At 32.1% G+C, this 70,823-nt stretch overlaps 7 protein-coding genes across 13 annotated transcripts in view; 4 read left to right on the forward strand and 3 right to left on the reverse strand.

Moving 5' to 3' along the window:
* Positions 1-1,222, forward strand: part of LOC111393397 (WD repeat-containing protein 43) — an 8,637-nt gene extending 7,415 nt beyond the window's left edge. For 2 of the 3 annotated variants that reach the window (XM_023018903.1, XM_023018904.1), the window contains exons 11-14: positions 231-336; positions 570-644; positions 735-989; positions 1,097-1,222. In XM_023018903.1, coding sequence (XP_022874671.1) covers positions 231-336; positions 570-644; positions 735-872 — 319 coding nt within the window. In that variant the 3' untranslated portion in view covers positions 873-989; positions 1,097-1,222. Of the gene's footprint in view, positions 1-230; positions 337-569; positions 645-734; positions 1,043-1,096 lie in introns of those variants that run through there. The other variant, XM_023018902.1, reaches the window with a different exon arrangement.
* Positions 1,223-5,433: 4,211 nt separating this feature from the next.
* Positions 5,434-9,480, forward strand: LOC111393398. 2 transcript variants are annotated; one of them, XM_023018907.1, is made up of 6 exons: positions 5,434-6,018; positions 7,751-7,962; positions 8,200-8,473; positions 8,565-8,650; positions 8,747-8,838; positions 8,969-9,480. In XM_023018907.1, the coding sequence occupies exons 1-6, from the start codon at positions 5,779-5,781 to the stop codon at positions 9,223-9,225; spliced, it is 1,161 nt and encodes a 386-aa protein (XP_022874675.1). In that variant the 5' UTR covers positions 5,434-5,778; the 3' UTR covers positions 9,226-9,480. The 2 variants fall into 2 exon arrangements, with proteins under 2 accessions (XP_022874675.1, XP_022874674.1); XM_023018906.1 differs by having other exon boundaries at positions 5,437-6,018; positions 8,963-9,480.
* Positions 9,481-9,608: 128 nt separating this feature from the next.
* On the reverse strand, positions 9,609-13,895 carry LOC111393399 (protein DEHYDRATION-INDUCED 19 homolog 4-like). Of its 2 annotated transcripts, none has more exons than XM_023018909.1 (5): positions 13,642-13,895; positions 12,888-13,027; positions 11,132-11,209; positions 10,735-10,991; positions 9,609-10,019 (listed from the first exon to the last, which is right to left on the reverse strand). In XM_023018909.1, exons 1-5 carry the CDS (start codon positions 13,706-13,708, stop codon positions 9,911-9,913), a joined length of 651 nt encoding a protein of 216 aa, XP_022874677.1. In that variant the 5' UTR covers positions 13,709-13,895; the 3' UTR covers positions 9,609-9,910. The 2 variants fall into 2 exon arrangements, with proteins under 2 accessions (XP_022874677.1, XP_022874676.1); XM_023018908.1 differs by having other exon boundaries at positions 13,633-13,894.
* A 21,082-nt stretch (positions 13,896-34,977) lies between these two features.
* LOC111393400 (two-component response regulator ARR2-like) lies at positions 34,978-39,846 on the forward strand. 3 transcript variants are annotated; one of them, XM_023018911.1, is made up of 7 exons: positions 34,978-35,148; positions 35,270-35,456; positions 36,006-36,158; positions 36,270-36,656; positions 37,759-37,835; positions 37,965-39,131; positions 39,294-39,846. In XM_023018911.1, exons 2-7 carry the CDS (start codon positions 35,276-35,278, stop codon positions 39,366-39,368), a joined length of 2,040 nt encoding a protein of 679 aa, XP_022874679.1. In that variant the 5' UTR covers positions 34,978-35,148; positions 35,270-35,275; the 3' UTR covers positions 39,369-39,846. The 3 variants fall into 3 exon arrangements, with proteins under 3 accessions (XP_022874679.1, XP_022874678.1, XP_022874680.1); XM_023018910.1 differs by having other exon boundaries at positions 34,979-35,148; positions 35,232-35,456; XM_023018912.1 differs by having other exon boundaries at positions 34,984-35,456; positions 39,297-39,839.
* An 853-nt stretch (positions 39,847-40,699) lies between these two features.
* LOC111393401 (COBRA-like protein 7) lies at positions 40,700-44,427 on the reverse strand. The gene is made up of 2 exons (XM_023018913.1): positions 43,666-44,427; positions 40,700-42,562 (listed from the first exon to the last, which is right to left on the reverse strand). Exons 1-2 carry the CDS (start codon positions 44,213-44,215, stop codon positions 41,148-41,150), a joined length of 1,965 nt encoding a protein of 654 aa, XP_022874681.1. The 5' UTR covers positions 44,216-44,427; the 3' UTR covers positions 40,700-41,147.
* A 7,706-nt stretch (positions 44,428-52,133) lies between these two features.
* On the forward strand, positions 52,134-53,038 carry LOC111392820. The gene is made up of 3 exons (XM_023018215.1): positions 52,134-52,261; positions 52,395-52,681; positions 52,968-53,038. Exons 1-3 carry the CDS (start codon positions 52,134-52,136, stop codon positions 53,036-53,038), a joined length of 486 nt encoding a protein of 161 aa, XP_022873983.1.
* Positions 53,039-70,042: 17,004 nt separating this feature from the next.
* On the reverse strand, positions 70,043-70,799 carry LOC111393402 (GATA transcription factor 16-like). The gene is made up of 2 exons (XM_023018915.1): positions 70,626-70,799; positions 70,043-70,505 (listed from the first exon to the last, which is right to left on the reverse strand). Exons 1-2 carry the CDS (start codon positions 70,746-70,748, stop codon positions 70,188-70,190), a joined length of 441 nt encoding a protein of 146 aa, XP_022874683.1. The 5' UTR covers positions 70,749-70,799; the 3' UTR covers positions 70,043-70,187.
* Between the last annotated feature and the right edge of the window lie 24 nt (positions 70,800-70,823).

A 70,823-nucleotide genomic window follows, 5' to 3' on the forward strand; every position in this document is an offset into this window, starting at 1 on the left:
ATAAGCCTCCATTTGAAAATAATTTATAGAAACGGTTTAATTTGTAAATAGATAAAAATAAGTGGTGGAACAGTGAATATTAAGTGCGTCCACTGGAATGTGTGATTAAAAATGAAATTGGACAATTTATAATTTTTGCCAATTGGGAGCTAAGTTATCTTTACTTCTTCCGAGGTATATGTTTTTTGCTTGTTTCGTGTTATTGTTTTGCTCAAACTTTCTTTGGCCAGATCTCGCAGTGGGAAGCTCATTCTTCCATGGATAAGTTGTATATTGGTGTATCACGGCAATTATGTTAAATCTCAGGACCCAAAACTTCTAGATTCCTTGTACGAGGTATAACTTGTGAAAGTTGTTTTATACTTTGTTCCTCCATCTATCATTTGGTTTACCTTTGCTCTCATAAGTTCAAATTCGACGTTCCATATTTATTCTACAATTCACTTCTCGTTTCTCTATCTCCGTACATGTTATAGGTTATTGTATGTAGATTTAATTTTCCCTCTCTGTTTTTCGTTTTTTGATCCTTCACGCAAGTCATGTCTTGCATTTATCTGTTTCTTTTTCAGCTTACAAACTCAAAAGCTGTAGCCGTGAACTCTTTATTCCAGTTGTCTGGTCGTCTGCAACTCGTATCAGCGCAGGTTAAATCTTTTAAACGTCACTAGAAATGTAAATTATTTGGTTATGTTTTTCGACATAGTCTTACAGGTTGAGTTTTTCTTTGGAAACAGATTGACAAGGCAACGAATTATAAAAACTGCGCCCCCACGGAACACAGTGAGCAGATGGAAGAAAGCGAAGTTGAAGATGTTGATGAAGTTTTTTATGACGATGAAGATTCTCAAACCAGTAGTAACAGTGATAATTAGGCACGACATAAAGCAAGCTTTTCATCGCGTAATTTGTGTTGTATTGTTTCATCTTCATTGCTCTTCGGGCAAAAATTTTGTTTTCTAACGTTTAATGTGGAAGAACGAAAAATTAACATAAAAACGAGTTTTTCAGGATTTTATGTATATTCGACTATGCAAGTTTTTTACTTTCAGAAATTGATATGCCTTTCTTTGTTTTCTTTTTTCTTTTTTTTTTTAACGATTGTCGACGTTGTGTATGCTGGTGTCAAGAAGACACTATATTCGATCACGAGTACAACAGTCTTCATTCAATTGTCTTTGTTATGCATTGTGATTCTGTCAATTTATCAATATTTTTTTTCTTACATGAAAAATAATAGAATGTTGAATGTTCATTTTATTCTCGTTAAAGATATAATTATAAATTGATCTATTTGGCTATAAAATCAACGCTTGAGTTGATGCAAACTCTGTTTGTTACTATCTTTTCTAATGTTCTAAACAGATTAAAGCGTGATTAGGCATGGAGGCATTACTTATTATTATTAATTTAAATACTTAATTATTTTAAAAAGTATTTAATAATTAGAATAATACATTTTAAACATTTATAATTATAAAATACTACTTAATATTCCTACAATTTGTCAATTATAAAATTTTCAAGTTCTTGAAATGTAAAAGTTAACTATTTTCATGGTTTTATTTTTCAAGTAGACAAGTCTTGCTTAACAGATATATAGTCATAAGTATACTTTTGAAGTTTCCAACTAAACGATAAATCTCAAAATCATAATTACATAATATAGATAGTACCGTGACTTAAATCTTATCTAAATTTTTATCCAATAAAGCCATTTTCACTTTTGTACAAATAAAATCATTTAAAAATTGAAATTAAAGTCAAATAAGAGCCTTTTAAAAAAATGAAAAAAAAAATGTTAATAAACTAAAGTCAAACAAAAGATTTTTTTAAAAAAAAAAGGAAAAAAGTAAACAAAAACTAATAAAGTATGCCCAGGTGCTTATTAAGCAGTCAACTTAATTTAATTTGCACTTAATATCAAGGAAACACTTTTTGTCCACGCCTCGTGCATAGGTGAAGCCTAGCATGCCTTTTCGAATACTAAGGCTCTATTCTCTTTACCGTTTTCGAGCCGTTTTATATTTTTGAAGTTTCCAACTAAATGATAAATCTCAAAATCATAATTACATAATATAGATAGTACCGTGACTTAAATCTTATCTAAATCTTTATCCAATAAAGCCATTTTCACTTTTGTACAAATAAAATCATTTAAAAATTGAAATTAAAGTCAAATAAAAGCCTTTTAAAAAAATGAAAAAAAAAATGTTAATAAACTAAAGTCAAACAAAAGATTTTTTTTTTTTTTAAAAAAAGGAAAAAAGTAAACAAAAACTAATAAAGTATGCCCAGGTGCTTATTAAGCAGTCATCTTAATTTAATTTGCACTTAATATCAAGGCAACACTTTTTGTCCACGCCTCGTGCATAGGTGAAGCCTAGCATGCCTTTTAGAATACTAAAGCCCTATTCTCTTTACCGTTTTCGGGTCGTTTTATATTTTTGAAGTTTCCAACTAAATGATAAATCTCAAAATCATAATTACATAATATAGATAGTACCGTGACTTAAATCTTATCTAAATCTTTATCCAATAAAGCCATTTTCACTTTTGTACAAATAAAATCATTTAAAAATTGAAATTAAAGTCAAATAAAAGTCTTTTAAAAAAATGAAAAAAAAAATGTTAACAAATTAAAGTCAAACAAAAGATTTTTTTTTTAAAAAAAAAAGGAAAAAAGTAAACAAAAACTAATAAAGTATGCCCAGGTGCTTATTAAGTAGTCAACTTAATTTAATTTGCACTTAATACAAGGCAACACTTTTTGTCCACGCCTCGTGCATAGGTGAAGCCTAGCATGCCTTTTAGAATACTAAGGCCCTATTCTCTTTACCGTTTTCGGGGCGTTTTCTGTTTTTGAAGTTTTCAACTAAATGATAAATCTCAAAATCATAATTACATAATATAGATAGTACCGTGACTTAAATCTTATTTAAATCTTTATCCAATAAAGCCATTTTCACTTTTGTACAAATAAAATCATTTAAAAATTGAAATTAAAGTCAAATAAAAGCCTTTTAAAAAAAATGAAAAAAAAATGTTAACAAATTAAAGTCAAACAAAAGATTTTTTTTAAAAAAAAAGAAGGAAAAAAGTAAACAAAAACTAATAAAGTATGCCCAGGTGCTTATTAAGCAGTCAACTTAATTTAATTTGCACTTAATATCAAGGCAACACTTTTTGTCCACGCCTCGTGCATAGGTGAAGCCTAGCATGCCTTTTAGAATACTAAGGCCCTATTCTCTTTACCGTTTTCGGGCCATTTTCTGTTTTTTATTTTTTCAAAAAGGTGAAAACGTGTTCTCTTTTCCGTTTTCGAAAACGAAAAAAAAATTTGTGAAGAAAACACAAAAACAACTTTTTAGTCGTTTTGGGCGTTTTCAGTGTAAAACTTGAAAAAATTGAAAACACGGGAAACACAACTTTTTTTTTTTTTTTTTTTTTTTTAGGTGGTGTTGTGGTGATTCTCAAAATTTCAAAAAAAAAAAATTTATTTTTTTTTGTTTTGAAAAACTAACAAAAAGAACGCATTTTCAACAATTTCAAAACAAACAATCAAAACATAAAACTCAAAATGAATTCAAAACTCAAAACACAAAACTGAAATATAAAGAGAACACCCCCTAATATTTTCCTCTTATTTAGATTTTGTATAATAAGCAGAATACTTCATAAATCTCGTTCACTTGTTTTTATGACCAAATTGATTTTTGTGAGATATGAATATATATTTCATAAAATTTCCTGAACTCATTTTTCTAATATGGTCAATTTCTATAATACTTCATATATTCAGTCCTTTAGTAAGAGGGTGTTTGGGAGCCATTTTTATGTAAAAATTCATTTTGGAATGGTAAATTGATGGAAAATGTGTGGTTGAAAAATAAGAAATTTTTTTTGATTTACGTGTAATATTATTTTAATGAAGGATGTGTAGTTAAAAAAAAGAGAGAGAAAAATGCATTTTGAAAAAAATGGATAACAAACGGGGCCTAAATCTGATTCATCGTAATCAGATTGATTGAAATTACATATTCAATACTTCATAAATCTTATTCATTTATTTTCCCAATAAGATGGATTTTTCTAACACATAAACATATATTTAAATCTCATTCACTCATTTTCCAAATCAGATCGATTTTCATTAAACGTGAATATATATTCAATTCTTCATAAATGAACATATATTCAACACTTCATATGTCTCATTCACTTAATTTCCAAATCAAATCGATTTCTAACACATGAATATATATTCAAAATTTAGTATCATTCGCTCATTTTCCTAATAATAGATGGATTTTAACAACACATGAACATATATCCAATACTTCAAAAATCTCATTCACTGATTTTTCTAATCAGGTTGATTTTTATAATACGTTAACATATATTTAAAATTAGTAAATATCATTAACTCATTTTCCTAATTATATTGATTTTTGTAACACATCATTTTCCTTATCGAACGAATTTCTATGACACATGAACATATATTCAATACTACGTAAATATAATTCACTCATTTTCCTAATCAGATACATGAACACATAATTTCGATACTTCATAAGCCCCCGTTTGAGCCCCATTATTCCTAGATTATAATGAGATGAATAGTATTTTTTTGAAAAATGAGTGGTTGAAACGTTTTTGATTTACGTGTAATATTATTTTATTGAAGATTGTGTGGTTAAAAGTAGGAAAGAGAAAAATTTAATTTGATGTAATGAGAAATAATGGGGGCCAAACACATGCTAAATCTCATTTAATCATCGATTTCTATAAGACTTAGCAAGTCTTATTCACTCATTTTCCTAAATAGATGGGTTTCTAAAATATATAAATATATATTCAATACTTCATAAATCTCATATACATTCGTCAAATCATATGAATTTTTATAAAACGTGAATATATATTCAAGATTTAGTAAGTCTCATTCACTTATTTTCCAAATCAAATGGAATTCAATACTTCGTCAATTCCATTCACTCATTTTTCTAATCAGCTTGATTTCTATCGCAAATAAACTTATATTCTATATTTCATAAGCCTTATCCATTCATTTTACTAGATCATTTTCACATTTTTTGGATTTGACTCGAGCACTAATCCAATCAAAGTACCAAATTAGTGAATCGTCGATCTGACAGGATCAAGTGGTCTTTGAGACTTCATCAAGTCACTTGTAGATCGAAATTTTTTTTTTTAACCACTCATTTTTAAAAAAAATATCATTCTACTCATTTTCATTTCCAAAAAAATGGGGGGCAAAAGGGGGCTAAGCAATCTAATCCAATTTGAATTTCATATTGGCGGTTTTTAAGCCGGACCGGTCGATCCGATTTTGAAAACTATTTGATATTTTGTGAAGAAAGCTGAAGCTACAACAAGTTCAGGTCCTTTCGGATAAATTTGCAGAGTTATTGGGGACTCGAATTCTCTAGAAGCCAGCACACAGTACTCAAATTTTACCTTCTCTCTCAACACCTCTCCGCATTCCCTCCTCTCTCTGTAGACAAGATCATTCTTCTGTTCATCTCCTTAAAATACTCCTCCATTTCAGCAAAACTCACTCTTGAACAACCCTAATATACCCAAAATCTTCAATTTTAACTTACAAGTAAACCCTTTAAACCTCCAATCGTTTTGATAGCTTACTGTTAAAAAAAATCTCACGCACACATACTGAGGCAATAAGAACTATAAGGAGAATTTTATTTACGTTTCAATTAAGTAGAATTTTGTTGGGTTTTTACTATTGGGTAGAAAATGGCGGGGCGGAGAAGGATAGGAGAGGAAAGATTGTACTACAGTCCACCAGCGATGAGAAAGTACAACCAGCAACAGCAGCAGCAGCAGCAATTGAAGTCAAAGTCAAAATCTTCACCATTACCCGAAAGAAGAGGAATCGGGTCGGATTCAGACGATGGAGCTGCTCCATCAAAAACCAACTTGGATCGTTTCTTGGAGCACACCACCCCTGCTGTTGTAGCTCAGCGTTTCCCTAAGGTAAAATTTGCAAGTTTAATTAATCAAATATTTAAGGACAATGCGAAATTCTGTTCTTTTTGTGATTATTTTCTGAACTTTATTTTGTTTGCTGTCAATCAATTATTAAAGTTGAAATCTTGTCTCCAAAATACAATGTTGGTATTAATTGGGGAAGAATAGAAAATTAAAAATGTGTTCTTTTTTAAAGCAACTTGGACCAAAAATAGAAAAAGGGAAGTGACTTGGACAAAAGTAACAATTGGCTTAGACAATAAATTGGAACAAATAATTATGAATAATAGAATAGAATTAGTAAACTAAATAAGCGGCATCTTTTTTTATTTGAAACACCTCTGATCTTAGACCAATTATGTTCTTCAATATAATTACCAGTGAGTATTCTCTATAGCCTGTTTCCAGGCATGGATGCTGTAGAAGCTTGAGAACTCAAATCTTCCCTTCAGCCCAGTCTCGAAATAGGATGTGTCAAGACTGCAACTATTGCTTTTCGGTTCTTTCCCCAGCTAGTCGCCCTGTGTGGGACTGGTCAAGCTCGGGGACTTTTAAATGTTTTTACTTAAAAGTAATAGAAAACCGGTTATGCTCTTTATAAAGCCTTTTAAGTGGACTTCTTTTTTTTGTTAGTGTGATATTTGGGTCAATTTTTATTACATTTACAATTGACAAGTGAATGGAGGATTAGGTGGATACAAATGAGAGTTTTTTTTTTTTTTGTTTTTAGTTTTTAGTTTTATTGAGTATATTTTTGGTAATGGATGGGCTACGGTCTAGAGGAATTGAATTGATGCGGTAATCATTGAACTGATTACAGCTTTTGGGTAGGATCCAACTGTAATAGCAAGAAAAAGAAGAATAGGTGCAGGAATTATTTCTGTATTGATTGAATAAAAATTAAAACCAAAGGACGACATGACAAGAAGCCATTCGAGGGGGCCACACTCTCCTAATCTCAATTCACTAACTGAATTTTTATACCCCTTACTACCTATTCCTTATTCTATTTATAAGCCTATTGTAACCGTTTTTTGTCCACCTTAGCCTGCCTACTAACATAGTTTGTTGCTGCCCTCTCTTTCTCCCTTCTTCTTGATCCTTCTGGAATAGTTATACTTGATTGGGGTTCTATCACTTTTCTAAGTGGAAAAATCTTGTTTGCGATGATTGCATAATTTCGTTTTCACTAATTCTTCAAAGCCTGCAACATGTCCCACTGAAACACATGCACATACGCAGGCAATTCAAACACCTGTTGGGGGTGGGGGGAGAATGTTTTGATCAACGCAGTTATATCACGTGTTCGTGAACTATTATAACTCTCATTACCATCACAATATTCTCTTATTTAGGACTTTGCCAATAAAGCATTCAAGTAAAACAAAAGAAGCCTCATTATATGTGTGTCTAAAATCCTACATTTATAAGAGACTCTAACCAAGAACAATATGATAACAAGTGGAGTAGATTTTTCATTTATAAATTGATCAAACTTCATACTGTTGCCATGGACTAAAGCTTCTAAAACATCTAAATGTTTAAATAGATAACAAGATCAAGTAAATTAGACGTTATAATAGTGCTGCCCATTAGCACAACTGTATGAAGTATGAAATGCTTAGGTGTGTACTTAATCAAGAACTTGGTTTGATATATGTTTTGCATAGTTCATTCATTCTATGATTTTATACCTGTACTATATGATTTTAACTTGGTACATTCTGGACATCTGCAGTCACGTGTAAGGGGATGGAGAAATCGTGATAGTGTGCTCCACTCATACTTCATACTAGGTGATCTTTGGGACTCTTTCAGGGAATGGAGTGTATATGGAGCCGGAGTTCCGCTGGTTCTGAATGGGAATGATTCTGTTGTCCAATATTATGTGCCATACTTGTCTGCTATGCAACTATATGTAGATCCATCAAGCTCCTTGATGGAGATAAGGTGAGCTTTTCTTGGTACTTGCTTACATTGAAATGTATTTTATTTCTTCATAGATTGCTTGTAGTGCCTTTGCTGATTGTTTACTAATACCTTGCTAACTGAAATTATGAAAATGCTAGAGTTTTTGAGGTATTACACAAGGCATGTTCATCTACTTGATGATAACATTATATTTGTGATTGCATGTGTGTTCATGAACTTCGTACTTTTTTTTTAATGGGCTTAACATCCTGGCAGGGAACCTGCAGAGGTGAGCGATACTGATTCATCCCAGGAGACAAATAGCGATGACAGCAGTGAATGTGAAGCTGATAGAGGAGCTAATAATACTAGGGGCACTTGGAACCAGCTGAACACCACAGGCCAAGGATATAACGAAGTTCCAGTGAGAAACAAGCCTTTCACGGGATTGTCAGTGGATGAGGGCGATGTTAGCAACCCTCCTGGTCGTCTTATATTTGAGTACTTGGAGCGGGATCTTCCATTTTTCCGTGAACCATTAGCTGACAAGGCAAGTCCTGATATCTCCTAGAGCATTATACTAAAAGTCTTGCATTCCCTTTCTAATGACAAAAATCCATGCATTGTCTTGAATCGAGCAGATTTCTATCCTTGCATCTCGCTTTCCTGAGCTGAGAACATACCGAAGCTGTGATCTGACTCATGCAAGCTGGATTTCTATTGCTTGGTAAGCTTTTGTCGTCATCAAAGCAGAAATTTTGTAGCACTTAACTGTTAATTTATCTCATGCAAACTGAACGAGATGGTGTGTTTCATTATGCAGGTACCCCATATATAGGATACCCGTAGGCTCTACTCTGGAAAACATTGATGCCTGTTTTTTGACTTTCCATTCCCTTGCCACATCTGTTGGGAGTAAGTTTCTTTCTTCCCTGTTTTTGCTTCTCATTTGTGCTTGCTTCATGGTGGTTGTACATTGCATGTCATATCATTGTAAGATTCATAATCTGCCAATATCATAATTACAATCCACTGCTAGATGCAGGAAACGAGAAGCCACAATTCCATGTTTCAACGATGGATGAAGGGTTGCAGGATGCGGGCTTCTCCTCAAAGCTCTCACTACCAACTTTTGGACTCGCTTCATACAAGTTCAAAGTTTCTGATTGGAATGCCGATGGCGTCAATGAATGCCAGAAGTTCGATTCTCTCTTGCGAGGTGCTGACAACTGGCTTAGGCTGTTGAAGGTCAATCACCCCGACTACAGTTTTTTCGTGTCCCACAACTCGTACTGGATTTGAGATTACAACTTAAGAAAAGCTCGACAATTGTGGTACTAGAATAATCGGTGTCAGTTGATATTCAGCCTTTTTGTTTTGAGGCTCGATAATTATGACGAGCGGTAGATTGTGTATATAACTTTTTGAGTATTTAGAAGTTTACAGTTGAGTAATATTAACATTTGGAGGTTAGTGTGCATACAGTGTCTATTCCTTTAAAGAAAGGCTTGGTTAGTGGTGTATGACCATATGCCAAGGTTCTGTATTGCGAATTAACTTCTTGAAATGGCCTAAAAATCATCGATTAGTGCACCAAATTTGTGCAGCCCGTGGTCAACTTGCAGAGATGTATGCAACTTGTCAAATCTGGAAAGGAATATGCAAAAATGAACATTCTTGAATCATGAGAGGGAAATGCAGCTAATAGTATCAACTAGATTATGCTTATGGAAGATATCATAACGCATATCATAAGTTTTACGTACAATGGGAACCTCATAGTTTCTCTCGGCAGATTTGCAACACTAAAAGCTCAACTCTATCCTCTTAAGTCTTACCTTTCTTCTTAAATAACCTTCCATAACTAGAATGTAAACTAGATAAGATGCATTTTTCCAGCTTACAAGTTGTCGCCAAGAAAAGTAGAGAGCAGGAGTCCTTCCACAAATTCACATTCTCGAGCCTTCTCTAGAATACATTTTTCAGCTTATAAGTTGTCGCCAAGAAAAGTAGAGAGCAGGAGTCCTTGCACAAATTCACATTTTTGAGCCTTCTCCTCTTGGTCCTTTTCAGACAGTGGTAACTGTTGAACATTTCTGTTATTGAAATACCGACTAAATGTTAGTTATTGTCACAAGAATGCTTCAAAAATTAAAACAAGTTCCCGACAGCTTATGATAGCATTATCGTGCCACTGGTTCAAAGGTTTAAAAACACGCCAAGAAAAGAAAAAGAATTCAAAACAATTTGAAATGACACAATGAATTCCCAGAAACACATTACGTCCTGCGTATACATGAATATGTATGGTAAAAATTGCAGTGAAGACCTCCCCAGGGCTCAAAGATTTCATTCAAAAAAACTCTTCCTTGTCAGGAAATTCATAACCAGTGAAACATATTACATGCACAGAAATATCGGACAATTTTAAAAACCAATCATCAGGCAACAAGAATGGCTTCTCATAATTCAGAATGAATTAAAAACAGAAACCAAAGATTGGATAATACAAGCATTGCCCGATCTTGCTTTCCATACTGGATAAACAATCTTATTGAGCGGCCAGCAATAATAGAAAAGTCGTGGTTGGGCCAATCAAATCTTCTAATTTAGGTCCATTCAATTTATTTTATTATTTTCCTTTTTGGTGTGGTCGGAGTGTTCAAGGTCATTTGCAGATATTGTTTCTTGCAGTCCAGTTGCATCATTGCGTACCCTCCTAATGTCAATTGCTTAAAAAAAAATTTATAATAAATGATGCTGAATGACGTCTATAAAAAGAAGTACACGTTTAAATCATAGCAATCTTACCTTTCCACCAAATCTTCACCAGAGGATCTTGGTACTGAGAAAGCCCCAGTTGAAGAAAGAGATTGAATTTCAGTAGGTTCATCAACCACTGGTGGACTGTATATGAAGGAGGATAACAGTGAATCAGGTTCCGCAATCGAAGACATATACGAAGATCCCCCGAAGAGGGATTGTAGATTTCCTTCTCGTAACTCTCTTCGTAACATAGTGTGTGTAGAATTAGACCCACCCCTTCGGATTCTCCTCCTCCGCTGCACGTATTCTTCAGTCAAGGGAAACTAAAGAGCTATGAAAATAAGAAACGAAAATAATATGAAACTAAAGGATTGCAAGCAAGAATTAATGGTAGATTGCAGCAAAAATCAAGACATATTCATTAAGTTTCTTTAAAGGATATTTTTAGAAGACCTCCGTGCTGCCCAGTTATGTGACCAACCAAATCTGTCCCCACCCTTTTTGCACAAACAGGGCACACCTGCATACAGACATTTCATATGTACAATTCAGAAGAATAACTAGCAACAATGCTTAAAAATTCAATGTGTTTGGCCAGGAGCCAACTCCTGGAGCAACAATCAATTATAGAAAGATGTTACGCACAATATACAAATTCAATAGTAGTGCATACCAATTGAACCTTTTTTTAACAGCAAACAACAAATTATTCATTTAAATCATCTCAAACATCTGAAACAAATGAATGCATAAAATCATGCCAAACACTAGTGCCAGAACCAAAAGGAGCAACTTCATGGGCTACTCTATCACCCCACCCCCCATCCCACTTTTTCTATCTCAGGGAATGAAGCAACAAGAGCCACAGTTGAGTTCATGCATCAATTGACTTTTTGTCATCTATCAGCAGCAAAAATCCGAATTTCATGGTTTTGCTGAAAAAATATCGCATGTTCTGGCTGAGTTCCCAGTACTCGAGCCCCCATGTTAGGCAAGCTGTGTTGCACAAACACTTCAAATAGGATGGCGTGTCCATATCGGATACTGACACTTCTTGGACACATACCATGGTCATGTTTCTTTCTTCATCAAATATTATATATTTTTGACTCAAAATTATTATTTAATAACAAATTATTACTCAAAATTAAAAGATTTCAACAAGAAAAATTAATAACAAGTATAAAACTAAATTTGTAAGATATAAATGAAGAATTTTAAAGAATTTACGCGTCGTATCAGTACAATCTTTGAAAAATAGCGTGTCAGCATGTCCAATGCGTGTCCTTATTTGTGAATCATAGTAGACGAGGATAATATTTTGTTACATACTGCTGTCAGCCTGTCACTAGTCACAAGGCTCATTTTGAGTTGTGGGTCATAGGGCAGGCAGCTTTATCTAATCAAGGGTCATACTATCCAGGAGTGAAGAACCACTAGGGGTGGGGAGGAAATGAGTTGAAAGAGAAAAAGTTCTATCTCTGAATCCAGGCGGAGGGCAGAAGGGGAAGAAAAGGAAAATCACTTCAAGTGTTCCATACTTCATTCATGGCTTTAATCTTTCTTTTGTTTCTTCAAAAAACACTACAGTCAGAAGCTAGCAATTGCATTCAATGTCCAAGAGCAACGTTGTATATCAATGCCTCAAGCATGAAGCATAAGCAGGGTCTATAGCTAACAATAAAAAGAAATATAGCAACACATGATAGCAGACTTAATGTGGGGGCTTCACACGGTCAGTTGCTTCTTCGAATAGAAGGTACAAAACACAAAATTGCAAGATGAGGATTCTGTTATTAGTTAGTTAAGAAGAGTGCATCTACTAATCAAATGTAATGTCAGGCGAGTGAGGGTGTGAATGTGTGACATGTCATACTGTGTACTATGATCGTGTTTGTGTCGCACACTATATGACATTTCAAGAATATATCATTATAATAACATTATGGAATATGCATAAAAGGTTATAATGAAGTAATAATTGGTGAAACAACAAAATATCTTAATACTGATTCTGCTCAATTGAATCTAGAATTCTAAGCATTCCAGTTAGTATCAAAGCTCCACTCTTTTACTTTTAAATCTTTTATGCAACAATAGAATAAAAACACCATTAGTTCCAGTAATTAACTCGTGATGGCTGTCAATAAGACCATTCACACAGATACAATGATAAAGGGAAATGGAGAAATGGGTACCCCATTCTTGGCTTCGATGGCATGTTCGTCATCAATATGACAACAGAGACCAACAATATCAAATTCATCAGCGCAAAACGGACAAAGAAACTCGGGCCTCAGCTCTTCTTCCCCATCGTACTCCTCTCCACGATATGTGTCTGCAATACATGTAAATGCACAATCACGAAAAACCCTAATTTACACATCACATCACACTATCATGAAACCGCACACCATTTCAGTAAAAAATGAAGAAATTTGAGAAATTCTTTATGATTCATCAGTAAACTAGAAGCTCTAAGTTTACCATTTCCAAAAAAATAAAAAAAAAATAAAAAATAAAAAAAAGAAAACTATCAAACTTTTATTCTTAATCCTTCCACTCAAAGCCTGATTTCTATTATAAAAAACATAATTCAAACTTCTTCGTTTTCCAACTTTTTCTTAATTTTTTCTTCTTTTTTCAATCTCTTGCAACACCCCCTAATTTACCCCTTAGGTTGAAGGGAAACACGCTCGGAATTTCCTAAAAAGAATTCAGCTTAAAAGAAAACCTTAACCATCCAAAATTTTCTTCGTCTCACTAAAACACAAGAAACAAAAACCTTGAATAGAATTAGTACTATTCGTTAATTATCTAGCCTTACACAATTTCAACATCAAAATTAAAATCCCCAAGTTTCCCACAAAAATCTCTTCCTTTTCCTTATCATTTTTCGCACAAGTGACAAAAAACAGAAGAAAAAGATGAAAGCGTCTCAACTAGACAAGCCTGATCGAGATTGATATCGCCTGTAAGAAGAAAAATTAGAAAGTCGAGCCCATAAATCAGAGTCCATTTCTTCACACTTCTAATTTTCTCAATTTCTCACTCCTAATTCTCCAAAATCTCACACCTTCAGGTACTCAAACACACGTCTATATAAATATGGATGTATATGAAGGCTCCAGAAGCGGAAACTTCGTAGAAACGGAGAAACGGGTTGGGCGGGGGCGGGGGCGCGGGGGAAGAAGAGGGCACCCAACCAAATTTCTATGCGTGCTGTTGGAAATTTGGTCTTACGTACGATTTTTGTTTAAGTAAATAGGCACGGATTTGAAAGAAATTACGAAAGTACTATTACCAACCGTCTTGATCGCGGCTAAATTAAGTACAACTTGTGAGGCATAGTGTACTGTGCATGTGGTTGGTGTCAGGCTGTAAGCTAGAAAGGAAAATAATAACGGCATTTATGAGGTGCTGGCCCTTACCAATAGTCTAATATTGACATAAATCACATGTAATTATATTCTCTTTTCACTTTGAATATTCAAATCACCCTCGTATTCTCCTATATATTCGTCCCGACTCTCGATCCTCTTATAGTTCCTTCTCCTCTTTGTTTTTTACTCATTCGAGATAAATTTGAAAGGCTCCTAGAGACAATATATGAAATGGGACATTTTAGAACAGCCTTTCTAATTACGATTTTTTTTTCATTTTATCATTTAATAACTCATAATAAGATCTTGTTAAATAAATATTTGTAACTTGACAATAATTAATTAAAAGAATTTGATTCTTTTTATGAACTTTATGTCGATAAATTTGCGAATATGTTCGATCATCATTAGGACCATCATACTTGCGAACCATCAATGGACTGATTGAATTAATCAACCAAAGTTAGCTTCCATCGTAACAGAGGTAGATGCCAACATAATTCGGAGCTCGAAATACTCAAAGTAAGATAAGAAATAGATAGAACAATTTTCTCTTTATAAAGAAACACAAAATGGTGTCTTCATTTGTTTTTAACAGGTGGACATTCTTCATTGAGAACATCAGTTAAAGAAATCGCAAGTGAAATCAAATTAAAATGATTTATTACATTCTAATAGTGGTATATAATGTGATTTGCTTCACGTGCCAAAATACAGTAGGGTTAGTTGAACGGGATGTCAATGATCTTTTATCTTACTTACAAGTAGGTCACTAAACTTTGAAGTGATGCAATCAAGTCACTATACTTTAATTTTTAAACAATCAGGTCACTTCTTTTGAGTTTCATCAATGAGCTTTCCAGAATTAGTTGATATGTCCGTTAAAACTAACCACATGTCATTTAAAGTAGGATTAATTGCATCGGAGATTGCTAAACTTTCTATGTGCTTGCAAGTAGATTGTTTAAGCTTCAATTTATTACAACCAAGCTATTAAACTTAAAGATTTAACCATGTTGAGTTTATTGATGTGTATGTGCCCTATACAACAATTCAATTTCTTCATAACGGCAACGTATATAAGTAAATAAATGCAACATGAGATTGACAACACATCGAGTCTGAACCAAGTATAGACATTATTTATCTACCAATAAGAAACTATAAATAAATAATTGAAAAACAACTCTATGATTGGACCAAATTTCTTCATTGTTACCATAAATTTTCTTTGGTAATTTTCATTTTTCATGATAATATGCTATAACTAAAGGTTGATACAATATATTCAAAAAGACATAAGATCCACCAATGAGATGATCATGAGCCCATTGTAAAAAATGGAGGGACGAAACATATTCTCTACTCTTCTCCTATGTGCATCCCACCTCCCACAACTCTGAGTACAGAGCACCATTTTATAGAAAGAACGTAAATGTCTTCCACTCAATAGCTTATATAGAGAGCAGTAGCTTTAGGAAAATTAAGAATTCATCATCATCTTTGAAACCAATAATGGTTGTATAAAGAACTATCCTTAGCAGATGTTAGAATAGTTTCTTCGAACAATTTAATATAATTTTTTACATAAACCGTCCGTTTAGATTATTATTGCTAATTTTCAAAAGGTTAATGACAAGATTATAAAAAATAAAGGTTAACGATGAGACTGAAAAGAGCACAAAGGTTGAGGACCAATGTCGTAATTTACCTTAATTATTAGTAATCAATAATTTATTCTAAGAAATTTTGGTTGCGTGACAGAGCAGTCACAGGATTGAAGTGATTGGTTCATGGTGTACTTGGCACGTTGGAAACGGCGTCATTCTGGAAAAGAATGTGAGTAAAGGTGACGACGTCGTTTTACCAGCTGGAAATTGGATGTCATTTTAGATTTTTTTTAAAAAAAGTTGAACTCCAACCTTAAGGGCCTCTACCGCCTCGTCCCTAGAGTTTTGTGAGGGACGTAAATCACGGGATGTGTTCCAGCAGGCCAGAGAATAAGAGCTGCCTGTACATTGTGCCTACAAGGAGTCAAATTTCATATCTCAGGAATCGAACCCCCACACTGTGTCTGCAGCAAGACATGAGATAACCTCACTACACTATTAGACTATACCCCGGGGGTCGTCATTTTAGATTCTTACATTCAGCATTCTCTACACCCACACCGACATATTAATTTGACATTTGACTTGAAATATTTTTTTGTAGTTAGTTATTATTGTTTTGGAAATGTTGTATATCAAATAATTTATTTTTAAACATGAATTTTTTTTATTGCTTGAAAAATTTCTTGAGAAAAGCACGATTCTATTCCATTTAATAAAAATTGCTCAAATGCGTAAGCAATAGCGAAATTTAATTTATCGTAAAGGAAGGTTTTGTCATTTGGATTACTAAAAATTTAATCTATTTTTGTATGTAGTTAGTTCTAACACAAATAGTATTTAAACTAAAACATTGAGATAATTACAAATTTACAAGAGTATATCTCGAAGTTATGTTCTTATGTTTCCACACAATAGGCACGAACTTTTTAAGTATTGGGGAGATTCGATTTATCCTAAGGAAATCATATATAGTTATTGAATTTAGATTATCGAAATCTTAACTATTATTTCCTCTGTTGTTCGTATAATGTATCTGTAGTAAAAATTTAAATATCGATGGTAGAAACGGTTATCATCCTTTAAATTTGCATTCCTAGTTCAATTCTTAATTCAATGTAGTTTCTAGTAGTTGCCATGATCTAGATTTATTTTAAGAGAGATGCTATAAGTACAGGAAAAATCAACAAAGAAGTTACAAAAAATACATTTGGTGGGTTTTTATTGGAAGATAAAAAATAAAAAATAGGGTGCTGTCGTATTCTGTCCAAAAAGCATGTACTTGAGACTTAAACCTCTTCTTAAACATTAAGATATATAACACGAGTACATCTTGAAGTTATCTTCTCACAAAATGCAAATTCTAAAATTCAAAATCTCACTACCCCAAACTCCGACCTATGGACAAAAAGTGGGTTCTCTAAAGACTTGACAATAAACAAGATTGCTCATGCTTCAAGTAATATCTTAATGCCTCAATACAATAACCCGAAAATCAATTGAAATTGCGGGTCGAGGTGACGAGTGTATAACTTGCCTTCCCCATCAAGGTTCCTGATTCTAAATGATGTTTGCCTTATCTCGATCGAGGTTAAGTAAGGCCATCATCCATCTCGACTAAACTATGTGAGGTTCGTGACATGTTAGCATGATTCTCTTTACCGTTTAAACTTGCCCCCACTCCAAAAAATAAAAATAAAATAAAATAAGTACTACAATTTTATTTATCGAAATTATTGTTCAAAATCGCTCAATCCCACTCGACATATTTTTGTTAATAGTTTTGCTACACTTACATCGACGTTGTGATTGACATTTTATGATGCACCACATAGTTTTGCTATTGATTTTAACTCTTAAAAAAATAAATGTCATCGATATTTACACATCGTGGAATATAAACCACAGTGTACAAATGAATATACAAGTAGGTTAATTCTCGTGTCAATTCTCCCCTTCATTCCTAAATCGATAAGCCAATTTACATAAAATGTCGAACTTATAAATTTATTTACACATATCTCTCTTATTTTGATCTTGTTTGAGTCTCATTATCTAAAAACTCATTTTAAATTATATATTTTCCTAATAAAATATTTTGTATGTAAACTCAATATTTTTCTAACTTTTTAACATAAATTTTTTCAAGAATTCATTATTATAAAATTTATTTTCAAAAAATCAATGGGAATCAAACAAGTTATAAACTTATCTAATGACTTGTCACTCGGTTGTCTTTAGGTGGTAAAAATTGGATTAGGTTGGGATCGTCCTAAATCAGGGCGGCCTACTCGTGAAGAGTCAAGGCCCGACACTTTTTTAATCAACTAATTCATTCTAGTACCATGCAAACGTAGCCAAATGTAAGGTTTACATCCCAAGTGCTGCTGCCGCCTGGGAATATTCTTTTCAGTCTCAACACTTTTTCAATCAACTCAACAATTCCCCACTTCCGCAAGTAGGAAAATTCTTGATGTACATTATGGACACGCACATCTCCCACAAGTAATATACCACTGTGGAAAGCAAAATTTATCTGCCTCGTGTCATATCTGACTATTTATCTACCTATGTTTTCAAGTTTTAGTATTCCCATAAATGTCTCAAATAGCACCTATTCGACAACCATCAAAATAAATTTTTTTTCTCAAACTCATTTTTATTCACACATTTTCACAATAAAATATTTTATTTTTTTCCATAAATTCTCCAAAAAATCATTATTTAAAACTGATTTTCCACAAAAAGATATATTTTTAATAGTTGTCAAATAAGGGCTTTACTCCAACCCAAGTACAAAAATGATCTGAGTATCCCCAGAGACATTTTATTTATAAAAAGCATTGTTCGAATATGGCACAATGTTGATCAGGATGATGGTTTAATTGCTGACTGCTGACTTGGTTGAATCTGAAATTGATCAAAGGAGTGTACTTAATATGAATTCTCTGATTTGGCTTAAAATAAAAACACGTTTTCTAATATGTAATTGGGTTGTAGATTTTTTAGTGTTAATCTATAAATCTAGTGTGTTCTTGTTCATACTGTTCTTGAGTGAATAATTGGTGTTCGAGAGAGGAATTCGTAATCTTGAGCGACTTTTGAGTTTGGTTCCCTAAAGTTGTATTCTTGGACAATTTGGCTCCGATTTATTGCAGTGGTTTTCTTCCGATTACAGAATCTCAAAAGGGGATTAGGGGCTTGGCTTTGAACCTCTTGTCTTAGGGCGAAAATCTTTGTGTTCAATTTTTAGTTTCAATTTTATGTTTTTTGCTATTTTATTGGTTTAAATATATTAATAACTTGAACATAAGAACAACAATAACACCAGAGCAGTCTGATAGTGGTTCTTGCACTTGGAATATTGAAGATCTGAAACTTCCAATGATTAATTTTATGGTTTGCTGTTATTTCTTGAAACCTTAATAAAGGGATTCGGTGAGTTCGTTCTTATTTTACAGTTTACCATACAGATTATTTCCTTAGAGTTCCTTGTAAACGTTTTTTAAAACCTCATATTCGTGACTCTCTTGGCACTTTCTTTGTCCAAAAACCCTGCGAGTTGTTTGGAATCTGAAGATTAACTTAACTTAAGTCAAGATCTTGATCATAATCCTTTGCATGTGTCCTTTCACTACTATATAATGCTTACTGTAATAATTTGTATTTGTTCTTTATGTGGATAACTCTCTAAATCTGTATTATTGTTAAAATAAACTTTTGTGAAATAACTTATTACAATTTTTTCTGTTTATACATTGCATTGTCTGATATGAACTTGAATTTTATGATTATCAGTTAATCTCTTGATTGTTGATTACTGTAATATTACAGGTTGTATGAATTCTTAAAGTCCTTGTGTGATCTACATGCATTGACTTTTTCAAATTTGTCAAACATGACTTCTGCAAAATTTGAATTGGGCATTTTTAATGGTAAGGGAGACTTTAGTATCTGGCTTTAGAAAATAAGGGCAATTTTACTTCAACAAAAATGTGATAGAGCCATTGGTGAGTCATGGCCAAATAATGTTGAAGAAAGTAAGAAAATTGAACTTGATGAAATTGCATAGAGCTCTATCTTTCTACATATGTCTGATAATGTACTTAGAGAAATTAGTGAAACAAAGATTGATACTAAATTGTGGGAAAAATCTAGAAGATACATACTTGAATAAAACCATTCCAAATAAAGTGTATCTTCTTAAACAATTATTTGGTTTTAAATTGGATCTCTCATTTGATCTTGAGATCAATATTGATAAATTTAATAGATTATTACGTGATCTTGACATCTGTGATTTGAAACTCTCAAAAAATCAATTGGCAGTGGTTTTATTAAATTCAATTGGTAATAAATAAAAAAAGGCCAGAAATGCAATTGAATATGGTAGAGATACTTTAATCATTGATATAACAATTAATGTCTTACGGAATAAGGAGTTAGAGTTAAAATATAAAAGTCCGTATGATTGTAAAGATAGAATTGAATTGTCTAGAAAACGAATTTTAGGGAATTGAATTGCTTAGAATTATTTTTTTGGGAATTGTAAATTATTGTGTTTGATTGATATAATTTTTCACGTGAAAAATGTTAAAATGAAAGTGCTTTTTGGTGTTCGTTTGGCTCTATTTTATATGAAAATTGTCAATTAAATGGATATAATTTACTAGTATTAGAGATAGAATTTGTTTCCATTGCCAAAAAAGGCAAAAAACTAAGAAAATCATTTATCTTTTGGTATTCGTTTGACTTTGTTTTACATGAAAATTGTCAATTAAAGAAAAATATTTTTTTACAATTAGGAATAAAATTTATTTCCATTGGCAAAAAATAAAATAAAATATATGCTACAGTACGTGGGAATTGGTTTTCCCTAAAAACCAAGAAAACTCCAAAGTTTAAAAAAATAAAAAATTTGAATGCCATGGGGGAAAAAATGTATCAAACACCTAAAATTGGAAAATACAATTCCAATTCCATTTTTCAATTCCAATTCCACCATATCAAACACACCCTAAAAGAAAAGATACTGTCAGTAGGGAAAATCTAAAGGTCAAATCAAAGTTTAATCCAAAGAATAGTAATCATAACAAGAAAATAGGATACAATAAGAAGGGAAATCTTAGAGATAAAAGAAAATGTAAAATAAAGGTAAAAAGTCTTTTTATTGTCAAGAATAAGATCATTTTATCGAAGATTGTCCAAAAAAGATTAATGATATTGTGGTGTAGCATTAGCCTATACAGATAAGTTTAATATTGATGAAATTTATGTTTCTGCAAACTATCATCCTAGTTAAGAATGGATTCTTGACTAAAACTGCACATTTTATATGAATCCTAACAGAGAATGATTTATTGATTTTGAAAATGTAAATGGAGGTCAAGTTAAGGGAATAAGAACTATCATTTTAAGTGTAAAGGGTAACAATGATCTAGTTTTGGGAAAGACTAGGTATGTTCTTGATTTACAAAGAAGTTTTATTTTCTTAGGGGTCTTAGATGATTTAAACTACGACATAATAATTGATAAGGGATACATTAAAATTTTAAGAGACTCATAATTGATTGTTAAAGCCCCATAGAGACATGACCTTTACATTTTGTAAACTGGTTTTTTTTTTTTTTTTTTTTTTTCACTTTAGCAGTAATCTTTGTACAAAATGATAAGTCACAAATATGACACAAAAGATTGTGTCATATTATTAGTGACAAAAGGGTAACTTTACATTTTTGAATATAGAATAATTAAATAAAAAACCGAAAATAATAAAAGAAATCTACCTTACCCATCCCACTCTCATGAAAACAAAAAGGCTAAAGGTCAACACTTTCTTCGTCCCTAACTCCGATCCACACTGGTCATCATTAGAACCCATATCGCCAGTCTTCACAAGCACCAACATCACTGGCACCGCTTTTCGAAGACAGTCTCCGCCACTCAAAGGCCGTTAGGTGGATAATGAAAACAGAAAATGTTGATGTGCAGAATATGAAGTCAAAATTGGAGCAATTTGTGACACAATTGGATCAATTAAGGGTATACCCATCATTATTCAGTGTTGTTGAGGGATTTGGATTGAATTTGGTGGAAATAGACTAATTTTGTGAAAAACCATTCCCAAATCTTGTCAATTGATAGATTTACCTCGTTTTGTTGTCAAGGCAAACCTCTGTCAAACGAAACTATTTTTGAATGATGTCTCACCATGAATTGGAGCGCTTGGGTGTGGTGAATCGATTAGCAACGATGCTCAACTGTATGTGTCATCGGAGTTGCCGAATTTTGAAGTTGGACCGCACGACTGAATAAGTTTTCTTGGTTTTATTTTCACATGTACAGTGACAAATATGATGGCAGCGGAGGATGCCAAAACTAGTAATAGGTGGGGATGAGGGTGGGGTGGTGGCGGCGACGGCGGCGTAGGTCGAATATGGCGCGGTGACTGTTTCTGGTAAGGCTTGTCGGAGAAAAAGAAGATAGGCAATTTTGATTGGGGGTAAGGGGTAGGATGTTTTGGTTTTTTATTTTTTTTCCTAATTTTGTTTTATTTTTTAAAATATGTAATTAACTAAGTTACCGCTTTGCACTTACCAAATTGTGGTCAATGCCAATTCTTTGGTTAACTAACGGTCAAATTGATGGTTTCCATCCAGTTGGAGATCTACTGCATATTTTCGAAAGGTTAGGAACCCTCGCTAGCACAAAATGAAGGTTAAGGTAAAGTCTGCAAAAATTAAAAATGTTTGGGATCGTTGGTGCAATTTTTCCTTTGAATTTGATGAGTTGTACAAACTGTCTAGTTTGGTAAGACGCAGAATTGTAACTCACACTCCATAACCAAATGGTCTAGTTGAAAGAATGAATAGATTATTCTTGGAAAAGTAAGATACATGCTTATAAGTGTAGGCCTCACAAAATAATTTTGGGGAGATGCTGCTAAAACTGCTAGTTACTTGATCAATAGAATCCATTCTAGTGCTATACCGTGAAGAAAAATTGAGAGAATTACTTTAGCAATCTTAAAGTCTTTGGATGTGCAGCGTTTTGTACATCAATATGAAGGAAAACTAGAGCCTAGACTCTAAAGTGTATTTTCCTTAGCTATGGTGAATGTGTTAAGGGGTACAACCTACGGATAAGAGAAATCGAAGGATATAAAATCATAATAAGCAAAATGTTGTATTTAATAAATATGATCTACCCTTTCTTAAGATTGAGAAAACTTCTGACCCTATTAATCAGACTAATAATGAAGAAAGAGTAGTTGAAATTGATGTAGAGCATATTGATGATAAAAATCATCAAACTAATGTTTAGAATGAAAATAAAAATGACGAAACTCAAAATGAAGTTTCTGTTGATGAATCTGATGATAATTTGGAAACAAATCAACATTTTTTAAATAATTATCAACTTGTTAGAGATAGGTAAAGAAGACAAATAAGGCCTCTTGTTAGATTTGATGAAGAGGGTTCTCTTTTAATTTATCAAAGCCTAATCGAAAATGAACCTGATTCTTTTGAAGAAGCTATGAGTAGCAAAAAATCTAGGTATTGGCTTGTTGCAATGGAAGAGGGAATACAAACTCTTAAAAAGAATAATACATGAGTTCTAACTAACATAAAAACCTGAGGGTAAAAATGTATTGACTGTAAATGAATTTTCAAAATTAAAAGATGAGAATAAAATGAAAATGGTATTAGATAAAAAGCTAGACTTGTAGCAATAGGTTTTACTAAAAAAAAAAAAAAGGAATTGATTTTATCGAAATCTTTTCTCCAGTTGTAAAATTTGCAATTGTTTGAGTTATTTTAGCCTTAGCCACACAATTCAATTGGGAATTGGATTAGTTAGATGTAAAATAGCTTTTTCAGATGGTGATCTTGATGAAACAATTTACATGAAACAACGAAAGGGCTTTGAAAGTAATAAGAAACGTAATTTAATATGCCTTCTTTAGAAATTACTTTATGGTTTAAAACACGCTCCAAGACAATAGTACAATAGGTTTGATATCTTTGTACTTGAACTTCATTTTAGAAGAAATAATTTTGATACCTATTTTTACTATAAAATAGATGTTGGCAAGGATTCACTCTTTTTACTACTTGGGCCATTCTTGTGTGACAACCCCCTTGGCTGTCCAGGGGTTATGTGGTACCCCCTATTCCAAGGGGTTTAAGCCTTACTACTTTATGTTGATGACATGCTATTGATTAGTCATGTCGTAAAAGAAATCGAGTTAATCAAGAACAAATTAAAAGCTGAATATTAAATGAAGGACTTAGTCCTCTTAGAAAAATTCTAGGTAATGAAAATAAGAAAAATAGAAGGGAAAGCATTTAAGTCTAATTCTGAATCTTATGTGATAAACTTGTTGGAAAAATTTTGTAAATTAGTTTGTCTATAGCAAATTATTTTAAACATTCAAATGGTCAATATCCTAAATCAAAAGAAGAGTTGATAGAATGGCTAGAGTGTCATACTCTAATGCTGTTGGATTTGTAATGTACTAATGGTTTATTCAAAACCTGATTTGGCATATTCTATAAGTGTGTTGAGTAGATATATGTCCAATCGTGGATAAGCTCATTGGGAAGCTATGAAATGGTTATAAAAGAACGAATATGGGTAAAAGGTCTTTTGCATGAATTTGGTTTTATCTGTAAAGAAGTTGTTCTTTATTCAGATAGCCAATCTACTATTCATTTAAGTAGAAATTCTATTTTACATAATAGATCTAAACATGTTAATGTTAGATTCCATTTAATTAGAGATGTTGTTTCACGAGGAATTGTGAAACTTGAAAAGATTTGTATACTTTTTGGTCCTGCTGATGTAGGTATTAAGGTATTGCCTTTAAACAAATTTCTGAATTGTTTAAGTCAAGTGAACATTAATTCTTGCTGATTTGTGTATTAGGCAGAGAGCAAATGATGTCATGTCTTGGAGAAAGCACTGCAAGAGAATTGGAACCATTGTACCAAGGTGAAGAATATTGGAATGTGGCGCAATGTTGACCAAGATGATGGATTTATTGCTTGCTGGATAAATGGGCACACTGTTGACTTGGTTGAATTTGAAATTGATCAAAGGCATATATTAAATACGAATTCTCCGAGTTAGCTTAAAAGCGGGTTTACAAAACAAGTTTTCAATTGTGGAATGATTTTATACAGGGGCGGGCGCAGAGAAATCGAGTTAGGGCACAATCAAACTTTGTACAAATCGAATACTTTGTTTTTTATTTTTGAATAATTCATATTTGACCCAAAAAACGTAGATTTATATTTCAAAAATATTTCTTTGTTAATATTTTGTAAATTATTTTCATCTATTTGATTTTGAACAATAATTTTTTTTAATATTTTGCTCATCAGAAGAAAATGCATATTTATGTTTTAAAAAATTGTGTATTTGATACAAACAATCAATTCAAGTAATCGAAAGAAAAAATAAATAACTAATATTCAACACTAATAATCAATCAAATAAACACAATTCGTAAGATATAACTTAAATTTTATATAATCAGTTTAGACAAATGCTATATACACAAATAGAATAGGAGAAAATGCAAATTTAGGTTTTAATTAGTTGAAAATTTGATTGAAAAGTGAAAATTTGTAGTATATGTAATAATCATAGAGAAATTATAAACAAATTTTAAAAATTTAGAAGAGTTAAGATTTTGGTAAAAGCTTGAGTGAGAGAATACGATAGAGCAATAAAAAAAAAGAGAAAATTCAAATTTATTGTGATTTTGTCTTTGTTTGATGAGGATTAAAGTCCGATTTTTAGTAAATTTTGATAAAATTTTAGAAGTTAAGGAATTCAGAAAATATGTTATTAAAATTAATTATTAACTTTGATTTAGATTAAAATTTAAATTTCAGTCGATACCAAACATGACTTTATCAACCAAAAAAGAAAAGAAAAAAAAAAAGAAGGAAAAATCTCAAAAGTTGGGGGGTCAAGTGACCCCCATGGGTCTGCCCATGATTTTATAGGATGTTGCCAAGTGTCAACCCCGTTACCCTTAGATTAGATGACCTTGTGGTTGCTTCTATAGATGCGCCTGTTAATTGATTTTTGATATTATCTCTGCACATGGTTTTGGCTTCTGAATACTCTCTTGAGATCAAACTTATGGGTTCTTCCATTATCTCTCCGAAAAAGTTCCTTCATCTGTTGATCTATTAGAAGACAGTTCATCTTCTAATATGTATACTGGGTTTAGATTCTTGAGTGTTAATTTGTAAATCTAGTTTGTTTTCATTCATACTGAACTTGAGTGAATAGTTGGTGTTCGAGTGAAGAATTCGTAATTTCAAGTGATTTTTAAGTTTGGTTCCCTAAGGTAGTGTTCTTGGACGATTTGGCTCCGGCTTACTGCAGTGATATTCTTTTGGTGATAGAAGCTCAAAAGGGATTAAGAGCCTAGCTCTAAACCTCGTCTTATGGTGAAAATCTATGTGTTTAATGCTTACTTTCAGTTCCTTATGTTTTTTGTTATTTTGCTGATTTAAATAGATTAATAACTTGAATCTAATCCAACAAGCATTATATATATATAATAAAGAGAGTACCATTAAATTTAGATATTCAAAATTTTTATCCACTCTAACAATAGTCCCTATTTTGACTTTTCATTTTTCTTTTTTTAAGAATTATTTATTAATTTTTTCTCATATTTTATTTAACATTTTTTATATGTTAATGGATAATCAATTTAAGCCCTTGTTTGAGCTCTTTTTTTAAAAAATAAAATTCAGCCACACATTTTTAAAAAACTAATTTTACACGTAAATTGAAATTTTCTTTACTTTTTAATTACGCATTTTCTACAAAATTACTATTCAAAACTTTATTTTTTCCCATAAGATGGGGCTTAAAATGTAATTTGAATAGTTTAAGAATCAGAGCATTGAAATTGATGGCTTTCTAAATGTAATCACGAACATTAAAAATAGAGGGGTGCGTATGACTCTCTTAATTTGAAAAGTCAACCTCATTTTATGTTCTAAAATTTTTAAATACAAAATCTCTTGAAACTTATTTTTAAGTATTAACTCTTTTAAATAAAATGAGCATTTTATATTTAGAAAGTCTCTTGAATATGCTTTTACCCTCCATTATTTAGCCCTTGTTTGATGGCCACTATTTGACCCAAATAATGTTTTTGAATAACGATTTTTAAAAGAATGTGTGACTAAAAAGTATGTAAAAATTTTAGGTTTACGTACACAATATTTTATTATGTAAATGTATAATTGAAAATGAGTGTATAGAAAAAACGAGTTTTTAAATAATGATTGTCATACAAGGGCTTAATAAGCAATTAAACGATTATACTTTGAGTTTTAATTTTTTGTTTATTCAAGAAAGTCTCTATTTATAAAGATCATCTTATGCATATAGAGAGCATCTTTATATTTAGAGAGCAAATTTTTTATGCGTTTCAACAATACTCGCTATTTTGACTTTTAATTTTAAATTTTTTCAATGAACATTTAGGGCATATTTGATTGATTTTATTTTCCATGAAAATTATTCATTTTCATTTAAAATTTCTACTTTTAGAGCGTTTGATTGACATTTTTCATAAAATATATTTTCAAAAGTTGATTACGTGACCATATTTTTCTAAAAAAACGAAGAAAACATTTTCTTTATGAGTGTAGGTTTTTATTTTTTAGGCAATTCACATTTTTCAAAAGCTGAACTTTATTAAAAATAAAAACATTTTCTAAATTGAAGAATAAGTCAATCAAACAACACATTTGATTGATAATTTTCAGGCAAATAAGTTCTAAATAATTCAATTGCCTATAATTTATTTTAATTCCATGCAAGATTTATGCTTGCAAACAAACACATCATTATTGATTTTTCCTCATATGTAATTTAAGATAATTTTTTTTATATTTTAGTAGCCAACAAATGCAAATATGAGTGGAATAATTTATACTACTATGGAGTACTGAAAATTGTCACCTATTAAATGTAATCATTGTTAATTAAGAATAGAGAGTGAGTTTGATTCTTTAAATTTAAAGTCTTTTGAGCTTATTTTTAAACAGTTACTCTCTATAATAGAGTGTTTTTTGTTTAAATGGTCTCTTGAAAATGCTCTACTCTCCATTATTTATGAGTAATTAAGTGATTATACTTTGTGTTTAGATGATGATGATGATTATTATTTGGAAAAAGAAGATTTAGTCGGATTTCCCGATTAGTCCCGCTCTTTGATTTAAGGATGTTTTAAGATGTGCATGATTTGAACTCGACTAGTCCGACACCAATTAAAATTCTAGGTATGTAGTAATGCAATGAAACCTAGCAAGATTATAATGCAAATATTCAAAACTAATTAAATTTGAACTAAAATCAAATTAAACCGGTTGGATTTAATCTGACTATGACAATTCCGAAAAAATACATGTCCCTACATTGTACTATGAATAAGAAAATTTAAGCCAAAATATATTCCTCCAATGTAAGATTGCCATGAGGGCTTTAAATTATTGTACATAATTTTCCCTTTGGTAGGTTCGGTTTTGATTGCTCTAAGTTCGAGTGCGACTAACACACATTCATCAACCATTAGTCTACTATACTGATGTAACAACTCTTAAAATTGACAGAAATTCAAGAGATTATATAATTTTGAGGTCGAATTTGAGCTCTTCTTTGAAAAATATATATACATGTAAATTTATTTATTGTACAAAATACATAAATACAAATATAGAATATCTTTATACATATGTAAATATAAATTTATGACTTTGAGAACATTTTGCACCGTGTCATGCAAAGATTAAACACATAATTATTTTTGAGAATATATCTATAAACCCATCTAGAGGTCATAGCTTAATAAATTTAAATTGTTAGGTTTTGATAGTGATTGCTCTATAGTTTGTAGAATTTTTACGTGTCAAGGAAGTCAAGGATGACTTATGTATTAGAATAGGAAAATTCGAGAACGCGTCCAAAATTCAGTCCATTCTTGTAAAAATAACGAAAAGTAGAAATTTCAAACTATAGGTCCATAATCGGCTAATTCATTTTAAAAAAGAAGAAATTTTATTTTACATTGTTTTATCACCGACTCGATTCAAAAATTCTTGAATTTTGACCCTTTGAACTTTTTGTCTAAATCATTACTCAAAACAATTTTGAAATATTGTGAACCACATAAAAACTAGATAACCGACATTACCTAATCCAACATTTGACAACGCTGTCGATAATTCAACCTACTTGGTGGCTTAGCCACAAATGGTGAAACAAAAAATAAATAAATAAATTGATTTTCTACTTTAGTCCTCTAGGACAGTCGATGGGAACAATAGGGACGTGTGCACGTACGATTCGATTCAAACTAGGGCCCCACTGAAATTGGGGTCCACTTCATGTAATACAATTTCTTGGTGAAGTTCATGTACTCCATAATGCATTGGATTACACTGTAGTGCTGGGCCCACTAGTGAAATATAGACACCAACACGTGGCATCACAGGAAATTTGAGATCTATGACAAACATATTAAAAATACAAAAAATTGACAAGAACAAGTTGGTTTTGAGGTGAATCATCGGTTTAGTATAGAATAATGTTATTTAATATCGATGAAGATAAATCATCAATTTACATAATATACTCAATTAAACGAATCATGTAATATTATATTTAAATAAATCTATTGTTTAATGTCATGCGCGTGTCATCTAAAAATAGTGCTTGACACTAGTATTGGTAAATAACATTACCTCGTTTATTTAGCCCTCGTTTGATCCCCATATTTTGGCCACAAAATGAAAAATATGATCGTTATTTATCACATCAAGTTATCATATTTGACTTTCTATCTTTTGTGTAGATCCAGTAACAACTATATTTTTAATTCTCATTTTTCCAAAAATTGGTACCAAACAGGACCTTATAGAACAATGTTATACAGTTTCACTGGAATTACAACCCCAGTTTAGATGGAGTTAGATGATGGAGTCACTATATTATTTATCAGTTTAAAATATAATTAATTTTTTCATCGAACATTTTTCCTCTACATTATTTTATGTAATTCCTTATTTATCATTTTTATGTACAAGTAGTATAATCCTATTTATATTTCAAGTGACTCTGATTTCAAAGCCACGTGGCACTATAATACGAATTTTGGCAAGTTAATTTAACCTGCGCGTGAAATTATGTTAGTTGATACCAAAAATATTCTCTTTCCCTTAAAAGCATCTTAATGACAATAGAAAGTTAAATCCTTCAAAGAAATATTAATTAATTAGTATTAGTAAATACTAAATACCTTTATTGTAATTATTTATTGTTAAATGATGAAAACATGAGTAAAAAAAATTATGCTGGAAAAAATAATGGTTTTCATGTTTGGAGCTGACGAAGTTGACACAAACTTTTGAGGTTTTTGAACTTTTGATGACACTTTATTCATTGGAATAGACAAAAGGTTTCATAGAATGGAAGAAATATAATAAAGGTTGTGCCTATAATATCATATAGAATACTACCTATGGAATATGTTATGATTTCAAGACAAGACAACAATATAGAGAAAATCATTTTCAAAGAGGTAGATTGATTTAGCCTCTTTTTGACAAACATTTAAAAATAGCTTTTCGGGAAAAATAAGTTCTGTAATAGTAATTTTTTGAAGAATATATAATTAAAAATAGAGGAAATTTTGAATTTATGTGCAAAATAAATATTTTATTATGCGAATGACAAACAAAAGCTTAGTATAATATCCAATTCTATAAAGATTTGATAAATTCAAATGATTATCGTGAAAATTGATCAAAGCTCCACGAATTGGAAGTAACTAGATCGATCAATGTGCAATTTTATGAGGCTGTTAGTTTGTTGTGAAAGCATGGTCACTATTCTTTTTAATAAAAACTTGATATACTTACTTGTCTTACTTTACGTGCCTTTAGTAACAAAACTCGAGACAAGGAAATGGAAGAGAAAAATAATTCTTCTTACATTTATCATAACGGACAACCATACTTCTGATGTCCATCACATATGCTGGCCCTAATACAAGTTTTACTAAATAATTATTGGATTTCTTATACTTTAATATGATGATTGTTGGGTTGTTACACCATAAAGAGTTTATAAAATGGATATAGTGATAACAAAAGACGAAAAACGCACAATTATGTCAAAATATAGATGACAACTAATGTAAACACCCACCAACAAAATTGACTACTTAATTAAATAATTGGGCACATTTATAAACGCTTAAAAGGTTCATACTTACGAACGAAGTTAAATTGATTGTTTAACGAACAAGATCACGTAATGATTCTCAATTTTAAAGAAAATGGGGTTAGTTGGTTGCTTCTTGTTACTTTATTAGTGGGATTGCATTATATGTTCATAAAGAGGAGTTCATTACGGAGAGGACAAAATAATCTCTTAATAAAATTGTCGATTTTATTCCTCACCATATGTAAGTATCCATATTGGATAATGTTTGATCAACACAAAACAACTTTCCACTACCTTCAAAAGACAAAAGACAAAGATTTGCACTCACAATCTCGAGCTCCATAGGTTGAGGAACAAGTGTCAAAAAGCATGATTTTTTTTAAATCAATTATAAGCTAAATATGACTTAATTTTAATCAATTATAAGCTAAATATGACTTAATTTTATATCTAATATTAGTATGCAATGTAGAAACATGAGATTTATGGGAGATATACTGATTAAGATGAATGTGATTGGTCTAACTCGAATGTAAAAGCCAAAAATACAAATACGAATACAATTAAGGGGCATTCTTTCAACTCCTTGTAAGATGCAACCTTTATGGGTTCTTGAAACTCGATTTATTTTTTCATCAAATGTTTGATGTATGTAAATTTTTTAGAAATAAACATATGCAATTTGCTTCGACATTGTGGTATAAGATAATATGATTATCTAAAATGTTTATTTTTTCAAATTCATTCCGTGACGATAGTTGAAAATACCCATTGTAAATTTTGAAACTTAAGTAAGTTAAAAAAATTGGGTTTTAATTATTCAATTTATGCCGTGGAAGGCATGTAGTTTGAATATCCTATGAATAGTTTTAAGCAATTCTAATTGCAACGTGTGGTTTGAATGTGTGTTCTGATGGTTTTAATTAATTGAGAAAATTAACTAACTTATTAACATTTGAATACCAGATGTAATGGGGTAAACTTCAAAGAAAATATTCACTAGGCCCCCAATGTCACGAGTCAAACAATCCACTAAATTAAATGACAAAAAAATACAATAACCTCGGATTTGTAATTTTACCAAATTAAAAAAAATCAAAAAATCAAAAGAAATCTAAAAACAACTCCCTTATATCTTCTTTTTTTGATTTGTTAGGAAATAGAATTAAACCTCCCGATCTTGACTTTATCACCATCTCGATTTTGTAATTTCAAAAAATTAACAAAAAACCAATCAAAATAAATCTGAGAGCAACTCCTCTTGTATATTCTTCTTTTGACTTTGTTGGGAAAGTAGAATTAAACTTTCCGATCTTGACTTTATCACCACTTCACAATTGTACTCCAACAATCACCACTTGAATTAAGAATAGTCATTCTAGCCTCACGGGGCACAGCTCAACTGGTGGATCAATCAATATTTGTCTTACTTTCAGTGGCAGGGTGAATGTTCGAATCCTGGTGGGAACCTGTGACCAGATTTATTTGGTATGGAGCAATCACTTTGAAGAAGGATCTCTTGTGCTTAGAAGTGTACAGGCGGTGGGGGAACCTGTAATCCAGTTGAGGCATAACCCGCAATTTACCCCTTCCAAGATTCTAGGAGCAAGGATCTGGGGGGTCCAAGATTTAGTCTAGTATAAACTGGGATACCTAGATATCAAAAAAAAAAAAAAAGAATAGTCATTCTAAACTTACGAAGATGGATTGCACAAATACGTGGAAGAAGATGGTTGACTTTGAATCTAACCAATGACGCATAGAGTCTGTTTTGCCCTTACATGAATACGGCAATCCTTCATATAGCAAATCGCGAATATGTGTAGAAGTTTTTTTAAAGCTGTAATTCTCTTACTATTTTCTTCATTTATTTAAAAGCCATCAACAAAATTATAATTAATTCTTACCTAAAACATCAACATTAAAATCGGTAAGAATATTATCAAATCACAAAAGATATTGATATGTTAATAGGCTGACTTAAGAAAAGTCAATATTTAAATCAATCTACTCTTAAATTCATTTAATTAACTTATCATAGAATATTTAAGATGAAAGTAAATAATTCTGTACTAGTTGCAATATGGTCACAAGAAAAATGATTCCTATTTCAAGTATTTAAACCTTGAAATTCGTAGCCTTAACATTCTGTTAAATATACTTACCACTTAGTTAGTTAAAGACTGACTGTCGGTTAGGACCGATATCATGTTTTTGACAATTTTCTTAACATTTAAAAAGCAAACCATAAATTAAGTAAGTCAATAAATTAATATGTAAAAATGTGGCAACCGGTATCATGTTATATATATATATTTATTATTATTATTATTATTATTATTATTATTATTATTTTATATATATATTATTATTATTATTATTATTATTTCAATCCTTTAATCATACATTGCAAAAAATTATTTTTCACAAAACCTATATTCATACATACTTGTAGTGGATGACATCATCTGTACAATTAGCAAGTACTTTTAAAACATGAGTAATACGTCATATTGAAATGAATTAGGCCATATAATGAGAAATTTTTTTTATTAAATACTATCTAGTCCATTTTATGAAACTTGTGGATTGACTTAGTACATGACCAATAATTTTTAAATTAAAAATGTTGTAATAAATGTATATGCCATGCAAATACGACACCCCATGTGCTCAACACGTAATTATCCACCGATTTAAAGGCAAATTGGCAATTATACAATTTTAAATCTTATGAGGAAGTTGCTTGCAACTGCCAACTTGCAAATTGGTCAGCCTCTAGAGATTTGTGTTTTACTCAATGCATTGAGAATGGATGATGTATGTGGAATTCTTATTAATCTATATAAAAATAAAATAAAATATATTTTTGTTAAGAGTGATTTATATCTATGGATGTAAAAGGTAAGTGACAATTACTATTGAAAAAATATGGACAATTTTTATGTTGTCTTGAAATTCATCCGTTTATTAAAAAAATTATAAAAGTTAACGTATACTCATAAAAATTTATATGCTATTCTAAATCGAACCTTGCTAGAAAAACAAGGACAGGAACTAGGGATTCAATTCATGGGACACACGTCAAGATGAGGGTGGACAGTTAAAAAAAGAAAGAAAAAGAACAAACCAGGTGCTGCCACACACACCTGATTTATAAACCTGTCAAAAAATCCTGTTTGTACAGTTTTATTGATTCTAAATCTCTCTCTCATGGCTAACATTAGAAAATTTTAAAAATGAAGCTCAAACAGTACTCTAAAAATCTTTCATTGCTCACTTCCTATTTAAAGATAATAGTCTGAATTCTGAAAACTGTCATAAATTTTGTACATCATCGATATATATTTTTTAGATTTTTCATTGCCCTTGCAATTTATCATCATACTTCTTTCCTCCTCCCAAATCCAACGACCAAGCCTCTTCCATCTCATTTGTAATAAAGCTTTGTAGAGAGAGATATATGGTGGTCGATGGTTGAGAATGAGATCTTAAAAAGCTAAAATGATGAAACTTTAAGAATAACTTAAATAATTTTATTTCTAAAATAATCTTAAAATAAGTTATGTTTGTATCAGTATAAACATTTCATTAAAAATTAAAAACTTCAAAAAAGTTTATTAAGGTAATGTATGTATCAGTATAAACATTTCATTAAAAATTAAAACCTTCAAAAAAATTTATTAAGGTAAGAAAATCATTAGATTTTCCTCTACATCAACTTAATGTGCAACTCCTTCATCAACTTAATATGTAACATACAGTCTAAAATGGTAAAGATTTTCTTAAAAAATTCCAAATAAAATTCATTTCATTTTTGGAAAAAAAATAAAAGGCCAAAGAAATGGAAAGAATTTACATTTACTTTGATTCAAGAAATGAAATTTCCAGTGTTTTAGCATTTATGTATACAATAAAATTTCAGCTGGCGTGGGGTTATTTGACTTCATATGTGAGCTGGATCCACACTAAAAAGAGTGTCCCACTATCAATGAAAAAAATTCAGAAAAAATAATCCAAAAAACTCCAAGAAAAAAGAAAAGGAAAAATTCGTTCAGGAAGCACATAAGCACAAAAACTATTTAATCTCATATTCCTACATATATACACACATATATATATAGCGGTTTTTTCCTCTTTTCTCCACTTTTTCTCAAACCCTGCAACACATGAAGAGAGCTTGAAATCTTGAAATTCTGGTTAGTCTCCTTTTTCTTCCTCGATAATATTTTTTAAGGGCGGAATCAAAAATTATATGGAGTCGAAAGTTTATTTGGTTTAGTGTTTCTATCTGGGTTCATATATGTTCGAAAATTGAAGAAAAAAATGAATCTTGGCGGCTTACAAGCAGTGAAATCCATGTCTGTACCAAGTTCAAGTCTTTCTAGGAAGTCAGGTGATGGAGTCTCGGACCAGTTTCCGGCTGGTCTCAGAGTGCTTGTTGTGGATGATGACCCCATTTGTCTCTTGATCTTGGAGAAGATGCTCAAGAAGTGCCTCTATGAAGGTACCCTCGAACACACAAACATACTTGTGAATTTTTCTTCTCAGAATTGTTCATTTCTGGATTTTTTTATTTTTTTTATTTTGTAGTTATTATGTTTTTTTGGAGGTTCAAATCTGTATTTCAATTTTTCTGGGTTTTGTATGATTGTTCACATGTCAGATCTTGGGTTGAATATACAGGGTTTTTTTTTTATTTTTTTATTTTTTATAATAATTTTTGAGATTTTCTTATTTGAATTCATAATATATTGTTGACCAGAGAAAGGGGATTTTAATCAATTTATGGAGATCAGTTTGTGATAGTGTAATATGGAGATGTGGAAATTCATTTTCTTGAGAAACCCTATTGAAATCAAGAACCCAGATGGTTGACTTTCAGATCTCATGCCGAAATTCTAATGTTGGGAATGCTTCATTTAGTTGATATATTGTCAAGTTTTTCATTTTTATGCTCAAATCTTTCTTATTGGTGGGTCTATATAATCTCTGGATTGGGAATGGTTTTTCATAATTTTTTAGGGGACTGATCTAATTTTTACTGGGATTTCAGTAACCAAGTGCAATCGAGCAGAGCTTGCATTAAATTATCTCAGGGAAAACAAGAATGGTTATGACATTGTTATAAGTGATGTTCACATGCCGGATATGGATGGTTTCAAACTTCTCGAGCATGTTGGACTCGAAATGGACCTCCCTGTTATCAGTAAGTTTCTCTTTTCATTTGTTTCAGACTATTTTGAACCTGAAACCAGGAAGTATAGGTTTCGTGTAAACTTACCTTGTTTTGATATTTGGTTATGTGGTTAATTGTTAGTGATGTCCGCGGACGATGGCAAAAAGGTTGTGATGAAGGGGATTACTCACGGTGCTGTGGATTATCTCATCAAACCAGTTCGTATTGAGGCTCTGAAGAATATATGGCAGCATGTGGTTCGCAAAAACAAGGACGAGTATAAAGGAAAGGATTGTGAACAAACAGGAAGTGTGGAAGATGGAGAGCAGCAGCAAAAACCACCAGAAGATGCTGAATATTCGTCTTCAGCCAATGAAGGGAATTGGAAAAATTCGAAGAAAAGAAAGGACGAGGAAGATGAAGCAGAAGAAAGGGATGATACATCTTCATTAAAGAAACCACGCGTGGTTTGGTCAGTCGAGCTCCATCAGCAGTTTGTCACTGCTGTTAATCATCTTGGACTAGACAGTATGAATTTCTCTGAGCCTTTTTTTTTAATCTTATCGTTTTGATTACTTTGTTGTCTTAAATGTTTTATTTCGATGTGTTACTATTTGTTTGTTTCTCGTACCGTTGATAGTATGTAAACATCTAACCTTTTGTCGGGTTGTGCAGAGTTCAATATTTTTTATCATATATTGTCTTCCTTATCATATGAAGCAACTAAAAGTAGGCTTGAAGTGGCTGGTTGATGGAGTGGAGTTTGACTCTTTCACCATATCAAGTTTGTTAATCTTCAAAATGAATTTTACAGTATTCAGAATGTAGAAACCTTTTCAAATGCTTTTATTTAAAAATGTTTGTTAGAGAGTAGTTCATAAAGTTCGTAGTTGTCATCCTAATAGCCTCTAATAGAATGTTGTGCTTTATTTGAATATATATGTTCGAGAGGATTGGTTTTCCAGTTCTCAGCAAGAGCTGATACTTCTTGGACAGATACCCATTTAGTAAAGCACTTTTCAAGTTTTAAAATTAATGTTGTCAAATCTAATAATTACCAAAATAATGTATAAACACACCAAAAATAACATGGTTAGTTCATTTCATTGCCTTCAAGGCAAGATCTTTTCTTTGCATTATTACTCATCACGATCTTTTCTTTGCATTATTACTCATTCTACCTTTTTTAACCATGTAAAGCCCCTCTTTGGTAACCATTATTTCAAAACTCTTTTTTCTACTTACTAATTTTCAATCACATATTCACACAATAAAATGTTGTACATGTAAATCCAAAATTTGTGCTTATTTTTTAATCACACATTCCCCAAAAATTCACTATTCTAAACATTGTTTTTTCGAATAATTTCCATCAAACAGGGGCAAAACTATACATTTCATACTTTGGAAAATTCCTTTAGAATCTAGTTACGTTTGCTTATTGGAAATTGTGTTTTTCAGATATCTTTCCACTGTCCTATACCTATGTTTCTTCTACGTGCAACTCTAACTGAGAATGCGAACATTATTCTTAGAATAATTTTGACTTTAGCAATTTTCCGATTCCTGCATAATTTTGCTATCATATAAGCTCCTATTCATTATGTTCAAACTCTTCGAATGAATGCAGAGGCCGTTCCTAAGAAAATTCTGGAACTAATGAATGTTCCGGGACTTACAAGGGAGAATGTTGCAAGCCATCTTCAGGTTGGACAACATCTTCTCTTCCACTTACTTTATACGACACTTGTGCGATTTTGATTTTCGTCATTTACTTGAGACCTGTGGTTCATTTCTCTTGAAAGATTCTGACCGTAGCAACCCTTATTGACACAGAAGTATCGTCTTTATCTTAGAAGGCTAAGCGGCGTATCACAGCATCAGAATGGACTCAATAATGCATTTATGGGACCCACAGATGCAACCTTTGGGTCTATGTCTTCTTTCAATGGGATTGAACTTCAAGCTCTTGCTTCTTCAGGTCAGCTTCCACCACAAAGCCTCGCTATAATCCAGGCAGCAGCACTTGGTAGGGCTACAAACAAATCACCCGTACCGGTGCCACTAGTCGATCAAAGAAATCTTTTCAGCTTTGAAAGTCCTAAGTTAAGGTTCGGCGAGGATTCACTTCTTAACAATAATAGTAAGCAAATCAACTTGCTCCATGGTATCCCGACAAATATGGAACCAAAGCAGCTTGCTACTTTGCACCAATCTGCACAATCGTTGGGGAACCTGAATATGCAACTCCAATCTCAGTCAAGCCAAAGCGGCTCTCTACTGACACAGAGGCCTCAATCTCAGCCTAGGACACCATTATTAAATGAAATCAATGGTAGCCATGTCTCAACTCTTCCATCATCTCTAGGTCAACCCATCATGTCGCAGGCGCTCCCCAGCTCTGTTTTGCCCCGAAATGGAATTGAAAACGTTCGTGGGGGAACATTTGGTTCTGTTTCACAGCCCTCTTCGGCCCTAGATTTTTCTGTAAATCATGGGACTGAGTTTCCGGGTAACAGTTTTCCTCTCATGAGTAATTCAGGTATACCTATTCTTACCTCTAAAGGGATGCTGCAAGAAGAGGTTAAATCAGAAATGAAAGTGCCTAGAGGTTATCTTCCTAATTATGACACTTTTGATGAGCTGAATCAGAACAGAACTCAAGATTGGGGTGTGCAGACTGTTGGATCAACTTTTGACGTGTCTCAGCATTCAAACTTACAGGGAAGCCTAGATGTTTCACCGTCAATTTTAGTTCAACAAGGGTTTTCTTCAAACCTTAAGAGTGAACAAAGCAGGAATATACCTGTCAGTAAGGCAACCTTCGCAGTTGGGGACAGTAGAGCTGGTAACATTTCCAACCCCAGTCAACAACTTAACTCATCTCCTGCTGATATTTCACAAAGGATCAAGGCTGAAAGACTGCCCAACATGGGCTTCCAGAATACCTTCTTTCCTGAACAGTTTGGTCAGGATGATCTCATGAGCGCACTTCTCAAACAGGCAAGGCTCTTTATTTTTATCCTTGGGAAAAAGTATTTCTAGATATTTAAATTGATTAGGAGCATATTTGGCTAAGCTTATAATGTTTTATTTAAAGTAAATTAGTAAATTCTAAACAAATTAATCTTATATTGGTCTAATTCAAGCATGTTCTCATTATAGCAGCAAGAAGGCACGGGAGCTGTTGAAAGCGAGTTTGGCTTTGATGGGTATCACTTGGATAATCTGCCTGTGTGACACATCTTCCTGCTGTAGCTTATTGTATCTTTAGCACTTTCACCCAGTTGCTGAATGACCCGTTCTGATTGAAGGCTAAAGATTTGGTTTCACGTCTGCTACCAGAAGTAGGATATTGTTAATTTAGCTGCATTATTCTGGTGTGAATAGCAAGCTGTGTTTATTTCTTTTGAAATTATAATGCAAAGCATGATGCTCGGTCAGGTGGATCAGCTAATATTGAAGCTAATGAAGGGGTAACATGCAAGATATGCAAAGAAAGGCGAAATTTTGACTGCTTTCAGAGTAGGCTATTGTAGTAGATACAGTATTATTTTTGGGAACTTGTGAAATTTCCTCGTTTGCGGGTGCCAGTCTATTTCTCTCTGCAAACTTGTTTCTGCTAACTCAAATAAAACAAATGTTTATTTTTCCAGAATTTGGATGCTGTGTATAGATTGGATTTGAATTCAAGAAACTATTTTTGCCATTCTTTAAATTTTTTCCTTTCACTTGAAAATTTATATATCATGCCTAGTGGTTGATATGCTGAACACTCCACTGGAGAAAAATGTCAACCGTTTTAATGCTTGTTCTTGAACCTGGGAAATCTCAATTCAAACTTGATGTATTCTTCATTAGTTTTCCTCAGGTTGAGCGGGAGAACTTCTGGTATGTCTTCCCAGATCCAGAAGCTTGAGCAATAAATTCTCCGGACTTGCATAGACTAGTCTTTGGCTTTGTCCCCTTATGTACTACGGTGTCTCTGATTTGGAATTAAACTTTCCCTATAAAAGGCTTGCTGCTGGTAGCTTCGTCACTAGGCTAGAATCTTGAACCATTCTAACCTAAATTGGATCAAGGCATAGTTGCAATTGGGCCTCCAAAACTTTTAAAACGTTACAAGTTTTAAATTAAGTTAAAAATTAAACTAAAAAATCAAAAATAAATAAATAAATAAAATGAAGGCTCTAGATCCGCGCATTTGAAAGGCTTGAGACCACAGTTGAAACAAATGAAAGTTCAAAGAATAACATATAACGTTTTGAAAGGTTTGAAAGCGTAGCTACAATTATCCCTTGATCAATAATATTTTGAAGGGTCCAATTGTTTGTAAGGTCAACGGAGCGAACAAAAATAATACTCAAGACATTACCTTGAAAACATGTTAATATACAGGAAAAATCCCACCCGCGCATTTGAAAGGCTTGAGACCACAGTTGAAACAAATGAAAGTTCAAAGAATAACATATAACGTTTTGAAAGGTTTGAAAGCGTAGCTACAATTATCCCTTGATCAATAATATTTTGAAGGGTCCGATTGTTTGTAAGGTCAACGGAGCGAACAAAAATAATACTCAAGACATTACCTTGAAAACATGTTAATATACAGGAAAAATCCCAAGAAATGCTCAACGATGTGTAAAAAATCCAGAATCATGCTACTTGTACATTGAGTTTGACATCATTCTTTACATTGTGCCACATGCCAACATCATATTGGACAGTTTGAAAATAAAAAACACTTTCCCACCATCACTTATTTTGAAAACAATGGAATGTCAAGAATGATGTCGAAATGTTAATGTACAAATAGCATTGTTGTAAAATACAAGATGTTGTGTCAAGCTACTACACGGGGTATGTTACAGTACCAACTTAATTTTTTATCAGCAATCATCGACAAGAAGATTTAAGTACTCAAAATCCCCGACCTGTATAAAATTACTTGAAGAACACGAATGATATTATCATGTCATGAAAAGAATGAACAAATCAACGGCCATGAAACAATGGCTATTACTGCATCGCCAAGAAAACTGCAACGGCCAAGATGACAGATATCAAAACAGACGAGCCGAATCTATGGGAATTGCTTTTGGGAAGTACTTTGGGTAGTGAGCATTCTTCCCCGTTGAAGAAAACTTTTGTAGGAAATCCATCACCGCCGGGAATATTTACTCCGGGGGTCAACTTCTTTGTGAATGAAATTACGGATTGTTGCTTCCCGGGAACTCTGGGATCCTTCTGTGGGTTAGCGCTATCTGTTTCTGCCACGAGATAGTTCAAGCCAGGGAGGCCTTGCATGAAAATCGTATTGTTGACACCATTCAATGTAGTTCCATTGAAAGAGTAGACTGCTTCAAAACCAGGAGCTGCTTTGCCCAATTCAATTGCTGTGAACCAATCAACGAAAGAAAATTCGTCCCAGTTAAAGATAGTAATTCTTGCAGACCATCCGCCTCTGTAGTCTGTGAACAAATGCCAGTTGATGCTAACACCGCAATTATCACCACACGGCAGAGGGTTTGGAACTGGGAAGTGATGAAGATCGGCCCAAGCAGTGGATAAAGTAGTTCGATTCTCGAACGGGATGAGAAGTGCCTGAGACGGAAGAAAAAGAGCCGGAGACTTAGTACTACAAGTGCTATCAGTATTAGCAGGACAACCACAGGCGCATGTTGGACATGGGATGATAGATTCATTGTAATAAGCAGAAAATGATACGCAGCATCGGGGGCTCACTCCCTTTGGTTTCGTAATATTGCAGATGACTTGCCAGCTTGCCATTGCAGCGGAATCTGACAATAACCCGCTTGGGTCTGGATATTGGCTGGGACTTACTCGGACGGGTGGTCCACATTTGTAAGTGGGATTCAATCTGCCAGAGATTCCCCAGTTCTGTGGTGGAGATAGAATGGAGCGATTAAGATCCGGCGGCATTTTGAAAACATTAATCTGGAATGCTGAAATTGACTTGCTCGGGTCCATGGCAGGTGGCAGGATTGTCCCATTCCGACAACAGTAAGGTATCATTCCTAGGTTCGTGTCATTTGTTTTCGCTAAAGGCAGGTCAACTATCGTTGGTCTCCTGTCACAATTCAATGCAGTGGAAAAGTCGAGATCCTTGTAAAACTCACCCTGTTTGCCAAAGACACACTTTGATGTATCTACCACGGAGGGATAGGCTCCTTTCATGGCGAAAATGAACTCATCATTCATCCAATCCCAGCTTAACCGCCAGTTATCAAGACGGCCAAGGGGGTTATGGTTTGCAATCGTAACCTGCGCCCAATAATTCGATTCATATGTTCTGATTATGTCGTACATTATCGTGAGGTCACCATCTTGACGTGGTAGAAATTCTTCATCCAAAGTAACATTCGACTTGAACTTTGGATCTCTGGAGCAACACACTTGCCGTACACTCTTTCCTGAAAGAAACGGAAATACGACCTCATTAATTATGAATTTCAACATAACAAGCTAAATTCGTGTTATTATACCGTTCATACTGAACATGCACTAAAAGCATAAGCGTGAGCAAGATAAAACAAATTTTTGGAGCCAATGTACTAAATAGGAGATATTGAGAAAAATCTTAACAATATCCCAAACAATGCGCAAATCAACCATGGAGAACACATGATTCGTTCATCAGATGAAATTTATATCCAATATTAATTTTTTCAGCTCAACCTCAAAAGACTTATCGTCCTTGAAGACATGTCAAACAGATGTTGAAACGTGCATGTTTGCACTAGAAAATTATATAATTAATGCAAGTACAATGAAATCAATCAATCAATCGACTTCCAAATTGTTAAATAAGTCCAATTAAGGCTCCCAAATGGGTATATCAAAAGGGTATTCTTATTTCTTACAATGGTCATTGTTAAATAAGTCCGATTAAGGCTCCCAAATTTCTTCCCCCGTTCCCCTCCCTGTCTCCCAACTTCCTGAGCTTCTCCCCTTCTTGAACATACTCACAAGCTCCCATGGAGTAGCTCGAATAACATTATCAAACCCCAACCCTCCAAAATCAATAAATCGACTCTCGGACTATCATAAATGTAGAATGCCATAAAACAAAATCCCAATTAAATAGCGTTTTCTTGATCACGCTATGAAACAGAAGTCAACCAAAACTCCACAGCTTCATTTTTCTCACGCCTTGGATCCCTCTGACGTGGCTCAAATCCAGCTCATTAACAAAAACCACATCATCCTAAAAATTCAAATATTTTCTACACTTCTATGTCATCAAGCATAAGATCAAATGAGTTGACGATGGTAGGAGGGTTCGTGCAGAGAAATAGCTCGAAGCCACGAGAATAAAATGGTTAACACTATACACCGACCTCATCATCTCTGTCCTCAGAAACTATGAGACCAATAGAAATATAATAAACAAATAATTCACTAATCGTACCACATAATACAGAAAAAATTAACCAGAATCTCCAACTTCAAAATCAATAAAATACAGAATAAAATTAAACAAAACTAAAATTATAAACATTAGAGAATGACTCACCTTGATTAGAGGGTTTTGGACAAACCCACCCATCATTCACCAGAGATATATTATTGGGCAATGGAACATCCGGCGCCCCGATTCCGAACTGGGTCCCTACCAAATCGACCTGGACACTCATCTGGGTCAAGTCACCGGCGGTTTCAACACCCGTCTTCAGATCCGCATTTGGGTAGCCCGCAAAAACCGACCCATTTCCCACACTTGCAGGAAGTGAAGTCCCATCTGCGAGCACCACATTCGATGCGGATACCAAGTGCTCATCATGCTGAAATCCGACAAAGACCCGCCATGACTTGAGCTCCTCTAAGTCATTATTCAGCACAAAGAGAGTAGATTCGAATCTGTACGCTTGGCGGGTCGGGTCGGACTTGAGAGTCGGGGGTATAATTTTCCCAGTTTTGTAAGTATAGGAGAGAAATACTCCGTCGCAAGAATCAGAAGCCGGTGCTGGCGCTTCTGATCCGGCTGGCGTTCTGGTTTGCGCCCGGGTTTGACCCGAAATGAAAAGAATACATAAGAAAACGAAAAAACGGATCGTCGCGGTCATGATCCTTGAATGTGAGCGTGTTCCAGTTCAAACACAGAGCAAACGTGTATACATACAAAACAATCAATAGAACTCAGTTTTTCTGTTCCTTTTCTCTTTCTACATCTACTGCACATATATTATAGATACCGAAGGTCCGAAGGCGTGTGAGCAGATGTGTGAACAGAGTGGTAAAAGAAAGTAGCAGACGCGGATTCCAAAAATGAAGACAGCTTAGTGAAGGCTGTAATGATATATTTTTATTTTTATTGTTTTATTTTCAATTTTGGAAAATATTTTTGTAGAATATTTTGTAGATTTTTAGGTTTCGTTAGGTGGGACAGATTGGGTATTACGTAGGAAGTCCGTTGGTTTAGAGTCGTTGGCATTTGGAAACGTCTGATTTTTGAATTTTGAATGTAATGTGCGGCGGTGCCTGGGGGACCAACACATTTTAAATTTTATCATGTTTGATCTACATTATTTTCAGGGATATCAACGAATCGAGTCGAGTCAAATTGATTCGAAAGTCAATTTTTTATTTTATTTTTATATATAAGTTATATCTATAAATAATAAATAATATTAAAATATAAATATAAATATGTAAGATGGATGATAAATGAAGATATTTTAATTTTCGACATGTTCCTACCCTGCCTTCCAAATTCATCGTTCCTACGTTCCCTTCTTGTTATGAAATGTTGTCATCTTTGAATTTACACTTGGTCATATTGTGTGTGTCCTTATCATATAAAAGTAATTTAAGTTTAAGGAATAAACTTGACAAAAGATAACCTTTTGAGTTGGAACTTGGATGACTTCTATTTTTGGTTTACATGCCTCTGGTGCATTGATGGTGTAACAAGTTAATCCTTAGAGCCGATAAGTATTGAAAAAAGAGTCATGCTCATGTACAGCAAGCATGATAGACCCCTCACATGAGAGGGTCCTATTATCAACGTGAGGGCCCTCTCATGTGAGAGGGCTGTAAGTTTTGTATAGCACATAGTAGAATTATCATTGAAAAAATTAAAGTAGGTCTCCTTCGGTCTCCAGAACTTATAAGTGAGGTCAGATTTAAATAAGTGAATATTGATCTATGCAAGGGAAAAAAATCATTTACAACTTATTAGTGTAAAATTGAAGGTCGAAATCGTCATAACATTTAGCTTTTGGTCATGTGAAAGACACATTCAATTTTAACAATCACATTAATAATTTTTGTCCCAAAGAAATTAAGATACACATATTTAAGCTCCTGTTTGAGCCACATTATTATAAAACGAGAATGAAAAATATAGTCGTTATGAACCCCACATAAGAGATAAAAGTCAAATATAGTGACTTGATATGATGAATAATGATCATATTTTTCATTTTAATGAAAAAATAATGGGGGTCAAATAAGACCTAAATATGTTGAGAATTCAAGACCGTGCATTGAAGGTTAAAGGTAATGAGTAATAGAGTTAAAAAGTTCATTTTAGCCCTTGTTTGAGTCACATTATTGTAAAAATAAGAATGAAAAATATAACTGTTATGGATCACACATAAAAAATAAAAAATCAAATATGGTAGTTTGATGTGATGGATAAGATCATATTTTTCATTTTAATAAAAAAATAATGGGGCTCAAACAGAGCCTTAATCTTCCTTGCACTTGGCATTCTCCATTTGAAAAATCATAGTCGCATCTTTTTTTTTTTTTTTTTTAATTTTTAAAATCAAGAATTATTATTATACCTCTCTCACACTCAATTTGAAAAAGGAAATTTTCTCAATTTTATCCAGACGCTTCCTATTGAAAGGATAGTTGCTGTCAAGTTCATTTGACTAAAATGAATAAATAAAAATAGATACTTTTTTATAATTGATAATAATCGTGGCACCATTGTGTTGTGCACGTTGTTTAGGTCCGTAGTTAGCGCAAAAGGGTCCCACGCATGTGCCAAATTCTATTCCAATCAGCGGACCTAAATTTAGCAATGAAGAATTCTATACTAATTGATTTGCAATCTACCAAGTTTCTTTAGTTTCATTTTTGTTAATTAGAAACGAGATTACAAGACCTTTTAATGTTAATGTGAAAACATGAACTTATCTGATCGAGATCAATGGGCAACCAAGTAGGCCCATGGCCTAAGTTGCCGACCTTCATTAGACTTTCAATGGACATCGTGTAAGACTGACACGAGCGATCGAGCCTTGATCATATTTTTGTAAGATTCAAGAAAGTGAAAACAAAAGAATATTGTATAAATGTGTACAGGGCCAGCCTTAAGAATTTTGAGGTCCCAGACGATTGATTTTTCTGAGGCCCTTAAACATTAAGGGGGTGCATTCAATTGAGACTTTTAATGACTTTTTAAGATTTAAAAAGTTTAGAAGTATTCAATTGAGACTTTTTGAAACTATTTAAAAGCCACGACGTATTCAATTGAGATTTTTATAAACTTTTAAAGAGTCTCTAAAAGTCATGGTACATTCAAGTGAAATTTTTATAGACTTTTAAAAAGTCCCAAAAAATTACAGTGTATTAAATTAGAACTTTTTAGAAGTATTTATAAGTTTTGGAGTATTAGTATTTTAATGATGACTTTTAGAGACTTTTATAAAAATATTTGAAGTACTAATTTTTAAGTACAAAGTACTCATATAATATTTTAAAATTATCTTACTCATTCATAATGAGATTTTGGAAGACTTTCACAAATTTTTTCAATCTTTTTTCCTTCAAATTTCAATGGACGTGTATGATTAAAATTTATTTTTTTCTATTGATTATATTTATTTCCAGTTATCTTCCCTTCTCTCTCTTATTAGTTATCTCCATCTTCTATGCAAAAATTAAATTGGATTCTTGTTGCTTATTTTTTTTTTCTTTTTTCATTCATTTTTTTTGAAAAATATCTATTTTTTATTAAATTATAAAATTTTATATGAAAAATTTATAATTAAATTTAAATATATTTATTTTTAAAAGTTTACAATATTAATAATATTGAATCATATATATGTATAATTATTATTATTATTATTATTTATTTAATTAATGTTTTAAATTTTTTTTTCAAATTTTTTTTATTATATGGGATGAAGGGGGAAGAATATGAAATTGTAGGAACTAACATCTTGTATATGAAAAATTCACACCATTATACTAGATCCACGTAAATTCTATTTCAAATGAAAATTTTTAAAAATCTTTTGAATTCTACGAAAGTCTATAAAAATTTTAAAATGAAAGTCCATAGAAATCTACGAAAGATTTCCACCAATTCCATACAAATCTATAAAAGATCTACGAAATCCACAAAAGTCATCACTTAAAAAAAGTTCACCAAAGTCTTCAAAAATCCCGATTGAATACACCCACATAAGTGTTTGTTTTAAGGAAAATCTCATAAGAATATAAGTATCATACATTTTTAAATTAAGAAAACAAGTTTCAAATTTCAAAAATCAAATTTTTATTAAATTTTATTTATGATTTAATTAATTAATTAATTATTTTATTAATTACATATATTTAGGTCACATATCTATACAATTTGATCAAAATTAACGATTTAATTAGTCACTTATTTTTTTTAGTTACAAATCAGAAATTTTATATCACAAATTATTTTATGGTTACATTTTTGTCACAAATCAAAAATTTTACGTCATAAATTATTTTATAATTACAATTCAAAATTTTTATAGGTCACAGTGTTTTCATCAGCCACAAATCAAAAAATTAATTGGTCACAAATTGATTTTTAGTCACAATTTATTTCTCGATCACAAATAAAAATTTTATAGGTCACCGATTTTTTTGGTCACGAATCAAAAATTTTATAGGTCAAAAATTATTTAACGATCATAGATCAAAAAAATTCATAAATCACAATTTGTTCATCGGTCACAAATTAAAAAAAAAACTTTTAGTCACAATTTATTTATAATTCACAGATCACAAATTTTAAAAGTTATAATTTATTATACAGTCAAAAAATATCAAATAACTTGTCACAAATTAATAAAATTTTAGGTCACATACTATTTTTTGTCATAATTTATCTTTTTTATTAGTCACATATTGTTTATTGTCACGGTTAACCAATTTAATGGTTACGGTCAATCAAATCATTTGTGACCGCCATTGACACTTGTGACGACCACCTCACCACCGTCATCGATTGCAATGCCACCAAAACTACTACACGCCAGAACGACCACCACCACACCCCTAGCATCACAGAACCACCATTGCCACACCCACAACATCATAGAACTCACCGTACCATCACCACAATCACAACATCACAGAACCACCACCGCCACATCCTCAGCATCACAGAACTCATCCCCCCACTGCCACACCCACATCGCTACACTGTTAGAACACCTTCGTCATTGCTACGACTATCACCACCAGCATCACTAATTGTGACGACCACGTCGTCCCTGCCTCCAGTAGCGCCGCCACCACACACGAGCTAACAACGACCATGACAACCAACACCACTACCAAATACTACCACGACGACTATACCATCTCCTCCAACACCATTGCCTGCACCAGCATACCATCACAACCACTGACTGCATCAACATCGCCATCTACTCAACCACCACCACTATTTGCAAAAACACCAACCACCACAAAAAAATAATATTAATCAAACTAAATAGATCTAATTAAAAAAAATAAAAAACTGCAACACTACCGACGACGATGCACTGCTGTAGATTTTGTCGCTACAAAAGATCGCGTCTCTATAGATGTGCTCATTATTCGTGCACTATAGATCTTAGATAATCGGATGTTACATATTCCCATGCATATCGACCGGTACTGCAGTCATTCACGACAATCAGAGGTTGCAGATTCCCGTGCACATTGGTCGGGACTGCAGCCACTCACGTCGTGTACACCTATAGAAATCATAGCTCGATGTAGCTGCAGCCTCACCGTTGGAATGGCCCCGATGAAACTCCATTCCATTAAGACAGAGAAGTGAAATGGGGGAAGAGAGAGAGAGGGGGAAAATACTAAGGAGATTAGGGTTTCAGAGGGGTGGTTGGGTGGGGTGGGTAGATGTGTATTATTTTAATTTTATAATATATTTTTAAAATAATAATATATTAATTAACAAATATCTAATTTTGGAAACAATAAACTTAGCATATGATTTATGAAATGGAATCTTTAAAAGTATGTTTTTATGTAATTTTCATCTTTTTTTTTAATTATTTAAGCAAGCCCAACAATCTTTAAATAAATGACATATAAACGAATACTTTGTACAATCTAAAAAATAGAACTTGTATAGAATTTTTTTCGCTTTTTGAAGAGAACTCAACGTTTTTATTTAGCACTAGTTTTTTTGGTTTAATGAAAGGATACATGAAATGCCATCCCCAGGTGTTCATTATATAAACAAATAACTAAGAACCCAAATGCATGTTTTTTCTCTTCTAGCCTAAGGCTAAGCCTTTGCTCATCTATTTTTCATCAGAGACAATTTTCCATGAATACTTGAAAATTGCCTTTAGCTACCCAATCTATGTATATTGATATGTTAATTGACAAGTTCTCTTTTTAACCTCTCTATTTGTTGGCACTTTCGAAACCTCATACCAAAGTCTTCCATTCACCAAAAATGATAGTCAGCCTCCCATTTCACAAAAAAATGATATTCACATGTAGTCCAATCTTCTCCTCTTGGCATCTAACGCATTTGGATTTCTCTCATTACTTTTATAGCTCAAGCTAGCAGCTTCCAACACCCCATTCGGACTTTGGGGCACTGATGATGGAACAACACTGGTAGCTATATTTGTAGTAATGGAAGAAGAAAAGGTACTACTAATTGATGTCAAATCTTGAATAAGTTCAACGCACTTTAACATTCTTCCATTCTCTAAACTTATGAAACCAGATAGTGTCCTAACTCCTATCAATGTCTATTGTCTATATTTTTTCCCTAGAAACATACAATACTGTTGATTGTTGCAGCTAATTCAGTTGGCCTCCAAGAATAAAGATTTTGATTTTTGAATCCAAATAATTTACCTTCAAGAAAAGATGGAAGAGAAAAAGAGAAAGAGACGCCTTTTTAGTGTTTTTTTAGGCCTCCAAACTTTTGAGGCCCTAGGCCTTTGCCTGGTAGGCCTTGGGTAAAGGCTAGCCTTGAACATGTAAAAGCACGTAAAAAAAAATATATAGGTGTGTGAAGAATTGAAAAAAGAATAGGTTAAACAAATCTCACATATATTTAAAATTTTATTTTTTTAGTACGGTTATGAGACTTTTATGAGAATGTCTTTTTAGGGTTTTTTTTTTTAGGCCCCCAAATTGTTGAGGCCGTAGGCCTTGGGCCATGGCCGGCCTTGAACGTGTAAAAGCACGTAAAAAATATATATATAGGCACAAAGTATTGAAAAAAGAATAAGTTAAACAAATCTCACGTATATTTAAAATTTTGATTTTTTTAGTACGGTTATGGGACTTTTATGAGAATGTTAAGAAAATACAGATAAACTCTAATTTTTTGTAAAAGGAAAGTTTATTAAGGTTTAGAGCTGAATGACAATTACACCCCTGCAGCCCTAGAAATAATTACTGTTGTATCCCTGATTTTGACCTATAAATGCAGAGCTGTGATTATTAATAAAACACACACAAATCTATTGACTTCTTCCATTCTCTTCTCTTTTCTTCACTTTCATAACACGTTATCAGCACGATAACTTAATTTTTCAAAGTTTATATAAGGTAGTAATTTTTTTAGCATAATTATTTATCACGTGTATCAAAATTAATTTGATAAACACGTGAATTTTATATCGAAATCATATTATTTCTGTCAAAATGATTACGTGACCCGCTTGATTTGTCCCTTGACTCTGCCACATTATTGCATAGACACAATGATTATTTTTTAGCCAAAGCATAATTCTTCTCTTTTCTCTTTTCTTAGCCAACGTGTAATCATTCTTCTCTTTTCGTGTCGTCACCATAATGGTTTCTTTTGTAAAAATAAACTATATCAACTAATAGTTTATTTGCACCTTCTGTCACTGCCATTATTATATGTACCCAATTTATGTATTTATTTATTTATTTTTGAATCCAATGGTTCTGCTTATTGGTTTATGCAATTCCTTAATTTTTGTAATTGATGTCCATCCTCAATGAATTAATTCATCATGTCTTTAACTATTCACGCATCTGTATGGTTTAGAAATAATCATGTCTCCTTTAATTCGTGCCTATACACATTATTCATGATTGCCACATATTATTTTTCAATTCATACTTTAGTTCATGTACTCTTTGCTTTATTTCTTTTAGATGTACATTTGTGATTATTATTAAATACTCTTTGTGTCTTTAATTTGATTTTTTTTTATAGATATTTGTCTACAAATTTTAAATTGGTAATGTATTATGTTATTGGTCCTAAAGTAGCAAAATATTATAATTAATACTCTAGATAAATATTAATCAAAGATCTATCTATTATAAATAGTTTGTTGATACTCTTGAAATAACGCAATATTATAATTAATATTCTTGAAGAATATTATTTGTTCCTGAAGAGTATAAATTATATTTTTCAATATTGCAGAAGAATATTGACGTATTGATCTTGAAGAAATAATAATAAAATAATGCTTCTGAAGTAGCATATGTTTCAAAGAAAATATTATTTTAGTGTTTATTTTTTAAGGAAAACACGTAACTTATGTCATATCGATATTGACTACTTGATTAATTATTATATGATGTTTAATCATATTTTCAAAACTAATTATATTTTCTTTTACTTTATTGTGTAGTTAATCAAATGACAAATATCACGAAACTCGAGTTTGCTGCACTTAATATATCTGGAAAAAATTATCTATCATAGGTATTCGATGCTGATATCTATCTTATCTCAAAATGTCTGGGAAAGACAAAAAAGAAGAAAATAAAGAATCCCTGCAGGATCTTGCAAAAACACTTATATTCCTTCGCCATCATCTTCAGGATGGACTAAAAATTGAATATTCATTGAGAAAGATCCACATGTTCTTTGAAAAAAATTAACTGAAAGATTTGATCATCAAATGATTATAGTCCTTCCCAAAGCCCGTTATGAGTGATGCACCTTCGTTTGCAAGACTTCAAAACTATTAGTGAGTACAATTTTGAATTGACCAGAATATGTTCAAAATTGATATTGTGTAGAGGAAAAATCACTGATAAAGATATGTTGGATAAAACGTTTTCCACCTTCTACGCCTCGAATGTATTCCTGCAGCAGCAATATCGCGAGTGTGGTTTCAAAAAGTACTCAAAACTTATATCTTACCTACTTGTTGCTGAACAAAATAATGAACTGTTGATGAAAAATCATGGATTACGTTCAACTAGTTCTGTACCATTACCTGAAGCAAATAGTATTGTATTGCCTGAAGCAAATGCAATATCAAGACAAGGACATGGACGTAGAAATGCACAATCGGAGTAAACCGTGGACAGAATAATCAACAAAGTTATCAACAACAAAGCAACAATTTCAAAAGGCACAAAATAAACGAAAGTAGCATATCCAAAAAGGTACACAAAAAAGTTGCTTTAGATGTGGAATGAAAGGGTATTGGACACGTCCCTGTCGTACGGCAAAACACCTTATGGATCTCTATCAAAAATCAATCAAGGGAAAGGAAAAAGTGGAGACAAATTTTGCTGACTATAATTGTCCAATTAATGTGACACATTTGGATGTCTCAGATTTTTTTGCTGATCCAAATGGAAATATTGACAATTTGATTGGGGGTGGTGTGGTGAAAGATATAGATTAGTTTTTTTGTCTAGTATTTCCCTTTATTTTAGAAATTTAGTTTAAAATATGTTTTTACTTTTCGCAAAAAATTTGAACTTTATTATGCATAGTTAATTTCAGAGTATTAATTATGCTTACCATTTTGAATTTAAGTTCTTTTTTTTAAATATATCTATTTTGTTATATTGATATATTCATGATAGATTGTCAAGACACCTTCTTGATTGATAGTGCAACTATACATATTATTCTTCAAGACAAAAAATATTTCTTGAACTTAACATTAAAAAAAATAATGTCATTACAATATCAGGTGCATCGAATATCATTGAAAGTTTCGGAAGAGCTTCTATTATTTTATCAAATAATACAAAATTATATATTGACGATACACTTTATTCTAGCAAGCCCAGAAAAAATTTGCTTAGTTTTAAAAATATTCGCTACAATGGATATCATATTGAGACGACGCAAGAAAATAATGTCAAATATCTTTGCATAACTTCTTTTGTATCTGGTCAGAAGCAGATAAAAGAAAATTTTCACGTACTCCCATCTGGCATGTACTATACATCTATAAAAATGGTTGAATTAAAAAATATCACAAACCAGAAGTTGGTTGACCTAAAAAGGTTTATTCTTTGGCATGATTGACTTGGATATCCAGGAGTTATAATGATGCGTCGAATAATAAACAATTCACATGAACATCCTTTAAAGAACCAGAATATTCTTTTACCTAATGATTATCTATGTGTAACGTGTTCCCAAGGCAAGTTAGTCATTAGACCTTCAACTACAAAGGTCAATATTGAATCTCCAACTTTCTTGAAAAGAATTCATGGAGATATATGTGGGCCAATACACCCATCATGTGGACCATTTCATTATTTTATGGTATTAATTGATTCTTCTACTAGATGGTCACATATTTGCCTACTTTCCACAACGAATGTAACCTTTCCTAGACTACTTGTTCAAATTATAAAATTATGAACACAATTTCTCGATTACTCTATTAAAACTATTCGCCTTAATAATGCTGGTGAATTTAGATCACAAGCATTCTATGATTATTGTATGTCAATCGGGATTGTAATTGAACATTTAGTTGCACATGTTCATGCACAAAATGATTTGGCAGAGTCGTTTATTAAATGTCTACAACTTATTGCTAGACCATTACTTATGAAAACAAAACTCCTAGCTTTTGTTTGGGGTCATGCCATATCACATACTGCATCATTGGTTCTTATTAGACCAATAGTCTATTATCAATATTCTTCTTTGCAACTAGCATTTGGTTATGAACATGATATTTCTCACCTACGAGTCTTTAGTTGTGCTATCCAATTTCCTATTTTATCCCCCCCCACAACGTACTAAAATGGGTCCCCAACGAAGACTTGGGATTTGTGTGGGTTTTAATTTATCATCAATTATTAGGTATCTTGAGCCTTTAACGGGTGACTTATTTACTGCACGTTTTACAAATTGTCATTTTGATGAAATGACTTTCCCAACTTTGGAAGGAGAAAAACTACATCATGAAAAATAAGGTAAAATTATTTGGAATGAAGCAACTCTATCTCACTTTGATCCCCATAGCAATCAATGTGAGCAAGAGGTTGAAAAAATCATTCATCTACAAAGAGTTGCAAATCAATTACCTAATGTATTTGTTGATACAAGAAAAGTGACAAAGTCATATGTTCCGACAGAAAATATTTCAGCAAAAATTGATGTCCCTGCAGAACAATTTGTTGTAGCAAATGAATCTCAAATACGCCAGAAGTGTGATTGACCAGTTGGTTCAAAAAACTCTGTAGTTCAAAAAAGAAAAGTACATAAGAAAAACCAACCAAAAATTTCGGAAGAAGTCACATTAGAAAAGATTGATTAATCATATATTGAAAATACGGTTCCTGAAGAACCACAAATGTCCGAAAATAATGAGATTTCAATAAATTATATGTTATCTCATAAATTATGGGAACGAAATAATATTGTTATAGATAATATTTTCGCCTTTAATGTAGCTCTTGATATTATGCAAAATGAAGATCCTGAACCACAGTCGATTAAAGACTTTCAAAATAAAAATGATTGGCTAAAATGGAAAGAGGTCATACAGGCGAAATTGAGTTCTTTGGAGAAATGAAAAGTGTTTGGACTTGTAATTCAAACACCTGAAAATGTAATAACTGTCGGATACAAAAGAGTTTTTGTATGAAAGATGAATGAAAATAATGAAATTACAAGATACAAAGTTCAACTAGTTGTTTAAGGTTTCTCACAAAGACCAGAAATTGATTACGAGGAAACATAATCTCCCGTAATGGACATCACTACTTTAAGATTCTTAATTAGTTTGACTATATCACAAAAGCTTGATATGCGCCCTATGACTGTAGTAACTGCATATTTGTTTGGTTCACTTGATAATGACATAAATATGAAAGTCCCTGAAGGACTTAAAGTGCCAGAAACAAATAATACATGCCCGAGAACAATGTTTTCAGTTAAATTGTAAAGATCATTATATGGATTAAAACAATTCGGACGCATGTGATATAATCACCTTATCGAATACTTGTTAAATGAATGTTATAAAAATGACGATATCTGCCTTTTTTCATAAAGAAAACAAATAGTAGATTTGCAATCATGACAGTTTATGTTGATGATTTATATTTAACTGGAACTCCAGAAGAGCTTAACAAAACTGCTGATTATTTGAAAAATGAATTTGAAATGAAGGATTTAGGAAAAATCAAATTTTGTCTCGGATTACAGATTGATTATTTCGCAGATGGATTATTTGTTCACCAATTTACGTATACATAAAAGTTTTAAAACGTTTTTATATGGATAATGCACATCCATTGGTATCACGTATGGTTGTTCGATCACTTGATGTGAAAAATGATCCATTTCATCCACTTGAAGATGGAGAAAATGTTCTTGGTCTCGAAATACCATATCTAAGTGCAATTGGAGCATTGGCTTATCTTACAAATTGCACTTGACCCGACATAGTTCTACACCAATTCAAAGACATTGGAATGTTGTTAAACATATTTTCGATACGTAAAGGGTATTATTGATTTGAGATTATTTTATTCTCAAAAGTCGAGATATGCTTTAGTAGGATATGCAGATGTAGGTTATCTATCTGACCCACATAAAGCTAAATCACAAACATGTTATGTGTTTACAAGTGGAAGAACGACTATATCATGGAGATCTGTAAAGCAATCCTTGACAACAATATCTTCAAATCATTCTGAAATTATTGCAATCCATGAAGCAGGCTGAGAATGTGTATGGTTGAGAAATATGACCCATCATATCCAAACATCACGCGAATTAACTTCAACAAAGAATAGTCCAACAATTTTGTATGAAGACAATGCAGCTTGTTTTACACAACTCAGAGGAGGCTATATCACAGGTAATATGACGAAACATATTTCTCCAAAAAAATTTCATACATACGAGCTTCAAAAGAATGACGACATCGATATCCAACAAATTCGCTCAAGTGACAACGTGACCAATTTATTCACAAAAGCACTGTCAGTATCTACATTCAAGAAATTAGTTCATGAGATTGGAATACGTCGACTCAAAGATTTTCAGTGATCAACATCAGGGGGAGTAGCTGTACTCTATTTCCTTCGCTTAGGTTTTGTCTCACTGGGTTTTCCTAGCAAGGTTTTAATAATGCAGCATTTATTTTTAGTACTTCAAAATAACTGTACTCTTTTTCCTTCGTTTTGATTTTTTTCCATTGAATTTTTATCAAACAAGATTTTAACGAGTCAGATATCTTGTAATGTGACATTTAAGGGGGAGCGTTGTAAAATGAAAGTTTATTAGGGTTTAGAGGTGAATGACAATTACACTCCTACAACTCTATAAATAATTACTGCTATATCCATGGTTTTGTCATATAAATGCAGGATTTTGATTCTTAATAAAACACACACAAGTCTATTGACTTCTCTCTATTTTCTTCTCTTTTCTTTACTTTCATAACATAATTTCTTTTAATATTTCAATTATATTATTACTACTTTTTAATTCAAAAAATAGTCTTCTAAAATATATACGCAAACACGCCCTTCAACATAGTAACATAAGCAAATACCGACCACCACCATCTCCATCACCACAACTACAATCTCGCAACACCATTGTCGCTCCTTCCTTCGTTGTCATCGTGACCATAAACCTCATTATTTGCAATGGGTATGAATTTTTACTTCTATTTTCATCTTTGATTGATTTATTTCTATTTTAAGAAATTGGTTTTTTGCTATGATTTGATATGGTAGTGAGATTGGTGATGTACGATGATTGTGTAATGGTGACGTTGGTGGTGGTGAGATGGGTGACAATGTTGTTTTTGTTGGGGTGTTAGCCTACAGTGGTTGAAATTTGTGTATGTAAGCTAAAATGAGTACGGTGGTTTCGGCTCAACCAAGCTTACATTTTGCAAGGGAAATATAGAAGTGAAGAGAAAGAGAAGATTGATAGAGGTTGTGTTGTAGTTGGACTCAGTGTCAACGTAGAAACAATGGATATTAGTTGGGTTTTAAATTGAGTTGTGGTGATCTTGGACGTAATTGCGCAACACGATATATTACAAGTGGTGGCGACAGCAACGACAAATATGTTGTATCACGATATATACAAGTGGTGATGGCTACATAAAATTAAAATTGTAACAGTTTGTTACAAATGATGGCAGAACTAGTAATGGTGGTGACAGTTGTAGAGATAACAGTGGAATGTGTGCAACACCATGTTACAAGTGACGAAAGTTACGAAAATGAGGGTAGAAACCAGTGGTACAATGAGAGTGCCATAATATAAAACTTGGTAACAATATACGAGCATGTTACGACATATGAAGTTAAAAAAAATAAAATAATAAATAACAAGAGAAACAATATTTTGAGAATACGAAAGGTTGTATTGTAAATTCTAAAATAATTTTTTAAACATATTTGTGAATTGTTCCCTTTTAAATGTTCTTACTGGGTAGAACTCCTAACTTGTATCTTACAATGATGTTACTCTGAATTAAAAGAACTTATTTGATTTAGTTATTGTTATACATAAGTTACCATAGAAACCAATTTTGAGGAAATTAGGTCCAGATTACGATACAAAATCAAGAAAATTAATTAATAGTCTAAATTATTATTAATCTTTAATTAAATTTTACATGTGTTATCGATTGTAAATTGATTGGAATGTTCTTCAATAAAGTGGAAGTCCTTTGGAGTCTTCCCAATCTATGTAACAGATGAAATGATAGTAGTTATTCCATCAAATGCATTCTTGAATAAAAAATCAATAACGGCTGCAAAGCAGTAAGTAAAAACCAATGCCAAAAGTGAATATTCTCCTTCTCTTGCCACTTCATTCCTCGCATAAATAACTCTTGAAAGGTCGACTTGGTGAAGTAGTAAAGGAGAGATGAAGGAAGCAACCTATGATAGAGCTTCCAGAGAGGCCAGTACGGTTGACAGAGTGGGTTAAATGAAAAAAAAAAAAAAAAAGGTTGAACCCCAACTTTAAGGGTCCCCCGCGGTCCCTACCCTGGAGCATTGTGAGGGAGGTAAATCGCAGGTTATGCCTCCAAGGGTACAGGGTGGAAAGCTGTTTGTACACTTGCACTTACCCAAGAGCCAAATCCATATTTCAGAATTCGAACCCTTGACGCAACAGTCTCAAGCAAAGCTGGATTTCTCCACCCTCCCCTTTTACCACTTGGAGATGTGCCCTGGGGGCGGGTTAAATGGTGACTACAGAAGGTAAACCGGATGACCAAAGGTATAACCCTTAAGCTGTTGTGGTAATCATGCCTTTTCAAATCAAATTAAAAACACGAAATTTAGAAAAATTAAAAAACTTTGGGTTCATGGAATTTAATTAATAAAAATAATTAATCGTTCCTCATAAGTGAAAAATCCATTCGAATGTAGAACAAAGCTAAAAAGAAAAGAAAAACTTCCCGAATTCAAGTCATCATCTTTGCAATACTGTTAACAAATGATGAGCAAATATTAGAATAATTTTAAACAATATATATATATATATATATATATATATATATATATATATATATAATAATTTCAGTGCAGAAATCGTTAAAAAATAAAAATTCAAAAGTGAAAAATCGGCTTCCCTCACGCCAATACAGATTGATGAAGAGTGGGAGAGACTTCAGTGTAAAGCTACCATTGTTCGAGCAAGATGCATCCTCAAAAAGATCAGAGAAGAGCTTGCAGTACACCCCTACTTAATACTCACAACATGGGGGCATGGGTGGGTTTTGGGGTAATTTATTATATGGGACTGCCGTGAGTGTCGCTAGGGTTCCGAGCCCCTACCGTAGTGAAACGGCAAAATTCAAAAGATCAAGCTCTCCTTTCGTCAGATCTTTACACGAATAAACTTAGGCCATGTTTGACCCACGTCTTTAAAAAGAAATACATTTTTAAACGATAATTTGATAATATTTCAATTACACATTTTTTAATAAAATAATATTATATGTAAATTCAAAATTTTTCCTTATTTTTAACAACACATTTTTCATCAATACACTATTCAAAAATGCATTATGAATAATGTGGCTCAAACGTGGGCTTATTGTACATTCCATAGATGACAATTCGGATGAGCAAATTTAAAAATGCTTTGGCAAGAAAGTGTGTTTAATTCAAAAAGTGTCCAATCATGCATCCACATGTGGCATGATATAAAAAAATGATGTAAAACAAATTGTACAAGTAGTATGGTCCTCTTTACATATTATTCATATTTATCACCTGTTTGGGCTCTATGATTTTGAACTATAATGAAATAAATAGTAATTTTTCGAAGAACGTGTGATTGAAGTGGAAGGAAATTTTTTATTTTACGTGTAATATTATTTTATTGAAAAATATGTAGTTGATAGGAAGAGAGAAAAAAATAAATTTTAATTTAATAGAGCCAAACAAGGGCTGAAATCCACCATTGTTATAAACAATATAACAAAACTAGTCTCTTGAGACACGTTACCTACACAATTAAATGTTTCGGTAATTACTTAGAGCCTGTTTGGGAGTGATTTTGAGAATTGATTTTTTGACCGTTAGGAAAAAAGTGGGGTCTATCTGTGAGAGAAGAAGTCAAATATGACGGCCAGAATAATGAAATAACGGTCAAAAAATCAATTTTTTAGGTGAAAAAATCGCTCCCAAACAGCCCCTCAATCATAACAATTTACTTAAAAGTGTTCACTAAATATTTTTCCTGCATTCCATCCATCATCCTCAAAATTTTGTTACCTTATTCACTGACGTGGCTAACGGAAATTCAACGTGTTACGACCATTAAAATAAAAAATTACAAGCCAAATTAATATTTCATTAATCGCCCAACTTATACTTGATCACGATTTACTCATCAAATTTAAAAATGTTTCACAATGGTTGCTCATCTCTGAAATGTTGTACTCCATCCATCATCTACCAAATTTTGTTATTTTGTTGCTAATGTATCGCACAAAAATTTTATATGGCAAGTTACGATTGTTAAAAAATTACTACGCAACCAAACAATGAACTCACCAAAATCACCTCAATATGCATTACACCACTAGCTACGGAAAAAATAGAATTTTGCAACATTCAAAAAGTAACATTTAATACGATTGGTAGTTTCGCCCACCGTTGACAGCATGGAAAATTAGGTTGTAAACACTTTGAAATGGTATTGATAATGTAATATTTTGATTTCGTTTGACATCTTGTAATAATCCGGAAAATTGAGATTTAAGCACAAGAAATTTAATTTATTAACATTGTTACTTAGCAGCGTAATAATATCTATTTTCATTTCAACCTTTTTTTTTTTTCTTTTTTTTTAACCAAATTTTATTCTGAAACAGTTTGTTGAGGCGAGTGCACACGACAGCATTAAGACGTTTCTGTTGTGTCTGGCTGGAGGCTCAGGCTGAACCCCATTTTTAGGTGCCGAGCAAAGTTCGAGCCAGCCCCTATGGCTCGTTGGCTCGAGGGAACGGAGCATATATTTAAAAAAAATAAAAAAAAATTAAAGTCAACACGTTGCTACTTTGTTTGGCAGCAACCTGCTGCCTTTTTAATTAAAAAAAAAATCCAAACCAAACAAGAGCCTATTTTTTTTTTTGCTGAGCTTTTACTCGGTCCGAAAAAAACTCGGATATTTTATCCAATCTAAGCCCAAGCCTAGAATTTCGACTTTTGAGCCGGCTCGACTTGATTCGACTCGTTGACATCCCTACAAATACCTGATATATTTCTTGAATAGGGTCGGATATGGTCATAGGCTGGATCGGGCTATAGCCCGTCCCATCTCCAGACTAGATCCAAGTAAAAGGTTGGGTATATTTTCCTTCTATTTCAGCCCATGTACAAAGTTCCAACCTACCCATGCCCAAACCCAAAAGAAAAAGGACAACTTACAAAAATATCCTTAAAATTAGAAGTCTTTTGAAAAATCATATGAAAAATTTTTTGGAAGTAAAAAATACTGCCTAAAGTTAAAAAGTGACACAATATCACTTTTAATAATTTAGTATCACATTTTTATAAAAAATGACATACAATCTCACTTTTAACAAAAACTGATGTTTGTCACTAAAAAATTGTAATAGAAATTTCAAGATGACTGAAAAAAATAACAAATACTAAAAAAGTGACAAATTTAAAAAAAAAAAAGTGATAACTACTTAAAAAGGTGACAAAAAAAAACAAAAAAAAAGTGACACAAATTAAAGAAAAAAGTTATACGGATTCAAAAAAAAAAAAAGCGATACAAAATAAAAAAGTGACGCAATATCACTTTTTTTTTTTTAAGTGACAACGCTTAAAAAGTGACAAAATTAAAAAAAAAAAAAAAGTTATACAAACTCAAAAAAATGACAAACACAAAAATAATACCATCCATTGTGCAGCACTAGTAATCATATTCTTAACATAATTAGTATATCCAAAACAATCCAGATAAGCTTAGTGGGGATCTTAACATAATCAACATGTCCAGGACAATTCACACGCTGATTAAGTTAGGGAAATATAACATATCATGTCACTTTTTATCTTATTAAATAAGTGACAAAAATTTAAAGGTGATGAAAACTCAAAAAAAGTGACAAAACGTAAAAAAAGTTACAATGTCACTTTGAAAGTTTACTGTCATATTTTTATTAAAAAAATGACATATAATGTCACTTTTATTAAAAAATGATGTTTGTCACTAAAAAAAAGATAGAAATTTCAAGAACGTGATTGATAAAAAACTGTCAATCACTAAAAAAAAGTGACAAAAATTCAAAAAAGTGACAAATACTAAAAAAAAGTGACAAAAATTTAAAAAAGTGATGAATTTAAAAAATGACACAAATTAAAAAAAAAAAAAGCTACATAGATTAAAAAAAGTGACAAACAGTCAAAAAAGTGACAAAACTTAAAAAAAGCTACACAAATTACTGATTACTAATAGATCCACGACAAAAAAGGAACATGAAACTCATTCAACTCTGCATCACTGAGAGCACCATCCTGTCATGTCACAGAGAGTAGATATCATTTTCGAAGCCCTCACACATCGTGACTTCAAAACTTTAATAAACACAACTAATATAAGTATTCTTGGAGAAAAATTCAAAATTCAATGACAACTAATGGCAAGAAAACTTGAAATGGATAGCATTTCTACAATCACAACTCCCACCCCACACCCCCACCCAAAAAAAAAAAAAAAAAATTACTAACAGAAAAAATCCAATATTAAATTAAGTCATAAAAAGCTGAATTTTGATTGACAATCAAAAGCATTCATATACATATCTCGTTCATGAGACTTCCAGAATTACAATTTAAGATTTTGAACCCATTCCTTCTTCCAATTGCAAAGCAACTGACCCAAAATAAATTATAATCCATTTAATTTAAAAAAATAAATGAATTTGAGATCTGTAATGGGTAAGGATGAGCGTAGTCGTGGCATGGTTGAAGATTTCTCTATGTTGTAATGGTATAGCCGTTTAGGAGTTTTTTGGAATTGAGAATCAGGAGTTTTGATTTAGGTGTTTTAGGGTTTGGGGGTTAGAACGTATTAATTATGTGATTAAAGGTTTAATAAGCTAATAGGGTATTATTCAAATTCTTTAATTTTGGAGGGTAGGTAATCTAATTTTCCCAAAGAAAAAGGGAAAATTAGGCCAGGTTCTTCTATCTCATCAAAATTTTGAAAAATCCTTCCAAACTTAAATTTTGTCTCCAGATACGGTTTTTACCAAATATTCCAAAGTAAATCTTTCAAGGCCAACCAACTTCATAATCCTCTTTCCATTCTCTCTCCCTTTACTCCAAGATTTCCCCAAGTACACCAAGTCCCCATTACAAACAAGATACGTAGTAAAAAGCTGAAAAATTCTGTACTTTAACCACATCTCTTCCTCTCACCATATGCTTCCCTGCCAATATCTCTAGCAAAGTCGTTTTCCTTGATTGATCAAAAAATAAACACTATTCTAATTCTCAGTCAAAAAAAAGATCCAAGTCCGTTGGCGTCGACAAGGAAACACTGCGATCCGACTAAGATATTGAGATTGAAATAGAACAATAAATGGGTTTTGTAATCATGTGAGAATTGCATGCCATTCACTTGTATACTATGACTTCTTCTCCATTAGTTGATGGAACTTAAATGAGAAGCAAAGAGCCTGTTGACAATGTGATTAGATTTGAACCTTAAAAATGTAAATAATCAACACTTATGAAGTTCCTTTTTACGATTTTGTTATTGTGATTGGGAATATGTTTGAAAATAACATTGTTGAACTTGAGAAGAAATTGATAGTGTCAACACATATGAAAAATTAGCTTTGAATCAATTAAACTAATGTATACATGATGTTTAACGAAGGAGGTTGTGAAAAAGTGACATTCTATTACTACTTCTCTAAAAACATGTCACTATCTCATTTGAACATTTAAGAAGATGCATAAGTGTGCCTTTGTAAAAATTTGAACATATAAATTGAAGCCTTGTTTTATGCTAATACATAAAAGATGGTTTTGAATCAATTACATTGATGCATGCAATGTGTTTGTTTAAGGAAAATCTGAAAAAGTGATAGAATGTCACTTTTCTAAAAAAAAAGTCACATTATGTCATTGGAGCAATTATATGTGTACATTTTTCTTGAAAATTTGAACATACAAATTCAAGCCATGTTTTATATTAATACATATAAAAATGAAAACTTTGAATCAATTAAATTGATGCATGCAAGGCATATACTCAAGGAGAATGTGGCAAGGTGTGTCACTTTTTTATTTTCTATCACTTTTTTTTAATCTGTGTTACTTTTTAAAATTCGTCACTTTTTTTTTTCTAAATTTCTAACACTTTTTAAATTTTTGTCACTTTTTAAAGTAGTTGTCACTTTTTTGAATGTCACATTTTTTAGTATTTGTCACTTTTTTCAATTTTCTTGAAATTACTATTACATTTTTTTTAGTGACAAACATCACTTTTTAATAAATGTGAGATTGTAAGTCATTTTTTAATAAAAATGTGATGCTACACTTTTAAAAGTGACATTTTGCCACTTTTTTCTTTTTTCTTTTAAGAAAAGTAAAAATTTTTATATAAAAAAAAATGTGACATTATGTCACTTTTTAATTTTAGACAGTATTTTTTACTTCAAAAAAACTTTTCATATGATTTTTCAAAAAACCTCTAATTTTAAGGATATTTTTGTAAGTTGCCCAAAGATAGAAAGTTAAAACCCAATTGACAATCTTAAGCACCCTCGTCTGATTCCCATGTATCTCTCAAATACCCATACAAAATATCCCCAATTTACCTCCTCAGCATCTCTAACTTTCCTAATTTCTCTGCGTTTCTAATTTTGTCGATTTTCGTTACGTCTCTTTCCATCTCTAAGCAACATATTCTGGCCCTCCTCGGATCGGATATGGTATTCTCAAAATTAAGGTTTTCTCTTCTTCTTCTTCGATTTTATTTTGTATGCCCCTCTCAATTATTCTACATCCTTTCTATTTTTTATTATTAGTTTATGTAGCTAAATATATTATATATAATTATGTATCGGTAAATTAACAATGTCCAGAAGTCTCTTAGTTGGGTAATTTTAAACATGGGAGAGATGATTATTTTGTGTCCAAATCACAATTATCAGTGCATGTATCATTAAATTTTTGGTCTGGCAAGAGCACCAAGTTGATATAAAATTATAAATGAAGTGGCAACTGGCAAATTTGTGTGGTAAAATGAAATTCGATGGCATCCTTGTATGTCAAATTTACTTGATTTCCATGAAAGAAAGAAAGAAATTATGTAGTTTTTGCCAAAAAAAAAAAAAAAAATTATAGTTTCCACTAGGGGTGAACACAGTTCAATTTGGACGATTTGTGCTATATTTTAAAGTCAGACAATTTCATGTGGTTTGGAAAATTCCAAACCAAAGTAAACCAAACCATAATTTGAGGTTTGATTCGGTTCCACGGTTTACCTATCAACATTATAATAATATATTTAAAATAAGTTAACACGTAAATTTAAACGAGAACTAATAATATTTAATGTTAAAATTACATTCATATTTACCATGAAATTCATGAATAAATTATTTTCAAAGTTGGTTACTAAAAGATGTCAATAGAACAAAGACGTTTTTCTTCATTTTTATTTACCTTTTCTTATTTGACTTTTATATTGTCATATAACAATTGGTAAATGTAGAGTCATATTCTGCTATTATAGTTTGGTTAAAACTCATTTTATTTTACTAGTAAGTTGTTAAATAATGATTAAATAAGATATGTTTAGATGTACAAAGATTGATAGAGTTTAGACTTAGTGAGAATTGATGAATTTCATTTTCTAACTAATTTATGAAAGTAGAAAGTAGTAGTGCTAGTTAAGAAACTTTAACACTTTCGCACAATTAATACATTCTGTCATTTGTTCTTTCCAAACCACAAAAAAAGTTCATTAATAACCTATGCACACAAATAATCTTTGCTATCCAAAATACTTTTTGAATGAAAATTTGAGACTTACCAAGAAGAAGATAGAACGAGACGATTCAAGTAGAAATTAGCAAACTAATAGACAAAATGTGATTGGCGATTCATTTAGCAATGACAGACAAGCAACAAATGTTTTGGAAATGAGAGCTTATGTTAAGGCTTCTAAAATTTTGTACGTGATTTGTTGTCGTAGTTTTATTGAATTATGATTTGGATTGTGTAAAATCTTTTTTTTTTCCCCATTTCATATGATTTTTAATAATTTTAGTATAGTAAATATTGGGGGGAGGACATGTGTTGTGAATTTGTTAAGTCATGGACCAATAATGATGAACCTAATTTACTATTTATGATTATTTCAATAAGCTGATTTATTCTAAAAAGTGGAAACTGTAAAATTTATAAATTAATAAAATTAATGTTTTAATTAAAAAATTTAAAAGCGCTGCAGTTCGGTTTGAAAATCGAAACCTAAATCAAACTATTTTGAAATGGTTTAGTACGGTTCGAGGAAAAAATTACGGGTCCACATGGTCCTGAACCAACGGTTTTCAAATTAACGGTTTCGGTTCAGTTTGCGATTTCGCGATTTTTGAGCAACTCTAGTTTCCACACCCATTTTTTATTTTTTTAATATTTTTTGACATTCATTTGCCTTCTTTTTGTGTATTTAATAAATTTATGTAAGCAATAAATCTAAAATTTATCTATCAAGTTTTATAATTTATCAAATTTTACCTCGTGGACAAATGAATGAATTGTTGATGCCTTGTAGGGTTAAATTTTAATGAATTATTATTGGACTAATAGATTATTGATGATTTTTAATTTTATTTTTTTGAATTTAAAAATTCACAAACAGAAGGATAAATTCTTACCAAAAAGAGTAGGAATTTTCGACAACAAAAAATGTGAAGACGGATCTTCGTAGCAAGATAGATCATGACTTTCCTTCAGATTATATTACACTTTTCATCAAACGAAAATACTAGGAAGACTGATATAGATTTTATTGTAGATGAATTTTATGTTTCAAAAATTTGTCAAAAATAACTTTAAATTAGATGAAAACGACTTTTAATATTATACATGAATTTATTATATTGACTTTCTTATAATTTAGACCATGCGTTTTAAATTCCTGGATCTGCCCGTCTTTCTTCTGGAAAGTATCTTTCTCCAGCGAACTCTTGGTTAGCAAAGGTTCGTTCTTATTGTCACTTTTGGTCTTCTTTAAAAGAGATTGGATTTGAGCCAGGTATTGAAGGTAAGATGCTGCAGCAAAAATCTGGGATTTCTTACTTTCCCTTTTCATATTAGTTCACTCCCCAGTATGAAAGGACCAACATTAAGGCATCGGTCATGTTTGATACAGTTACCATGAGCCTTAATATATTATATCTCGGAATTGGTTAAGTTAGAATATGTGAAAAGTGATTTTGTTTCAATTTTAACCAAATATTCGAACTTGATTCGAAGGTCAAATTATGAAAATAAATAGACTAATTTTACTCGTCAAGTCGATCGTTATAGTATATTTAAAATAAAAAAATCAATTCCGAATGAATGAGATATCGTAACATAACATTCCATTCATCTTTTCCTAGCCAAAATTTTGCATAAATCTGTTTCCATTCATACAAGGAGTACAAAAACCAAATTTTGGTTATTTGTTATCATGTTTTGGAGTGCTACAAACACAAAAAGATAGTCATTGTATCTTAAGAGTTGATTGTTATCATCTGTAGGCATCGTTGCGAGGTAAAATCAACCTAAGGACAAAGAGTTCAACTCTTGCCTTGATTTGGGCCTTCTAATATAATGAGTCCATCAAAATAGTTCAAATATTTTTTAAAATAAATAATTAATTAAAATCTTGTTAAGGCTATGATTTTTAATGAAAAAATAAATAAAATTTTTATTTTTCTAATTTTTCAATTTCGGATCGGGTTATCGGATCGAATATCTGATAACATAGCTAATCGGATTTGGATTTAACATTCAAATATTCATTGGATTATTGGATCGGATGATAATTCTTAATAGATCATATCTGATTTGAGTAGATTCGATCCATTGATAGCCTTACATGTCTATGTATCCCCACAGCCGCCACTTCTTGTCTCTCCACCAGCCGGCCGCCCTTTCTTTTTTATTTGTATGTGTGCTTTTGTAAATCCCCTAAATTCGGCCGCCAAACAATGTTTATCTAAAACAAATTCAACCCACTTTCTCCCGTTATGAGGCCCAAATTCAATTCCGTTACAATTGGTCTAGGCCCAATAAACTTCTCACTTTTCAAATTGGTTTGGAGCCCAATTAAATATTTCTCATCAAAGCATCATTTTTTCCAATTAATGAATTTTAGTCATGTATCCCATTAAATTGTACAGCCCATGTCTTCTTCAATTCAATTTAAGCCCTTCAATTTCCAAAGTGTTGAATTTGATCTCCAAACTTGTCCATTTCATTCATTTTCATCATTCTTTCTTTTCGAAGTGCTTCGAACGAGTCCCTAACTAAAAACAAAAGAAAATTAACGTAAGTTAAATAAAAATTAATAATTTGACAACTTAAAAACTTAATTATATAGTCCGAATAAGTGCACAAAATGCACTTATCAAGTGATTCCAACAAATTTTTTGTTTAGAAGGCATTTTCTCCCATTTCAAATGTCTTAATTAACTTCTTAAAAATTACTTTCCACTTTAATCAATTTCTTCAACCTTGCACGCTCTGGTTCGAGACCAAACCGCTCCCTACTCTTTTCTTTGCGTTGGAAGAAATCATTTGTAGCTTTGGGAGAAAGAGGAAGAAGACGGGATGGGAGAGAGGGAAGCACTCGTTTAATTTCCTTTTCTTCGACTTCATGGTTCTTTTGTAATTTTTTTTTGAAAAAGATAACCATTTAGAAGGGAAGAATGGGAATAAATGTGAGGCTTAAAACATGGATGATGTTATATGTACATCATGATGTATATAACGATATCCATAGTTCTCACATGGAGAGAGATCTACTTCAAATAAAATATAATTTATTCGAAATGAAACCCTCTCCATGTAAAGGAATGGACATCGTTATAAATACCGCATTATGTACAAATATCATATACCTAAAACATTCCCCCTTCTCCCAAAGTCCCACCAAAAGGATTTTAGACCAAACATTTTCCCTCCATTCCCGTAAACGGATAAAGAAATAAAGATGACAAATCTTGAAAAATAGGAAACTCCCATTGAATAGCCATTAACATACCTTGAAATGATCATTTTGTCAATAACTCGTGCATTTATCTCCCTAATCAAGTTATTAGCTGGAAATTCCTTCTATTCTTTGATAAATTAAAATTTAATACTAATACCAAACATAAAAAGGGATCAATATCAATATCATATATTTAAGGCCCATTTAACCCCTATTAATTTTTATTTCATTACATTTCATTTTTTTATCATATTTTCAATTATACAGTCTTCTATAAAATAATATTACATGTAAATAAAAAAAAATTCTTCTTTTTCAATCACTCATTTTTCAAACAAAAAATATTATTTCATCCATTTTCATTTCAAAAAAATGAGGGGTCAAAGCAGGGCTTAAACAAAATTAAACATGATTTAAAGACTCGTTTGGTATTTTTTTGCTACTTATAGTAAAACTTTTGAAGAAATCTATTTTAAGACAACTTCCTATAAAAATTCTTCTATTCTTACAAAATATTTTCAAAAATTATTCAAACATGTTAAAAAAATAATTTTTTAATTTAAAAACTTTTGTTTTTTCAAAAACTTTGCCAAACAAGCCATAAATAACTTATGAAAGCACAATATGTTAACACAATAATCAACATTCATTCATTTGCAAAAATTTTGAAAAACAAAAAATTGCAAGCAAATAAATTTTAAGAAAATGAAATTCAATTTGGATTAATTTATCTACTATCAAAGGTACATTTGGAAACCCCGTTTCAACTCAATTTGTCCTCTTTTCCTCGTTGAGCTCATGGTACAACTGCTTGAATAAAAGGTACTACTACTGCTGCTGCTGGTACAACTCTAAGCATAAACAGAGCCACAAGATAAAGCCATTAAAAGAAATGCAGCTTGTTCCACCTCTCCCAACTTTCTCCTTTGAGGAGTATTTGATCTTGGTTTTTGCAGTGCTACATCTCTACCAAATGCCCATAATTTCCTCTTTAATGAATCTCCAATCTTGCTATTGGCACTCTCTCCACTGCTGCTGGTACTACTTTCATTGCTGTGGGTACTATTCTTGGTGCTTGCATATTTCTTTGATTTCTTGTCTTCTTTGTTCACTCCCATTAAAGCCCTCCTCTTCTTCCTGCTCCTGATCCCACACGCATTGCACAGTGACTGCACATAGCAAAAGATCAAGTAAATCAGATCACATAAATTAGTTGACGCTTATTTGTCAGATACCATCATTACTTCTTATCCCAAAAAATCCGTATACATATATGTATCTATATATACCTTGGGGCCAGCAGGACCGCCTCTCCAGAGGGGGGTTTTGGAGGTTCCACAATCAACACAAGTTTTAACCTGGGTTGTAGAATCAGATGAAGCCTTATCACAAATTGGATTTTGCGTGTTCATGTCTTCAGAATCTGATCCCTGTTTAAAAAATCAAAGAATCAAATTAATCAAACTTCATCATATCAAACAATCAAT

The sequence above is a fragment of the Olea europaea genome, chromosome 4, assembly GCF_002742605.1.
Source record: "Olea europaea var. sylvestris chromosome 4, O_europaea_v1, whole genome shotgun sequence".
Classification (NCBI taxonomy): Eukaryota; Viridiplantae; Streptophyta; class Magnoliopsida; order Lamiales; family Oleaceae; genus Olea; species Olea europaea.

What these genes read in the sequence shown, in the direction of transcription:
- LOC111393398 (XM_023018906.1), top strand. Translation starts at nt 5,779, where the DNA reads ATGGCGGGGCGGAGAAGGATAGGAGAGGAAAGATTGTACTACAGTCCA. An exon ending in TAGCTCAGCGTTTCCCTAAG is followed by an intron (nt 6,019 to 7,750) that starts GTAAAATTTGCA and finishes GGACATCTGCAG; the next exon opens with TCACGTGTAAGGGGATGGAG. An exon ending in AGCTCCTTGATGGAGATAAG is followed by an intron (nt 7,963 to 8,199) that starts GTGAGCTTTTCT and finishes ACATCCTGGCAG; the next exon opens with GGAACCTGCAGAGGTGAGCG.
- LOC111393399 (XM_023018908.1), bottom strand. Translation starts at nt 13,708, where the DNA reads ATGGACTCTGATTTATGGGCTCGACTTTCTAATTTTTCTTCTTACAGG. An exon ending in CCATCGAAGCCAAGAATGGG is followed by an intron (nt 11,210 to 12,887) that starts GTACCCATTTCT and finishes GTCTGTATGCAG; the next exon opens with GTGTGCCCTGTTTGTGCAAA. An exon ending in AGCACGGAGGTCTTCTAAAA is followed by an intron (nt 10,992 to 11,131) that starts ATATCCTTTAAA and finishes ACTGAAGAATAC; the next exon opens with GTGCAGCGGAGGAGGAGAAT.
- LOC111393400 (XM_023018911.1), top strand. Translation starts at nt 35,276, where the DNA reads ATGAATCTTGGCGGCTTACAAGCAGTGAAATCCATGTCTGTACCAAGT. An exon ending in CAAGAAGTGCCTCTATGAAG is followed by an intron (nt 35,457 to 36,005) that starts GTACCCTCGAAC and finishes CTGGGATTTCAG; the next exon opens with TAACCAAGTGCAATCGAGCA. An exon ending in TAATCATCTTGGACTAGACA is followed by an intron (nt 36,657 to 37,758) that starts GTATGAATTTCT and finishes GAATGAATGCAG; the next exon opens with AGGCCGTTCCTAAGAAAATT.
- LOC111393401 (XM_023018913.1), bottom strand. Translation starts at nt 44,215, where the DNA reads ATGACCGCGACGATCCGTTTTTTCGTTTTCTTATGTATTCTTTTCATT. An exon ending in TCCAAAACCCTCTAATCAAG is followed by an intron (nt 42,563 to 43,665) that starts GTGAGTCATTCT and finishes CGTTTCTTTCAG; the next exon opens with GAAAGAGTGTACGGCAAGTG.
- LOC111392820 (XM_023018215.1), top strand. Translation starts at nt 52,134, where the DNA reads ATGTCTGGGAAAGACAAAAAAGAAGAAAATAAAGAATCCCTGCAGGAT. An exon ending in TCATTGAGAAAGATCCACAT is followed by an intron (nt 52,262 to 52,394) that starts GTTCTTTGAAAA and finishes TGAATTGACCAG; the next exon opens with AATATGTTCAAAATTGATAT. An exon ending in ATCAAGACAAGGACATGGAC is followed by an intron (nt 52,682 to 52,967) that starts GTAGAAATGCAC and finishes TGGATGTCTCAG; the next exon opens with ATTTTTTTGCTGATCCAAAT.
- LOC111393402 (XM_023018915.1), bottom strand. Translation starts at nt 70,748, where the DNA reads ATGAACACGCAAAATCCAATTTGTGATAAGGCTTCATCTGATTCTACA. An exon ending in GCGGTCCTGCTGGCCCCAAG is followed by an intron (nt 70,506 to 70,625) that starts GTATATATAGAT and finishes TGCTATGTGCAG; the next exon opens with TCACTGTGCAATGCGTGTGG.